A 72,089-nucleotide genomic window follows, 5' to 3' on the forward strand; every position below is an offset into this window, starting at 1 on the left:
TTTATGAATTTAAAGCAAATCAGTTAGAAATAGAACATATGTTGTACTTCGCCTTAACTTTCCATTCAAATTTATTTATTATTTCAAATACTCTCCTTTTTTAGGAGTTCACAAAATCTCTCCCTAGCTTATTGTTTTAGATTTCTGAGCCTGTATAAGGAATGTGACTACAGGACCACTGTAAATCAAGTGTCACATGCAATATATAGAATATTCATACTGAACACAGTATTCATTCTGATAAAAAGACTTAAAATAGGACACATTAAGTGAAGTGTAGAATGATAATAGAAGTCACAGAGCAGAGATTTCCAATTAAAGAAAAATGCTTAATTTCTATAATTACCTTTCATATCAAAAATAGCTTTTTATGGGGCCGGCGAGGTGGCACTAGAGGTAAGGTGTCTGCCTTGCAAGTGCTAGCCAAGAAAGGACCTCAGGAGTCCCATATGGTCCCCCCAAGCCAGGGGCAATTTCTGAGCTCGTAGCCAGGAGCAATCGGTGAGCATCAAACGGGTGTGGCCCGAAAAACCAAAAAAAAAAAAAAAAGCTTTTTATATCTCTCAGAATTGTTAGGCATTTTAATAAATGGCAGGAACTCTTATTGTTCTAGTTGGTTGTTATGGCTTTGTCTTGCACTTAAAAAATGAACAAATCACCTGGGAAACATAATAAAAGTACTGCGTTAATGAAAAGGATGTAGGAATAAAGAAAGTTATTTTCAAATTCTATCAAATATTAAAAAATATAAAAGTTGAAATTAAAAAATGGACATGAAACATTTAGATAAATGAAAAGAGCAATAGTGTAAGGAGGTAAAATGATCTCAAGTCTGAGAGAATATAGGTGTCAGACTTTCAGGCCAAGCAATATGCTTAGTAACAAAGAAGAAACTTTTTAATTGTTTATGCAAAACATAATATTGGACTAATATTTCAATAGCTTCAAGAACATTTATTGGGAAAATAATTACTAATAAATAGGTAATAAGGCATACATAATTTCAACTATCATGAAATGGAATCAGTGGTATGCAAATAGAGGCACATATAAATTAAACCAAAAATGGAAACTTTATATAAAATTTTGGAAAATATTTTAATGAAAATCTACTACCAAGTTTTATATGGTTTTGAATGTTGTTTCACTTAAAGGTCAAAACTTAGAGTTGTTATTCTCAGAATAATTTATGCTATTTTAGGTTGCCAAAATGGATTGGAAGGAAATTATGAGCCATGGGGATGCTAGAGAGGACAATTCCAAGGCATAACCCCAAGAGAGCCCAGAGTTAATGGCCATAGGTGTCCCTGAGCCATCTCTAGGGCAATATCATCACATTAAAGAACATGAATACTGATAAAAGAAAGACCATGAAAGGACAAAAGAAGCAAAATTGAATTCTTAGTCTGGGAGTATGTAGAGCTAAAACTGGTACCAAAGCCAGTGTAGAGAGGCCAGGCTCTTGACATGGCTCCTTGGAAAGCTTGTAATATTAAAAAAAAAGGTATGTGTTTGTATATTATGCCTGCATGTTTACCATATCTATGTAAATATTTATCCTGAATATGCAATAAAATTATCTGCAAGCATATGTCCTTAACCTAAAATTTGAGATGATTAAAATATGATTTTAAAATATTTTGCAATATTTCCCATCCTGAAAACAGAGATAATAATTTTATATTTATTTTATTTAATAAAATACTGTAATAACTTATAGTTTTTGATTAGCTAGTTATATCAGCATTGTAAGTTTTTGGGTTAACTCTAAATGAAAAAAATTAAAATATGAAATTTTAAGCTTCATTTTTATTCACTTCTTAATAAATATACTTGTACATACATTTAAGAATAATCTCATTAATATTTTATTTGCACAGATGAAGATCCAATCATTTGTTGATGCCTAAAGAAAATGATTTAAAAATTGCAGTAATTATCTCAGTGATGGAAAAAATAACTTTCTGGAGGTTAGTTGTGAATTCTTTAGTGAGAATGTAATTTTTATTTGTTATAAGCAATAATTTTATATTTTCCACTTAAATAAAGAATTGGATAACATCTATTGTACATAAAGTATATGTGAACATCTGTAATTTGCCAAAATACTCATATAATGTTGAAACTTATATATGCCTATGAATTTATACTGGATCAGATTGGGCAAAATTGTTTAATAGCAAGTAGTTAATAATGCTACAATATCCCACTTATTTTACTCATATGTGTTTTCTGACCTTTACAAATTGTCTGCATGAATTGGGGCCATTTCTTTCTGATTTTACATTTAAGCATGCTGTTTCTTTAAACTAAAATAGAGAAATTAGAAGACTTCATCTCTATAAGATATGGTAATTGTATTTCAGTTTTGAAAACACTTCATGCTGTTTTTAATCAAGGCAGAATCGGATAATCATTTCACAAAGAGAATTAAAGATTTCTTTTGTACTTATTTTCCACCAAAAATGCATGCTTTCAAATTCTTTTGATGTAGGTCATTCTGGTTGGTCTAGTCATCAAGTAGATTTGAATTTCTCTGATAGTATGTGATGGATACTTCCTCTGTGCCTGTTGGCCCTCTGTTTATTTTAAATGGCAATTTCTGACAAACTTTTCTTCTCAGCTTTTCTACTTACTTTTTAAAATCATTTTTAATTGATTGAAATTCTATGATTTACAATAATGTTAATGTGAATTCCCAGGCATAAGACCATGCCTATCACCAATGTACCTTCCTTCCTCCCCCAGGTACTCCAAGACCTTCTTTCTCAAATACAAATCCCAATTCAGTAGTGTGGATTCATTCTCTTGCTGTCTTTGACCTCTTGTGGCTAGTGGTTATGTATTTGAAGTCCTACATATGTCCTTCATTCAATTTTCAACGAGATTATTGATTTTATTATTGCTATTTTCTGATTGTTTTACAAATTTCATATTAGCCAATTATCAGGTTCAAGCTGAGCAAATATTTTACTTTTTAAATTTTACTTTATTATATTAGCAATTATATCTTTAGCAGGGCAAAATTTTGATTTGACAGAAACCCATTAAATTATCTTTTATTTGTTGCATTTCAAAGGGAATCAAGATAGCAAAGATACCCAAGATCAATTTTGAAGAAATTTTCCTATTTCCTTCTATGTATTTTATTAATTTAGATCTATGTCAATATCTTTAATACATTAACCATAACATTATAGTGTGACATAGGTGTTCAGATTAAGTTTTAATAAATTATATTTTGAAATTACAAATAAAAATTAAAAGTATATTCAACACATGTGTATTTGTATTATGTTGTATGTGTATACATAATTGCAATGTTACCATAGTTGATGGTTTGCAATAGGGAATGCAAATTTATATTAAAGACCATAAGAGTTCACATTTTATGGGGGCTTGTGTTGAAGACAAACTGGATGTGCTGAGGGGCTTCTTTTAGATTTATTCTCAGGAGTCATTTCTGGTGGTTCTCAGAGGGTTTGGTGCACTGTTGGGAATTAAACATGAAAAACAATTGCTTTAATTTCTGCAGTATCTTGTCCACCAACAATAACTGCAGAATTATCAAAGAACAATTTTCTTATGGATGCATCAACTTTCATATGACTCTGATCATCAACTTGTCTGATACAAGCCTGTTATTCTTCTAATTGCAGATCACTATGGTTACTTTGAATGTTTCCTGTTAAATAATGAAAAACCAAAGTTTTGTAACTGAATTTGTTCTCCTGGGACTTTCACAGAATCCAGACATTCAGAAAATATTATTCATTATATTTCTGTTGATCTATATCACAACTGTAAGTGGCAACTTACTAATTGTGGTGACCATCCTCAGCAGTCCAACACTTCTGGGCTCCCCAATGTATTTCTTTCTGGCCTTTCTGTCCATCCTGGATGTGTGCATCTCATCGGTCATTGCTCCGACTATGATTGGTGACTGTCTCACTGAAAAGAAAACTATCTCCTTTGTAGGCTGTTTGACCCAACTTTATGCTGGACATTTATTTGCTGGGGTAGAATTGATCATTCTTACAGCCATGGCCTATGATAGGTATGTGGCCATCTGTAAGCCATTGCACTATTCTTCTATCATGAACTCAAGGCTTTGTGGCATTTTGGTGGGAGTAGCCTGGACAGGAGGCTTTCTACATTCCACTATACAAATTGCCTTTACTTCCCAGCTCCCCTTCTGTGGTCCCAATATCATTGATCATTTTATATGTGACTTGTACCCATTGCTGAAGCTTGCTTGCACTAATACTTATATTTTTGGCCTTTTTGTCATGGCTAATAGTGGCTTTATGTGCATCCTGATTTTTTCCTTGCTACTTGTGTCTTACATTGTCATCTTGCACTCTCTGAGAAATCACAGTTCTGAAGGACAGAGAAAAGCCCTCTCCACCTGTGGATCTCACTTTGCTGTTGTGGTTTTGTTCTTTGTCCCATGTATATTTGAGTATGCACGACCTCCATCTGCTTTTCCCTTTGACAAAATGGTAGCAGTATTCTATACTGTTTTTCCACCTTTGTTCAACCCTTTAATTTACACTTTCAGGAACAAAGAAGTAAAAAGTGCCATTGGGAAATTGTGGAATAGATTAATGGTCTTTCTTGATTACAAAAAGAACATTAAATAGTAACAAATAAAATTATGATGAAAAAGCCAATCATTTTAGACAAAAACTGCCTTCATGTACTGTTTGACAGAAGGTAAAGCTATGCAATGAAACTATTAATAATAGTGTCCTGGAAAACCTATATGAATTCTTGACACCTAGAATTTCTCATAATCAATGTAAATCATTAAATTTTAGTGTTCTTCTTTAGAATTTATTTAAAAAAACTACAAAAAGTCCAACCTGTGATTTATTTGTCATTTATTTCATGCTTTGTAGTTCAAAGAACCTCAGTAGAGGTAAGAAAAATATTTAGAAATTATTACATAAACTTACTCAAACTATGTACTCAAACTCCTTTATATGACATTGCATTAGAAAACTGATATAAACTTTAAATTTGACATTTTTACACTAACTGGCTGAATCTAATGGTTCCATACTTATTGTGTTCTTTGAAAAATATTAATGTTAATGGAAAGCATTTCATAAGTAAGTGATTGAAGTTTAAGACTGAACTAGTCTCAGTATAAAGCTATAGTACTCTCTAAAGCATTTTTCTTGGGAAGAAGATATTTCTTAATGGGTAGAACTCATAATTTACATGCAGGATTTTTTTGATCTCTGGAATTTTGGGCCCCTAATCACCTGAATATATAAAATAGAGCAAAATAAACCAAAACAAAGTTATACAAAACAAATGACAACACACAAGCATAAAATAATATATTATTTTTTTCCTGCCCCTTCCTCCCCTCTCAAAATAATATATTCTTATATGTACAGGGTAATTCTAGCAACTTGACATTTAGTTCAGTCATGTTACTAACATGTTGCAAGTAACTAATATTAGTAATACATGGTAGCAGGAGCTTTCACATTATATTTTTAGCAGGTCACAAGACAAAACAAGTACAAAAATATCATTCTAAATGAAAACTTAGAAGATGTAGAATTAATAAACATGGACAAGATTCTCCTACCCAAAAGAAATAGATACATTCCATTCCACTGGGCATTCTCCATGATAGACATATGCTGTGACAAAAGACAAATGTTCATGAAAATAGAAATCATAGCAAATTCTTTTCAAATTATATTGCTATATAGCTAGAAATTAAACCAGATCCTCTAGGATTGATAGAGATGGGGAGCAGGGAAATGCAGATACCATCTGGAAACTGGGCCAGCTCTGAGGAAGAGGGTGATAGACCTCTACGACCACTTCAGCTATGGTCAAATACCTGGAGATATGACGACTGGTGGCAATACTAGCACAGCATTTTCCTGATTCTAGCTGAACCATTAAACTTGAAACATCATAATCAAGAGAATGCCATATTTAGGAAGAGCACCCTTAATTTTTTGTGCAATTATGAATTTATTCCCCATCTAGAGAACATTTTTATTAAGCCAGAATATTCTGAAGGGGATGAAAAAAGCATATGCTATGACCTATGTTTTGTTGCTCCTTAAAGTCTCTACTCTCCTTGGGCCTGCAAAAAACATTTCTTCTCTAGGGCCTAATGTTTTAAATAGTGGGCTAAAATGCCTACTTTTCTTTTTTCAGACTGACAACTCTGTAACCCAATAAATAACTGCCTGGGCCCTTTTAATACTATAGTAATGTGAGATTTCTCTCCTTCCCTTACATAGGCAGACTATGTGCCTTTTGCAAACATGAAGTTATCATTCAAGTATCTGCCTTGTATATAAGATTTAAGGGGGTGAAATCTCTAGGGGTGAGGAATGTTTCAGGTACAAAGATAGAAGGAGGTCTGGAGACCCACGGCTGCCCCGGCAACCTAAGCAACCTGCCCCAGGGACCCCAAGCCCAAGTGGAGGGTAGGAGGGGTAAGGAGAATCCTGCACCTGACCCACTCTGCCCTGCTGGGACAGGCTAGGACCAATAGACTGGGTGAGATTGGGCCAGCCACCTGGACCTTTGGGTGACCTAGAGCAGCCTACCCCCCTGAGCCTTGGGGTGGACCTGGGAATCCCCAAGGGCTGAGGGCAGCAGCCGGCAGGGTTTGGCTGAGGGAATTTCTTCTGCAGAGCCTCAAAGGGGGCAGAGCTCCATTGACTCCCAGAGAGAGGATGGAGGATAGAGAGCTAGGCTCAACAGCGCCAGCAACCATTGTGGCCAGGAGCGGAACTGTACTGACTGACAAGAATAAGGAGAAGGAAATTGATAAGACCCACTGAAGGAAGGCTGACCTCCACTTAGCAAAGGGGGGGGGGGGGGAGAGCTAGGCTCAACAACGCCCTCCACCATTGTGGCCAGAGGAGGACCTGCACTAGCGGACAACAAAAGGGAAAAGCAACGGATCAGGCCACATAAAGAGCACAGGAGGAGCCAAACCACAGCGAGCTCACCCAACAGCCCTCTCTAGAACCACCTTCAGGGAGGGGACCCATCTCCACGCCTCAGGGGACCAAAGCAGACTGAATTTAGAAGGCACAACACTCCAAAGCACACCAATAAATACAAAGAAATATGGGTAAATCAAGGAGAACCCTAATATCTGGAGAAACGGAGACAAACCCTAGCAAGTTTCCAAGTCCACCAAAACGCACAGATCCATGGGAAGAAGACCTAAAAGCAGCCATGAGGAAGGAAATGCAAGAATTGATAAAAGAAATGAAAGAAACACTAGCTACCAAGTATAAGAAATCTATAGAAGGAGGTCTGGTGATTAACATCTGGGAATTAAGTAAATTTAAGAAATTGCTCAACACTGAAGTAGTCCAAAGGCATGTAAACCACATCCTTTTGAGATGCAAATCTTGGCTCTGTGAGATTGTCTTTCTCTAACAGTGGCAGAAACAGAATCCAAAAGGAGCCATTCTTAATCTAAAGAACAAGAAAAGACCTTCTAGAGTTCAAGGATTTCCTTGAGACAATGCCCAAATTAACTTTCTACTGTGTAGGAAATTTCAGGCCAAGACAATTTGGAGACAGCTTAATTCTTTCTCTCTTTCCCTCTCTATCTCTCTCTCTCTTTTTCACACACACAAACACACACACACACTCTCACATTTCCTCATTTCTTTCTCTCCTCTCTCATACTCTCTAAGTGAATTTCTTTCAATAAAAATATTGTGCCTCACTAAAAATTAAAGCAAAATCAAAAAGCTAGTGTCATGAAATTTTCAGTAGTGGCCAATTCTTTGCAATAGTGACAGTAACTAAAAGGATAAACAAACTAAACTCTTCCTCCACAAAAGCCCAATTATAAATGATTTTATTAGTAAATTCTTCCAATAATTTTATATCTTTGAGCTTGCATAGCAAACAACACTGTAAAAATATAATGTAGAATCAATAATGTAGAAATATTAGATTCAAGGAGTTTTTACAATTTATGAAACATTACCAGTAAGATTAAAGTTAATTCCTAATATCTTGAATAAAAGACCTATCAAATGGCACAGTCAAGGACATAAAGGAGGACTGATAATCACAGCAGTCTCCCAATTATATGATTTATATAAGTATGAATGATAAAAGAGTGATATAATTCACAGAGCAGTCTCCCAATATCAACTTAATTTCTATAAATGCACTTAATGTTACAAATAGTTTTATATTTTAGTATCTGAATACATTAGACTTATTTAAATGCAGGTGTTCTAAATTGCCTTATTGTTGTGGTAATTTGTTGCTCTTAAAAGAACTACATTACTTTGAAAACAAAAAATGATGTAAATAAGTACCAAAAAGTATTTTTAGAAATATATCAATATAAAAAACACAAAAGTTGTAATACTAGGGGCCAGTGTGGTGGTGCAAGTGGTAGGGCATTTGACTTGCACGTGCTAATCTAGGACAGATCCGATTTGACCCCTGCATCCCATATGGTCCCCCAAGCCAGGAGCAATTCCTGAGCACAGAGCCAGGAGTAATCCCTGAGTGTCACCGGGTGTGGCCCAAAATACCCCGCAAAATGTTGAAATACTAAACTGGGACACTAAATTATGAATGGAGAAAAGAATATAATATATGAAGAGAATATATTTCCCACATTTTCAGGTAAAAGGAATATGCTTAGGAAGACATTCAAAGAGGAAATATTCCATTGTTTATATGAAAAATAATATGGTAATCCAAATATAACAGATTCAATCTGTTTGCTAAGATGACTAATAATTATTAGACAATAATAAATTATTTAATCTAATATTTGAGTGATAGATTTAACATGAGGTGTCTAATAGTACACATTAATTTACCTAATTTACTGTACTTAATTTCCAAAAAAAATCTAGCAAAATTCAAACTCAACTAGTTTTTCATATCGTTTTGAGTGTTGTTTACACAAGAAACATTGAAGTTGGGATTTCAGAACAATTATATCATTTTGAAAATAAAAATGCTAATTACCATTTGTGTTGCTACCAAAATACAGGAAGTCATTTATTAGTTATGGGGATACTGGGAAGACAAATTTCTAAGGTAATTGCAGTATAACATGGCCAAAAACAAGAGGTCTCTGTCCATGATCACAAGGAAGCTTATATCATTTCTGAGGACATCCAGATGTTTAAAGTGTAATGACTATCAATTATAGAAATATCATAAAATCTTCAAGAAGAAGGGAATGACTTTCTTTTTCTAAGGGCATAAAGAGTTAACATTAATATTAAAGTGAACAAAGGTAATAGGTAAAACTAGGTCCATGATATGGTCACTTGCAGATATTAATATTTCAATTTCATTTAAGATATACTATTTATGTCCAAAAAGTATTATTTGGCTTTCAAAACTCAAGAACTATCACCATTTTTAGGGAGAAGACACCGAAGCTAAGTGGTTTTATTTATTTATTATTTATTTATTTATTTATTTATTTATTTATTTATTTATTTGCCACATCCAGTGATGCTTGTGATTATTGGCTCTGTGTGCATGAATCACTCTTTGTGAACTCAGGACACAATATGGGGTATCGAACCTAGGCATGGCTTTTCAAGTCAAGCATCCCATCTATTGCACTATTGCTCCAACCCCACGAGGTGGTCTCTTAAAGGATTAAAAAAAAAAAAGCAACAATTGGCATTGATATTAAAAATCTAAAGAATTGTTAAATTACCTTTTTTTATTACATTTAAAGAGAGTTTAGGGCTACACCAGTACTGTTCAAGTTATACCACTGTTTCTGGGACAGGAATACTTAATAACAGCATTTCAGGAAACTATAGGGTATCAAACTTGGGACCTGTTGGAGAGATTACAGTGGGTAGGTACTTGCCTTGGATGTAAATAGATCAGGGTTTAATCTCTGAAACACATATGATCCACAGGGTACTACCAGGAGTGAACCATGAGCACAGAGCTAGGAATAATAACCCCAGAGCACATCTGTGTGTGGTGCAAAACAAAACAAAACAAAACAAAACAAAACAAAACAAAAAACTCAAAAGAAAAATTTTGCAAAATACTGATCCTTTGTATTATCTTTGACCCCTAGAATTTTCATTTTTTTTTGTTTTTTATTTAAACAACTTTTTTGGTTGTTGTTGTTGTTTTTGGGTCACACCCAGTGATACTCAGGGATCACTCCTGGCTTCTGTACTCAGAATCGCTCTTGGCTTATGAAACGTTAGGGGATCGAACCGCTGTCCTTCCTAAGTCAGCGCATGCAAGGCAAGCATGTACTACTGCTTGTGCCACCACTCCAGCCGCAACAATTTGTTTTTTGGTAATAGTTGTTTTGGTGGGGATTTGGGTCACACTTCATGTTGCTGAAGGATTTACTCTTGCCTTTGTGTGCAGAGCTCAGTACTGGCAGAGGTTCAGAGATTTACATGCGGTGTCAAAGATTGAATCCTGGTCAGCTGTATGCAAAACAAGTATCCAACCTACTGTATTATTTCTCTAGCCCTTCATTTTTACTGAATATGTTTTTCTGGAACATCTTTCAAAGTGATAGTTCTATAAGTGAGAAAACAAAATTTCCTGACTTGTGACTTAAATTGTCAAAAAGACAAACTGACTAAGCGCAAGTTTAAAATTAAATCGGCACAGGAGAAAATATTAGCTATGAAGGAAAAGTGAATCGAGGGCAATAAAAGTAGTAATTGGAACAATATAGAATATTCCCCTCTAGAGGAGTCTTGCTGTGTCCGCTGATATTGGTGCATCATTTTCAATTCATTCAATTATATCTTGAGAAATGTGAAATATGACAGGATGTAACATGAAGGCTCTACAAAATGCAATTATATAAACAGAGAAAGAAAAATTAGATAGAAGCATGCTTATTCTATATTGAGAAGAACATTTCATGCAGAAGAGAAATTCTGGTATATAAAGTGATATGGCTGTGATAAGCCTAAAGTGAAGTCAAGTTATCAGTGCTCAGTAGGCTGAGGGATAATTGTTATAGATGAGTTGTGGAATATAGGAACGATATTTATTTTAAACCTCAACTTTTTTTTATTGAATTGGGCCACACCCACCAGCTCTCAGGGGTTACTTTGAGCTCTGCATTTAGAAATCAGGGGCTGGAGCAGTAGTGCATCGGTAGGGAGTTTGCCTTGCAGGACTGACCTAAGACAGACCACGGTTTGATTCCCTGGCATCCCATATGGTTCCCTGAGCCAGGAGCAATTTCTAAGTACAGAGCTAGGAGTAATCTCTGAGTGTCACAGGGTGTGGTCCAAAGGAAAAAAAAATCACTCCTGGCAGGCTCAGGGGACCATATGGAATACAGGGAATCTAACTGGGTCCCTCCTGGGTCTGCTGCATGCAAGGCAAATGCCTTACGCCTGTGTTATCTACTTCGATTCGCTAAACCTCAATTTTTAAAAGAGCACTGATATAATTCATTTAATTAGGATAATAAAATAAATACTCATAAAATTATACATTGATCAGCAATGTGCGATTTGAAAAACTTCACAACTAGCTTTCTATTAGGAACCAGAGAAAACTAATTTCTTGAGTCCTACGGCTGAGACATACTTGTAAAATATCATCTGCTTAAGGAATGTGACCCAGGCCAATCCTTCAGTGTTGAGACATGAGAAATTTTAAATAATGGGAATCACATTTGTCCCTAACTTGGCATCTTTTCTTGGTATTTAACTAAATAGAAGTTGGTGAAGTAAAAATATAGAAACTGAATTAACTTAGTAGAACCATTTTTTGATGTGACTTGGTGAGCTCTGACCTGATTTTCAATAACATGCATTCCATTAAAGAGAGCTGACTTTCTTCTTTTCAAAAAGCTGAAAGAGAAGATAACTTTACTATGGAAATTTTGCTTTAGCTTTAAAGTTGTAAGTAATCAAGATCAGGAACCAAAAAAGTGGAATAATAAACAATTTGATTAATTTATATTCTCTGCATAAATAAAAATGATTATGATCATTAATATTATTATTATTATTTTGGGGGCCATACATGGTAGTAAGTGCTTATTCCTAGCTTTACATTCAGGAATTACTTCTAGTGGTGGTCCTAAGGGCTTACTCCGGGCTTAATATTATAGGGATCAGTCTGGAAACTATATGGGGTATCAGGGATCGAACGTAGGTTTGCCCAATGCAAAGCAAATACCCTCACTGCTGAACTATCAATCACTCTGGCCACAAACATATCATTCTTAATAACAATTAATGCTTTATTCCCATATGTTTCCTTTTAAATAGATGCTGAGACTTCACCTCAGAATTAATTTTCAGAACGTAAATAATTATAAATAATATAAATAAATAAATTCCCATCTTTATTATGCTAATACACTATATCCCCTCACACTATACCCAATAATTTATTGTGATGGGATGGATGGGAAGGAAGAAAAGGACAGATCTTGAATTAGAAAACCACAAGTAGTTAAGGAAAGATATAAGGAAAAAAATTTTAAATTATCCTTAGGGGCATAAAGCTACCACAAAGAGTTGATATAATTAAATCAGAGTCTACAATTTTAGAAAATCTTATTGTTGGTAAGTTCCCAGTCCAGGTGTAGGGAAGGAATATTAGAAGCAATTACAGGTTCATTATGTCTCAGGGATATCTCTTTAAATTCTAATAGGTAATTAATGAGAAAGTTCTTTTTTTCCCCCCTCCCAACCCATGTTGAAGACTGCTATGCAAAAGTTGGGAGCATTCATGACTTTAACAGCCCAGCATGCTCTTCCACTCCTTCTTAAAGGTCGAATTAGGACTTGGAACACAGCTGTACTTTTGGCCAAGTCCAGAATGGCTGGTTTGTTTGTTTTTTTCACAGAGAACTGGATCTTACTGAACTTACTGAAATTTTACAGAAACTGATGTATGGTGAGATCTATGATTTATAATTCTTTATTTTCTCGAACATTTCAAATTGTGATTAAAACTACCAGTGTTGTTTTTCCTGTCTTTAGATTTAGAGTCCTGGGTTTGTCTCTCACAATTGTGTACACTTAATTTAGCCACAAAACATATCTCTCTAGATTCTTAATTTATAAATTAAGCTTATAATATTTGAAACTGATATTTAGCAGCAGGTAGGGTGCTTGTTTGCCTTGTATATGATCAACTTGAGTTTGATCCCCAGCATCCCTATGGTTTCCCAATCACCTCCAGAACTATTTTTTAAGCAGAGAGCCAGGAGTAACCCCTGTCTATTGACAGTGATAGCCCCCAAATAAACAAACAACTTAAAAAAACTAATGCTGTTTGGAAGCTATTTAATACAATTATATTTCTAGATTAGAAAGGATAGCATTTGGGATTTAATATCAAATGTTAGAATTTAATCATTTGTGAGTGGAATAAACATGTGTAATTTCAAAAATTAAATTTGTTTTTGTCAGCTAAATAAATCAGTAAAAAGAACATGTCTCTTTTTGCTTTAGTTCTTTTTTAGTACTTAAATTATGTTTTCTAATATCATCACTTGTTAACCATATATTTACTTTATCCTCTAAGTATCCTTTATTATTCTCTATGAGTGTATAAAGAGTAGTAATATTTGATGGTTGTGATTTAAATGTTGTTATAATTTCAGAGTCCTTCTATGAACATAGCATTTAATAATCACATGAAAAAACATCAGAATGCATGGGAAACACCTGAAAACTCCAGGCTAATAAGAAAGAATGGTATAAATCATAAATCATAGTTATCAATTAAATTTTTTTATTTGGAATGGAAAGCAATACAGTGGGCAACGCACTTACTTACTTGACAGGTGTCTGACTCATTTGTGAACCCTAGGACCACATATAGTCCCCCAAGCCCAGCCAAGAGAAAGCCCTGAGCACAAGTAAAAAATATCCTTAAGTCAATTACTTATCATTTAAAACATTATATTTAAATGGTAGAAAGTTTAAGCTACTTTAGTGCTAGTTTTTCTTTGTTTCACTATTCAAATGAACTAAATCACCATGAAACAAAATAAAGGCAATGTATGATCAAAAGGATGCTAAGAAAATAAAAGTTTTCTAAATTCTATTAACATTAATAATGTAGAAATTAAAATATTTAGATAAAGAACAGATAAACTTTGTAAATAAAAAAAGAATCTGAAAAGAATAGTATTCTCAGATGGTTAAAGCCTGAATCCTTTAAGTATTATATAAAAAGTAGTGTAAAAGTGCAAAAATATAGTGCAGGTAAGAAACTTTACTAAATAGATAATTAATATTGGATAGATAAGAAAATATTTCATTAATTTTATAACAACATATGTAATATCAGTGGTATGTAAGTATAAGAACACAGAAATGTACCTATACATCTATTCTTTAGAGATAATAATTGATGTCAACCCTATTTTATAGTAGTATAATTACTTTATATCCTCCTTTTATAAGAACTGGATCAGGTGATTTAAATCCCTCTGATTAACTCACGAGCAACCACTTTAAGATTAAGATTGACACTGAGATAAAAATATTTATCACCATTATCAATTATGATTTTACCCTATACAGACACTACACAAGCAATTTATTAATGTATATCTTTATATTTTTATTTGTATATATTTGTATTTCTGCTTGGTCATTCATTGCTACTTTTAATAAATTTATAATTTTATGTCTCATTGATGATGGAGTACAAAAATAATTTTGGTAAAGATAAATCTATTTCTTGGTGCATTATATTAAGATAGCCTGATGTGATTTTTCTTTATTTTTATAATTGCAGATCCTGTATTCTCCCAGTGGTAGCTGTGCACATTTCCTAGGAAATCATGCAAAACCAAAGTGTTGTAACTGAGTTTATACTCTTGGGACTTTCACAGAATCCACATGTCCAAAAAATAGAATTTGTCATATTTCTATCCATTTATATTGGCACTCTTAGTGGCAATGGTCTGATAGTGGTGACCATCTTCAGCAGTCCAGCTCTCCTGTGCTCCCCAATGTACTTTTTCTTGGCTTTCCTGTCCTTCCTGGATGTGTGCCTCTCCTCTGTCATTGTCCCAAAGATGTCTATTGACTGTCTTTATGAAAAGAAAACCATATCTCTTGGAGGCTGTTTGACCCAGATCTTTGCTGGACACTTCTTTGCTGGAGCAGAGATAATTGTCCTTACAGCCATGGCATTTGACAGGTATGTGGCTATCTGCAAGCCTTTGCACTATTCTTCTATCATGAACCCAAAGCTCTGTGGCATTCTGATTGGAGTAGCTTGGATAGGGGGCTTCTTACATTCAACTATACAAATCGCATTTATCTCCCAGCTGCCCTTCTGTGGCCCCAATATCATCGACCATTTCTTGTGTGACTTGTTTCCATTACTGAAACTTGCCTGCACTGATACTTCTGTTTTTGGCCTTATGGTAGTGGCTAACAGTGGATTCTTCTGCACCCTTATCTTCTCCATATTACTTGTGTCCTATGGCATCATTTTGTTCACTCTAAGAAACTACAGTACTGAAGGGCAGAGGAAAGCACTCTCTACCTGTGGATCCCACATTACTGTTGTGCTTTTATTTTTTGTGCCCTGTATATTTGAATATGTACGGCCTCCAACTTCTTTTTCTTTCGATAAAATGGTGTCGGTATTTTACACTGTCCTCCCAACTTTCTTCAATCCTATGATTTACACTTTTAGGAATAAAGATGTGAAAACTGCCATTGGGAAACTGTGGAATAAATTAATCATCATCTCTGATAAAAAATAAAGCAGCAATTTCTTTCAATTTAGTGATACTTAAAAACTAAAACATTTGACAAAATCTACTTTGATATATAAATATATATATATATGTATGTATATACATTTGATATCTGTAAATAAAAACTATCTACGTAAGGTTGTCTCCAATTAAATATTTTGCTCTTGGAGAAATTTGCATTACAAACAAATTGCATCCTTATATGTTAGTCTTGAGTTTAATTTTCTACTTGCCTAAAAGTTAATTATTTAAAAGTAATATACTTTTATTTATTTCTTTATTGAAAACTATGAGGCTGGAGATATAGCACAGTGGTAAGGTGTTTGCCTTCTTAGACGTAGAAGGACGGTGGTTCGGATCTCAGTATCACATATGGTTCCCCGAGCCTGCCAGGAGAGATTTCTGAGTTTAGAGCCAGGAGCACTGCTGGGTGTGACATTCCCCCACAAACCCCCCAAAAAATAAAAATAAAAATATATGCAGAAGAATAATAAAATACTAGGAGAAAAATTTATTTAAAGTATTCCAAATAATTTTATAGCTTTGATTCTTGATTTTGGGCCACACCCAGTGGTGCTCAGGGGTTACTCTTGGCTGTCTGCTCAGAAATAGCTCCTGGCAGGCACGGGGGACCATATGGACACAGGGATTTGAACCAACCACCTTTGGTGGATCGGCTGCTTGCAAGACAAATGACGCTGTGCTATCTCTCCGGGCCCTATAGTTTGGACTCTTATAGAAATATTTAAATTTTAAATAATTTCCCCATGCTGTCAATTCCTGATAAATTTGATGTTTCTCTATGTTCAGCGTGTATTCAGGAAAATATTAATGGAAAACATTTACCCAGTAATAAGCTATTTTGATTCAAGCTTTCTATCTCTTATCTACTGTCACTATAAAATTATATTTTCCCCAATAATTTTTCTTATGTAGTATGTGTTGCCTTATAATATACAGTTCAGCTTTGCTTCATTTGAAACGTTTGTTTAGAGGTTATCTATTTGGAGTAGAATAAAATTTGGGTTGTACACATGAATTTTTTAAAACCTATGATTATGCCTTGTTTGGCCCACAATGCTAACTTTTCAGGGCTTGAACAAGTGATAAGTCAGTAGTGTACATGCAAAAGGTATATATAGGATAATTACAAATATATGAATTATGAAGTAAAATCTAAAGCAGAAGCCCAAAAGATATATATTGTGTTAAGCATAATTTGCCATTATTTGAAGCTTAAACAAAGAAAAATAATTTGAAATGCTATCATAGAGAAATGAAAGAGAAAGCGTTAGTCTGAGTTAAAATAGAAAACAAAATTTCAAATAAAATGAAGTCTTTTATACAGAAAATGTATTTTTGTAGTTAGTGATAAAATAAATTTTATCATAGCATTAATTTAATAAGTTTAATTACACAAATATATTAAAAATAATAAACTATGAATATACTGAAGTATGGTCAAATACCCATCCAAATTTTATTTACTAAAATTAGATAATTTAAATTAATATATTCCAAAATAAATAGTTCCTATTCCTAGATTATTAGAATGAATGAAAATGATTAAATTTAAAATATAAAGAATTTGTACATATAGCTATATTACATATATTTAACTAAGTAAACATTAATTTATATTTAAAACTTTTATTTTCAAAATTCTATCATATGCATATATGTAATAAATATTTTGTCATATATGTGTTTACATAAGTTTGGTACATTGACTATGTGGAAGGCAGTGACCTCTGAAATTTGGAGATACTAAAATTTGAATATTGCAAATGATTTTTAGTTTATATCCTACTGTAAACTTTGTTTTATTATAAGTTTTTGCTTTGGGCCACTCCAAGCAGTGCTTAGGGGGTTTCTTTGCTCTGTAGTCAAGGGTCACTTCAGATTGTGTTCGGGGAATGAATTCAATGTCAAGGATTTAAACAGTTTAGCTACATGTTTAAAGTAAGTAATTTAATCCCTGTATTATATCTAAGAATTCTTGAATCTTGGGGCATATAATTATATCTTATGCTTCAAATAAATCTTTCTAAACTTTTGGGAGGTATTTTAATACAAACTGTTTTAAAATATTAATATTTAATATCAGTAATTTGGCACATACCATATAATTATTAAAAAGGAAATGGTATTTATGAATGAATGTATGAATATAAACCTCAAAAGTTTTATTTAAATTAATTTAATTTTAAATATTAAAATATGTCATAGAAATGCTTTAGGGACCAGAATGATATATAGCAGGCAGGACATTTGCTGACTCTGACTCGGATTCCATCCCTGGTATTCCAAATTGCCCCCAAGCACTGCCAGGAGTAATTCTTGAGTGTAGTGCTACGAGTAACTCCTGAGCACTCTTGGATGTTTCCCCAAAGCAAACCAACAAACAAACAAAAAAAAAAAAAGAAAAAAGTTTTCATTTTGAGATTTTATACTATTGCTTTACAATTTCTGATCGTAGTTTTTGTTTTGGGGCCACACCTGGGGACATTTAGAAATCACTCCTGGCTTGGGGGACCATATGGGATGCTGGGGGATAGTCCTAGGCTAGCTTGGGCTTGTGCCACTGCTCCGGCCCCTGATCGTGTTTTTTTTTTTTTTTTTTTTTTTGGTTTTTGGGCCACACCCGTTTGATGCTCAGGGGTTACTCCTGGCTATGTGCTCAGAAATCGCCCCTGGCTTGGGGGAACCATATGGGACGCCGGGGGATCGAACCGCGGTCCTTCCTTGGCTAGCGCTTGCAAGGCAGACACCTTACCTCCAGCGCCACCTACCCGGCCCCTGATCGTGGTTTTTTATGAGCTCCAGGAAAATTATTTAATGTAAAGGTTTTTAAGAATCCAAAATTAAGATAAAAAGTAAAATACAATTTATAATAATTTAAAACGATCATATAAATATAAACTAAATTAATAGGATCTTTTTTCATGTTAAATTGTGAAATAAAATTTAAATTTTTGTTGCTTGTGTAATAAATACTTGAAAATTAAAATACTTAAAAATAATTGTGATATCCTATTTGAGTTAAATTGTCATATAAAAATATAAGAAGTGACATATCTATTCAGAATCATAAAGTATGGAGCTTGATACCATACCTCTAAAATGATCAACCAGGAATTTTAATAGAGAGAAAAATTTCCTCAATAATTTTCATAAGGTTTCCTCAATATTTGCATAACACATTGTTATTCACATAACACCAATGTGATTTATATAAATGCCTCATGTGTTCAAACTATAAAGGTTAAGAACTGAGCAGTAAAACTGAGAAAGTTAACTTTTGTCTCTTTTTACCTAAGATTAAATACTAAAATTTATACTTATAGCATTTAAATGGTGCCAAGAACATTATATTAATCAGACAGCAGTATTGCCACACTATGCCCACCACAAATGTCTCTTCACTTTTGTCCTCAAGTCCATTGCTTCTTATTTACCTTCTTGTCATCTTTGTATCACAATTTTGACCATATCTCAGGGTTTATCCCATTAAATTGTCCAATCTTATATTTTATTTCTTTATGTTATAAATAACCATGAGTAATTCACTTTTTTCCTTTCTGAATCACTTCATAAGCATGATTTCCTCCAAGTTTAAGCAAACTGTAAGAGTTCATCTTTACTCAGAGCTAAGTAAGAAATTACTAGATGGATGCCATTTATAGGTAAAGCATCTGTAGTGGATCAATATAAAGTTAAATTTTTTTCATCCCCAATGAACTAAACATTTTATTTTGATATGTAAATTATTGGATTAGATAGACAACTTACATTACTAAACTTGAAATATTTCTAGTTTTAGAATACCAGAATAAGACTATTTAACACTTGAATTAAATCCATAATTCTACTTTCACATTTATTAAAATTCATGACCCGTTAATTCATTCTCTTAGGATTGTACTGTTAGACCCAAAATTATTGTGGCATTATAACATGTAAGTGTATGTAACTTCTATTTACTTATCTTCATAAGGAATATTATTCCTTCAACATAATTGTAATGAAATTGAGGATATTTTTCATGATCATGATACTGACCACAGTTATAAGTAGGTGTATAGCTTTTGATAACAACTGGGTTAATGCAGTTACTGATTTAATCATGGATTGGTAATTGATCAGAAAGAAAAAAATCAAAATTCTAGAATTAGAAATAAATTATATTTTAATTAAAATATAATTAGGATTCTAGAATTAGAGTTTATTGTAAGTAATATAATATAATTTATAATATGGTCTAAAACCTAAATTATGATATTTGATACTATCTATAAACTATATGAAAAATGTTAATATTTATGAGTTTTAATAAAAATTTTTTAATTATTAAAAAGTAATGACCATCTCCACATAAAAAGCTTATATTAAAACTCGTTTTTATGATTGTGTATAGCAAATTATAGATTATTTTAATTATATTTATCAAAAAACAAGATAATTTTCTAATAATTATTAGAAACATATGCTTATAAATTAAAAATTAAAGAATTAATCTTGAATAGAATTCAAAATTTGACTATACATGTAGCAACAGTATGTTATAGTTTAAGGATATGCTATATTATTCATTTATATTATTTGAATATATGTAGATATTTTCTCTTTTTGTGCTGTAAAACCTCGAAAAACATGGAAAAAATTGACCTCTAATATGGAATAATTGGGAACTTCCCAGAATTTTTAAAAAGTTGATCCACTTTGCACTTCAAATTTTATTTATGAAACTTCATTAATTCTATAAAAAGTCTTTCTGAAGACCAAACTCTGATATTTGTGAATTACAAATTACAAAAAAATAACAATATTTTTTAGTAATTAAAAATAATTATTTAAAAAGAGTAAATGGCTGAGCCAGAGTGATGGCACAGCTATTAGGATGTTTGCCTTGCACAAGGCCAACCCAGGACCAACCCAGGTTTGATCCCGGCATCCCATATGATCCCCTGAGCCTGCCAGGAATGATTTCAGGACTCAGAGCAAGGAGTAATCCCTGAGTGCTGCCAGGTGTGACCCCCAAACCAAAACAAACAAAAAATTAAATGTCTACATATGAGAAAAAGTTCATTCTGAAACTTGTTTTTCAGGTCTAAAGCTATAGTCTAGTGGTTAGGTAGGTTGCCTTGCATGCTGTGGATTCAAATTCAATCCCCATCTGATCTTCCAAGCCCACCAGGGATAATTACTGAGTGTAGAGCTTGAAGTAACTCTTAAGCATTTCTGGACGTGGTTCCCAAAGTAAAAACATAACCAAAATAAATAATTAAATTAAAAACTAAAATATGGGACCAGAGTGGTGGCACAAGCAGCAAAGCATCTGCCTTGCCCTTGCTAGCCTAGGACCAACTGCAGTTCAATCCCCTGGAGTCCCATATGGTCCCTCAAGCCAGGAGTAACACATGAGCGTCACTGAGTGTGACCCAAAAACCAAAAAAAAAAAAAAAGTGTTTTGTTATAATTTAGCCAGCATATTTACAATTATGGTAGCATTTATAGCATCAGTAAATAAGGTTTCATGACACCATAACCACTAAAGTGTCCAAGACCCTCCTCCACCGTCCACGGTCTCTATGTAATTTCTAGCCCACCTCTTCATTGTTCTCCTATGACTCCCCTAAGTGCTGGGTATTTGGTTTTGTCACCCAAGTCTTGTCATTGTTTACAAATAATTATTCCCTTCTTTTGCCTTTCTACACAGAGACCATGAAAACCAAACTGCGATAAGCAAAAATAAGGTGCCTGTCAAGGTGCCATGCTAGGAGTGGGATGGTAGGAAAGAGAACCTGGGAGTAGTGGTGGAGGGAAGTTGGCATCTGTAATGAGATTTGGGCTGTAACATTGTATGCTTAAAATCCAACTATGAATAACTATAAATCACAGTGTTTTAGTTAAATAAAAATTTAAATAACACTAACAAAATTTGTCTTTCAAATAGATAAATTGGGGCTGGAATTAATTTGAGGTGATTGGTGGAGGGAAATGGTTACTAGGGGTGGGATTATAGTAAAACAACATTGCATGTATTCACTGTATTATCTACAAATATATAAATCACAGTGCCAATTTAAAAATGAAATAAGCATGAAAGTGCATCAAAGAGGATCATAGTGCAAGTGAGATTTAAGCTAAAAGATTATTTTATTTTTAAGCTTTATTGATTGATTGATTGATTGATTTGTGTTTGGACCACACTCAGTGGTGTTCAGGGATTCCTCCTGGCTCTGCACTCAGAAATCGCACCTGGCAGGCTGGTAGACCATATGGGATCCTGGAAATTCAACTGGGTGCCTCCCATGTCGGGCAAATGCAGGCAAATGCCCTACCGCTGTGCTATCTATCCAGCCCTAAGTTAAAAATTCTAATCAGATACTTTCCTCTATCATCTTAGTAATATACAAGTAGACGTTGGTGGGGGAGTGGAACTAATATTCTAATTCACCATGCCAGTGTTCTATCTGCATATAAACTTCCAATTTCTCAATTCTCTGGTAAATGTTCACATCACCATCTCTATTTTAGAAGAAAAGGAATAATGAAGCTCAATGAAGGAGAAATAATAAATGAAGAACAGAAGGAAATAAACTGTTAATTAAAAATCTCACTTGATAGTTTCTCAATGAAAATATAGATTTATTTATTTGAGAAAGGAGGTCCTAGGGTGTTTGGCTTGGTGGTCAGTCCCAATGTTTTGGTCAAATAATATTTAAGCATAGCTCTGAGAATAAAATTTCAGAAGATAGCTGTCCTGACCTTAAATTCTAGTGTTCCCACTTCACTTCTTAGCTTTAAGACTTCAGAAAGTTTAACTTTCTTGGTCATAAATGGTTATTATAAAAATAACATTTTTAGGATTCAATGATGTAATATACAGGAAGTACTTTGTACATAGAACTTATAATATATTTGGCCTTTTATTTAATAAATTTGGTAATATAAATGTATAATTATTTATATGTTAATCATTATATAGCTATTAATATTATGTAATATATTTAATACTGCATAAAAAGTAATTATATAATACATACCAAACACAAACATAAAAATTCCAGAGATATAGTCAAATATTAAATTATCTTATTACTATAAGATTATTTAATACTAATTATTATTATTTGTATTAATATACTATATATCATGATTCTATTACTGTAACATATACATTATATTGTTATATATTATCTAATATCTAATATTTCCCATTGACAAGCATATGCAAGAATTCAGAGATATAGTTCCACAGTAAATTCTTTGAAAACCAAAAAGCAAACTAATTGTGGGTATGAATAATAAAACTTAGTTTAGGTATTAGTCAGACTATTAATATAGAGAAATGTCTCATTATCATGGACAAATTCTTGGCTCTTCTGATAGGCTGTCATACATGTTCTTTAAGAAAGCATCTCTCTCTCTCTCTCTCTCTCTCTTGGGGGACAGAACTATATTACAGTGATAAGGCTTTTGCCTTGCACGCAGCCAACACGGGATGGACCTTGGTTCTAATCCCAGCATCCCATATGGTCCCCTGAGCCCATCAGGAGCTACTTCTGGGTCCAGAGCCAGGAGTAACTCCTGAGCACTGCCAGGTATGACCCGCCCCCCAAAAAACACACACATACACACACCAAAAAACAAAAAAGAGCATCTCTAATTTGAGTAGTTATATTTATAGATGATAGCAAATATTTGTTAATTTCCTCTTACACTAAAAAAACTCTATAGGGTAATTGAACTTCCCATTAAAAAATCTTATGTGGAGGTGCATTGTGTTTTAATTATTTATGGTTAGTTCTTTGATCCCCAAACTTTTTCTTACAGATTGTTGCAGAGCGTTATCCCAGAATTCTGCATGGATGGTTTTATAAATCCAGTGAAATCCCAGGCTTATTCTAAAAATAAAATATTTTTTTCTATAAATACCAACCATTTTTTGCTGATGAGTATGAGAGTATCTTCAAACAGAAATTTAGAAACAAGTTTTGTTTTTTTTTAAAAAACACTCAAAGTTTTAAAAAATTAAAAAAAACATTTTAATAAAGCATTCAAAGTTATAAAGAAAAAGGAAAAATCTAATTAGTTAAGTGCTTCAAAGCTTAGTTACCTTACAGTACTAGGGAATCATATTGCTTCGAAATGACCACAACCATAAGGAAACTTAAAAATAATTCTAAAGGCTCACAGTTTCTCAAGGAAGCCTCTTTAAAAACCAACGAGGTAATTTTGCATCTTTATTGTCTCTACATCATGTTGAAGACAGCACTGCATAAGCAAGGGTGAATATTTTTTATTTCGCCATCCAGAGATGATCTTTATCTTCCTCAGAGAAGTAACAATAGTAATTAAAAATAAGTTTACTTATTGGCCATTCACTGAATGGATATTTATCATCAGAGTAGGCGTTTGGCATCAAATAGTTCACCCAAATTTTTCAGAGAACTGGTGAGATCTATTATTTTGTAGTTTTGTATTTTAGGAAAAATTGAAATTTGTGATATAGCGCTTAAAACCATGAATATTATATTCCATGTTTCCGAGTTAATAGAATCACAGATATCATTGAACTGTGTTCATCACTTACAATTTCTGACTCTATACTCTTATTTTTTAAATATATATTATATTTACAATTCAAATGATCTGTAAGCTCAAATATAAGAACATGCCTATTTAAAGTGAATAACATCTGTGATATTATAAATATTGATTAATAATTGTAGAAAAAGACAATTATTTTGATGATATAGGTGGAATTATTATTGTTGGAAATTAAGCATGCCTCATTTTGTCTTATCTTTTGATTAGCATTTAGTTGGTACTTGTTTTTGGGTTTTGGTTTTTTGGGGCCATACCCAGTGACGCTCAGTGGTTACTCCTGGCTACGCACTCTGAAATTGCTCCTGGCTTGGGGAATTATATCGGACTCTGGAGATCAAACCCAGGTTCGTCCTGGGTCAGCTGCGTGCAAGGCAAACTCCCTATCACTGCACTACTGCTCTGGCCCCTAGTTTGTAGTTTTTAATGCACTGATTTAATAGATTCAATATCTCTTCTCATTCAGGTGTTTTAGATTTCAGAAGTTGTATGAAGAATATTAATGTAATTAGAGTACATTTCATACTTTTAGAGTATTGGTATAAAATATACCATTCAGTATCTCATTAAAATCCCATTGACTTATAAGAATAGCATACATTTAAAATTAAAATTTTAAATTTTACTTAATTTTATATCCTTAATATTGCATATCTAGTCATGATGTTTAAATCAAGTAATTAAAATATAAAAAATATGAAAATTTTTACACTACTATAGGTGCAAAATAACATGATAAAAATAAATAGATAAAAAATAAACTCAGCAAAAGGCATAAATTAAAAATGCATTCATATTGAATAGAAACATAGAGAAATAGGAAAAAGGCTTTAAAAATAGGACTTAGATGAACAGTACTGAATATAATTCTCCATATTGGAATTATCTGAACAATACTGTTTTGTTTAGATAATATTTTAAAACTTTTTTTAACAAACACAAAAGGAAGAAATGTTAATGTATTTAAGAGGATTACTGTCTGCATCTTTAAGGAGTCATTAGGTCCCCCTTGTAATGGCAATTGGAATGGGATCCCCATCCCCCCACCTCCTTAACAGATAACTATTCATATATAAAAAGAAAAGCCTAGCAGTTATAAAAGGAGGGAATCTAGAGGAGAGCCTGCAGGCCATGTTTAAGGACTTAATCCACAGCTCCCAGCCTCCCCTGCCTGACCTGGCTTAGTACACAGCCTTATTGCTCTGCCTTCCCTCTCTTTCCCTCTGCATGAAATATAACAGTTCAGACCTTCAGCTGTTGGCCTCCTCCAGGTACTCACTCTCTTACTCTCACTCTCTCTCCCATTCCCCATCCCACCCATCCCAAACTTCAGGAGATGCACTGCATACAAAGGCAACGTTGTTATTTCAAAAAAAAAAAAAAAAAAACTATCAATTCTAATGCATCAAAAATATAAATATTTAAATAAACCAGCAAAGCTTACTGTGGGTAAAGAAAAGGATCTGAAATCCGAAAGAATTATATCTCCTTGAATGTCACGTAAAGGAATATGCATAAGTAAATAGACAAAGAATACATCTTGAATTGTTTAAACAATGATATAAGATCACAGTTACAGTGGTGTGAAGGAATTTATAGGGAAGATAATAAATAATGTAATTCTGTAGTTTTAGAATGACTTATCTGATATAATGTAAGTACATGTAACATCAATTAAATCCCAAACCTCAGACTGTTTATTTGTTGATTTTTTTTGTGTGTTTTACCTAGTGGTGCTCAGGAGCTTTTCTGGGTCTGGGCTTAGGGATCACTACTAGTGTTGGGAACTGAGTAGTTGCCTCACACCCAGGCATCCTGTATAGATTCCATATCGTTGAGCTATTTCTTAGTTTCACCCAAAAACTAATTTTAAAGTTAATCTCCTACAAATATTTGTATGATTTTAAATATAGTTTTCAATTAAAGGTAAAGACTGAAATTTCTATTGCTTTTAGAATGACTAGGCTACTAGAAAATATTTTGTTGCCAAAATGAATAGAAAAAAATAATTGTGTTTCATTAGGATATCAGGAAGATCAATTTGAATGTCACAGCACTAGAGAAAAACCGGGGGCCTAGAAATAATATCTACAGGAACACGGAGCCATCTGGGAACACAGGTGGCACATAAAGTGTGGTTATCAGGTCAGAGCAGTGACACAAGCTGTAGGGTGTTTGCCTTGCATGTGCTAACCTAGGACAGACCGCAGTTCGATCCCCTGGCATCCTATATGGTCCCCCAAGCCAGGAGAGATTTCTGAGCTCATAGCCAGGAGTAACCCCTAAGCATCACCAGGTGTGGCCCAAAAACAAAAACAAAAACAAAAACAACAACAACAACAAAAAGATGTGATTATCTAGAAAGGAAAGAATTTTCTACACAAAACTGAGCAAAATATGTCTTCTTTTGTAGCAAGTGAGAGCTAAAATGATATCAAAATCAATTTGTAAAATAGAAAAATTGGGCAGGGGGATAAAGAAAAGGAGAAAAAAAAGCACAAAACAATAATTTTTCCACATGTTTATTTATTGATTGATCGATTTTTTTGACATCTTTATTTTGGTGTGGAGATTAAGGTTGATGTCTCCAATATTATTTTATTTTGTCTTGTCTTTTTCTTTTTGCACTCGAGCATGACTATTGTGTGGTGCCTGTCTTTATTTCTGTAGTGCTACCGGTTATTTAATTCGATATTTTTTTTCTGTATTGTTGTAGTATTTCAATTACCTTTTTCACATCCTCTCTCAAACTGAGGTTGGAAGCCTCTAGAGGGACTCTGCCCATTTTCAGCGTATTTGACTTTTGACTTCTTTTTTTTCCTCTTATTTTGTACCCCAATCTATTGCTTTTCTTTCCTTCAAACAAAACCACATACCTAGATTTTTCTAGCTCTGCCTCTTAAATAGAGGGGGAAACTAGGGAGGGTTCCAGAACCAAACAGATATGTGATCACTAATAGTAAGCCAGACAAAGAGGGGTCCACCTACTCTAACAGCCCAGGAAGTGATGGTGGGGTATATGGGTTGTAGAAAGGGAATTGGAATGGGGGGGAGAACATAGTTGGTGATGGGCATTCCCCTGATTCAATGTTAATATGTACCTAAAATACTACTGTGAAAGATATGTAAGCCATTATGGAAAAAAAATTGTGTTTTTAATCAGAAACTTTCTTTGACTTACATGTATTATTATTATATCAATTATATTATGTTATGTTATGTCACTGTATTATGTTATGTTAGTTTACCTCATTATGTTAAGCAATTTTGTCTCTTGAATACATTCTTACAATAAAAAAATAAAAAAAAGAAAAATTAAAACCTATGCTTCAAACTGATGTATTAAAGAATCTTCATAGAAGTTTTTCTTATAATAAATACAGGCTGAAGTCAATCCCCCTTGAAAAGAAGATGAGGTACATATATGTAATTATTAAATGGAATGCTACTTAGAAATTTAATTGTTATTCATAATATGAATATATCTGCAAGACATTTTTCTGAGCAAAGTACCTTAAATATTAAATAATATATATGGCTGGCTCTAGGTAGGTAAAGTTGTAAAACAGGCAAAGTTAAAGTATGATGAACACACACAGAAGAACTGTATAGTGTGAAGAAGGATGGGAGAATATAATTTATTGAAGTTAAATGCATTTTATTTTATTTTATTGTATGATTACTGTACTTCATTTCATTATTTTATTTCTCACTTCATTTTATTACTGAACTTCATCTAATTTTTTTTTTTTACTTTTGGGCCACATCCAGTGATGCTCAGGGGTTACTCCTGGCTCTGTGCTCAGAAATTACTCCTAACTCTGGGGAGCATATGGGATGCTGGGGAATCGAATCACAGTCTGTCCTGGGTCAACCACATGCAAGGCAAATGCCCTACACTCCATTGCTTTGGCCCCTATTTAATTTTTACAACTGTACCTTTTTTTCGTTTTTTTTTTTTTTTGCAGGGGGCACACCCGGTGATGCTCAGGGGTTATTCCTGTCTATGCGCTCGGAAATCACTCCTGGATTGGGGGGCCATCTGGGACACTGAGGATTGAATCGAGGTCCGTTCTGGGTCAGCTGCATGCAAGATAAACATCTTACTGCTGTGCTATGGCTTCTGCCTTATGACTGTATCTTAATAAAATATTTATATATGAGAAAAAATAGGAAGATTGGATACAAGATATAGCTCCTTATATAAAATTTAAAATATTTAAACTATTTAGAATAAATGATATGTTAGCATATTAGTTCCAAACTTGTAAACTAATAATATTAGAAAGAAAAACAAAGTCTATCATCATCAAAAAACCATCTAGAAGCAAAAACTCTATCAAGTAAGTTGTCAGTTCACAAAATACAAAATGGAAAATACAGAATGCAGAATACACTATACAAAATTCTGTATGCTTATATGTAAACTAAAGTGTAGAGGAGGAAAAAAATTCCATTAAAAGTGATGTAAAAATACTCAAGTATCTAAACATTAATACTCAAGATATAAAAATTAATAGAAAACTCCTTATAGCTAATACAAACAAATCACTATTAAGCAATTAGAATTAATTATTCACATAAAGGTATTTCTTAATGTCACCACATGTACATTTGTGGAAGTTAAATCTATCATAATGACACGTTTCTATCACTGTATTTTTGCTTTCCTACACTACCACATTTAAAACATAACTTTGTATCTCAAAAATAGTACAGATCCTGAAAGTTAATTATCATATATATTGCTACACATGTATAAATGCAAAGGTCTGATGTGAAAATTTGATCATTATATTGCAGAATCTATATGCCTGCTCCTGGGACCTTAAGATTCTCCTTGGAAATATGCAAAACCAAAGTTTTATAACTGAGTTTGTTCTCTTGGGACTTTCACAGAATCCAGATGTTCAGAAAATACTATTTTCCTTATTTCTGTTTGTCTACATGGCAACTATCAGTGGAAACATATTGATTGTAGGGACCATCCTCAGTATTCCAGCACTTTTGGGTTCCACAATGTATTTCTTCCTGACATTCCTGTCCTTCCTATATGTGTGTATCTCCTCTGTCAATGGTCCTAAAAAGATAGTTGATCTTCTCAATAAGAAGAAAACTATTTCCTTTGGAGGCTGTCTGATTCAGGACTTTGCTGGATATTTTTTTTAATTTTTTATTAAATATATCTTTTATTTAAGTAACATGATTATATTTGGGTTACAGTCATAACCAGAACACCCCCCTTCACCAGTGCAACATTACCCCCTCCCCCCCTTTCCCATCTCCTGCCTGTATTGGAGACAAGCATTCTACTACAGTAATTTCTTTTTCTGTTCAGTAAGTTGTATTTTTTTTCCTTAAAGGATAAGAGTAAAAAAAATATAGTAAAGGTGTGATAGTGGCAATCGCCAATATTTGCATAGGTCCAGAAAAATGGAGAAAATGGAAAAAAAAATCCTTGACCTGATTACAAAAAGGCCTCACCCCAGAAGTTTATTGGCATAAGACAGACCAGTCTATCCAACTCCAGTCATTCTCAAGGTCCCGGTGAAACTTTTTCACATTTTAGCTATAGTTGGTATCAGACTTTTATATTTAAAGACTCTGGATTCTGTGCATTTCTTTCGTCGATGTCAGGCTGATGTGGAGCATCCTCTAGTGTCAGCATATCATTAAATGCAGAGTGATCTGCCCTGCATGCAGATTGTTGCTGAGTCGCCTGGGTGTTGGGAGTACTCTTTGGAGTAAGTCAATGCCAAAGCAGTGGTAGGTCTTCTCTGGTAGAGGCTTGGATCCTGGTAATGTTAAAGACAAATGTGATGGTTTCCATAGATGGTATCCATTGTTCAGATGTGTGTGGGTGATGCCCATTCTTCTGAGGCCTGAGCCAAATCATTATGCCAATGTTCAGGGTAAAAGGCCTAATTACATTACCAAATTTGTGTTTCCATCTCTATCAGATAAGAACTTGTTGGCATATGTATTATTTTCCCATTTTAATGTGCCTATGCAAAAGAGAAGCAATGCCACAAGATATTGTTGGTGCATCTGGGGGCCGAAGAATAAAGTCCAACATTTCCCATAACTTGGTGTAAACGTGAAATCTACACAGAGTTACTCTTCTACCAGTATTGCTTATAAAACAGATCTCACGGGGGAAAATCAAACAATCAAATAACTAATCTAGTGGACAAAATTGTCACTATATGAGGATATTTCAAAAGAGTTATAGATGTTAAGGGAATACATCTGAGATATACGAAAGTGATACATGTGACCCTTTTATGTTTTAAAAAGAAAAAAAAAGAAAGAAAACAAGGGTATTTGAAGACAACAGGTGATAGTTGAGTTTGAGACATGTTTCGCGACATTACGGAACCCTATATTGTCCTTAAACTAGGGGTTAAGCTGAAGCTGATTCCGGTATCATGCAACAGTCCATAGTTTGATGGGGGCATGAGGGGCCACCAAGCATGGGTCAACAGGCGTGTTGGTTGTAGTTGTTTGTATAGGCATGAGCTGGGGACTGAGAGGGTGTCATTCAATGAGGAGCTGGATGGTGGTGTTGGGGCAGAAGGTCAGTCTTGGTGTCTACACAATTAAGAACTGAGGATAAGGAGGGTTGAATAAGGGGAAAATAATGGTTTAGGGTTTGGGTATGAGGATGTAGGAGAGACAAAAGGGTGAGGGGAGAGGCGATACATAAAAGACTAGACAATAAAGGTCAATTTGAGTGTTTTATCAGAATCTTGGGCATCTTGACTCTATTCCTAGGAACACTCTAGGATCAGGAACGTTTTTGGATAATGCTTACAAAGTATATTTGTCGCACGTGGTTTTGAACAATAGTATTACTAGCAAATAACAAAACAGGGGGTCCAATATACATAGGGGAGGGTTTCCCTCCTCCGCCCGCCCCCCAGGGCCCGAGTTGCCAGGGCCGGCCATGTAGGCCCACCTGGCGTGGGGGTCCCAGTCTCTTTGACCGTGTTCAGTCTAGGAGATCTGTGGCCCGCTGTCCGACCAGTGACCCTAACATACCAGCAAAAAAGAGGGACGGCTTTCCTGGCATGTGCGCTCTGCTGGGTCCAACTGCAAGCTCCTTCTCCATTTTTAAAAGTGAAAGGGAGGGGTTTCCCTCCTCCGTCCGCCCCCCTAGCCAGGGCCAGCCATGAAGGGTCATAAACTTTGCAACATATTGATGACTATAAATCAGACACAGAAAGTGAAACTTTTGTAATAGCTCTTCTAAGGTGCTAAACATGAGCGAAGTTAGTATGGAAAATCCCATTAAGTATTAAAACTCCAAGGGATCAATAATTTTAGGTGTAATTTTTATTTATTTTATTATTAAAACAATGTGATTTTGGGGCCGGCGAGGTGGCGCTAGAGGTAAGGTGTCTGCCTTGCAAGCGCTAGCCAAGGAAAGGACCACGGTTCGATCCCCCGGCGTCCCATATGGTCCCCCCAAGCCAGGGGCAATTTCTGAGCACGTAGCCAGGAGTAACCCCTGAGCATCTAACGGGTGTGGCCCGAAAAACAAAAAAACAAAAAACCAAAAAAACAAAACAAAAAACAACAACAATGTGATTTACAAAATTATTTGTAGTAGAGTTTCAGGCATACAATGTTCCAACACCAACCCAGAGTAAACCGATTGGTCTAAACTTAAAATTGATTATAAGCAAGAATGAAATTAAGGATAAAGAAATCACAAACAGGGTATGTATAAGTGGTACTAATGAAATAACAAAGGAGAGGTCTTTGTCTTTATTTTCTTTTGTTGTTGCTGTTTTGTTTTAGGTCCCTACCAATGGCACTCAGGATTTACTCCTGGACCTTCATTCAGGAATCACTCCTGGTGGACTCTAGGGAGTGCATGGATTGCCAGGGATTGAACCTGGGTCAGCAGCATAGAAGGCAAGTGTTTTACCAGCAATACTGTCATTCAAGTCCCTAGAGAAGAAAGGAATATGTCCTCTACCATTCTTAAACTCATATTATGCTTCTTGAAGAACACAGATAAAAAAAAATAAGGAAATAACATCGGATCTTTTCAGTGAAGTATTCTCTAAATGGTAATTGGAAAACCCTAATCCCCTAATTCCAACAATGGGAAGTATATGCAAGGGAAAACAATCTCATGTGGAAACCCCAAGGTAGTGAGAAGCCTAAAGTGAAGAAGTCGCTGTTACCAGTGAACAGTGGAGAAGATGTTCCTGGTACATGATGAGATATGAACTACAGAACCAGGATCAAGAAATACGATTTCTTTCAAATCACAAGTAAAAAGAGAATAAAAATTTCAAATGAATCTATCCAGACAATAATTAAAAATCAATTCGTTCAAAAGATTTTTGATGCCACAGAATTTTAGCCCAAGGAAAAATGCAAGGAACTTTCATTTAACCCAGTTAACTGCTTTTGTGATGATAATATTGAGATATTATCTATACCATATTTTATTGAGCAATAAATCTGGTATCCTAATAAATACTTTTGAGAGAAACAAGTAAATAAGCAAAGTAGGTTTTAGAATAAAACAAAAAATGTGTGATATAATTTTCAAGTAAGAACCTGAATTTATTTCTGAGTGCAGAGCCAGGAGTAAACCCCTGAGAGTCACTGGGTTTGACCAAAAATAAATATATAAATAAATAAATAAATAAATAAAAAGAACCTGAATTTATTGCTGGAGTCCTTCTATTGAGTCATCTTTTGAGTCGTCTGTTCAGGTACATACCTATGTTTTGTGATTCATTGGTGAAAGTCATCAGAAATTCAATAAAAGTAATTTACCTATGGATGTTGAAGTGCAGGTGCTTCTGATTTCTACTTAATTGTGAATTATTTCACTTTTACATATTTATGTGCAATTTGAATAACATAAAAAGGGTGTAATAAAAATACCAGGACCAATGAACTCCTTATAATGGTCACAACTTTTGACTAGTCATGTGTTTTATTCCTTATTTATCAATTCTACCATACATCTTATAAAAATGATCAGATATAGCTTACTTCTTTTCAAAAACTGGCAAGATAAAAAATTTTTGTTTTCGCAAGAATTTGTGACTTTCCTTTAAATTTGTGACATATAAATTAAAAACAGAGACTGCTGGGACATGTTCAATCAACCTACACATTTTAGTGTTTGTAAATAAAATCATTTTTATTGGTTCAAAATTATGCAGTTTTCTATTCTCTTCCCCATGAGTTCTCTTTCAAATGGATGTTGAGTCTTATATCAATGCCCTCTAGCTTTTTTTGTAAACATACTGAAAATTCAGGTTTCTCTTGCAAATACATTTTATTCTCATAAAATACTTAGTGTTCTGTTCCTAAAAGGATTTAAAACATCTTCAAATAAAAACTCAGCAATAATTTTAAAGAGATATTAAGAACATTGGGGCCCAGAGCGGTAGTGGAAGTGGTAGGGCATTTGCCTTGCACGCGCTGACCTAGGACAGAGTGCAGTTCCCATCCCATGGCATCCCAAATGGTCCTCCAAGCGAGGAGCGATTTCTGAGCACATAGCTAGGAGTCATCTCAGAGCATCACCGGGTGTGGTCCCCCCAAACAAAAAACAATAAAACAAAACAAAACAAAAAGATATTAAGAAGGAAAGAAAGACTCTAATCCTTCAGGTAAATCAAAGTTTTGCAAACACCTAAGAAAACCAAACTAGATAGGCTAATATTAAAAAACCATAGTTTTAGGGCTCCTGCTGGTGGGGAAGCTGGGTGGCCTGCGGGTTTTGGAGGGTGGGGGGGAGAATGAATGGCAATATAAGTGCCAGGCACCTCAATGCCAACCCTCCTCTTCCTCACTGCCTCTCCCACAGCCACCGGAGTCGCTGGGCCCTTCCACTATGTGAATGTTAAGAGTCGACCAGCCCTCTCCACACCACCACTGTCAGCTGAGGGTCTGGCCTGCCCAACCCACCCACCAGCCCCAACACTGGGACCATGGAGATGTGCTGCTAGAGTTCTAGTCTTTCCCAGAGTGCAAAGAAGATGCATATAGAGATCTTTTAGTTGAGAATTTCATGTGTTAAAGTGGACCTCTTGGGTGCAAGCTATAGCACAGCGGTAGGGGGCGTTTGTCTTACATCCAGCAACACCGGATATACTCCAGTTTGATTCCCAGCATCCTATATGACCCGCAAGCCTGCCAGGAATAATATCTGAGTGCAGATCCAGGAGTAACCACTAAGTGTCTCCGGGTGTGACCCCAAGTGCCCCCCCCCATCAATTAAAAAAATAAAGTGAACTTCTGTGACCAATAGGAAGGGACCTATCCAATTAGTCAAGAGATGCAGGAAATTTTACCTGGATTGATTTTAGGCCCATATTCTTCTGCTGTGAAAAGCAAGCTCTACCTCCTAGACCTAGACCATAGAAACATGGAATACCCATTTATGCCTAAAACAGAATATTGAAGCAAACTTTGTTCAACTAAATTTTCAGCAATTATTTAGATATTTAGTCTTGGATATTGCAGATAATCTAGTTGAAAACAATACTTTTTTTTTCCTCCTATAACAAAAGTATTTATTGATGGGAGCTTACAAACTGGAAGAAAAGTTCTTGTCCATGGAAATTCGGGGATTTCCCTGCCTTTGTTATTGCATATATTATGAATATAGATAACATCTGGAATGAAGTACAGAGATGCTTTTGCTTATGTTCAAGAAAGAATATTTTGTATTAATCCTGGATTTGTCCATCAACTTTAGAAATATGAAGCCATCTACCTTGCAAAATTAGCAATACAGATGATTTCACCACTCCAGAAAGAAAAGACATCTGTTCATTCTGTTATTACCTGAAGTTTAAATCTCTTTAAATCATGTAGAGGACGATTTTGGAAATATGCAAGTGGCAACAGCACAGAATGGTTGAGTCAAGCAACAGAGAAGAAATCTCTGTTTGGGAAGGAGAAATGCTAGAGGCAATAAAACATAAAATGTTTTAATATGAACCAAGACTTCTGGATTTACAAAGAGGTATTATGACAATAATGCACTTTTTTATACTTAAAATTTACTTTGTATGATATAAGGCTATTACTTTAAACAAAATGCAATTTAAGGGAATTTATTTCTTAAATCTTGGTAGTTTATAATAAGAAGGTTTTAAAGTGTACTAAAAATTGGGGCCGGATAGATAGCATGGAGGTAAGGCATTTGCCTTACATGCAGAAGGACAGTGGTTCAAATCGCTATCGAATATGGTTCCCTGTGTCTCCCAGGAGCGATTTCTGAGCATAGAGCCAAGAGTAACCCCTGATTGCTGCTGGATGTGACACCTCCCTAAAAAATTTACTAAAAATTTATATATATATATCTGCATATTTCATAAAATAAATATCATCACAGTAGCACATGGATACATTTTTTGTATCAAAAATAATTCTAACTCACTAAAAACTTAAACTAAAAATTGATGGTGCTGTAGTAAGTAGAGGGGTTAAGACTTTTGTCTGCATACAGTTGACCTCAGTTTAACCCAAGCATTGCTCAGACTAAGCTCTGAGTACCACCAAACATGGCCCCCAAACCAGAAGCTATTCCTGGCTCTGCACTCATAAGTGACCTCTGAATGTGCTTAGGAGAGTGTATACAGTGCTAGATATTGAACTGGTGTTAGTAACTTGGAAGGCAAGTAGCTTAATCTCTATTCTATATTACCAATACTATTCTTTCTCATTTTTGAATCTTTATTGCCAATTTATTTGTTCTCTAGGGTTCTTGGACTTCTAAGGCAAAAGTTAATGTTTTTTAAAATTAAAAACTCTCTTTCCATTTAATTATCTAATGTAGAAAAGTGTTGTTTATTCAACACTATGATATTTTACGGAGGTTTCTAGCAAAGCTATAGTAGTAAAAAGTTTAGAACACCTCCCTCTCATCACTGAACACATCAGGGGATGGAAAATCAATATAGAAATAACAGCTGCAAATGAGGAGTTAGATCAATACACATGTATTTCTTTCTCTAAAAATTTTGTGCAAGTGTTAAAGCCTTGGGATATCAAGAGAATAAATAACATTAAAGCATATAAATATATGCTTATATTATTATATTATAAAATATATTTATACATTAAAGCATATTTTTGGAATATAGATATCTTTTAATATAATTATATTTATGTTAAATATATTTATATTTTATTAATATAGATATCTTTGCCAGAATGCTTTCAGGCCACACCCAGCAGTGCTCAAGGCTGTTCCTGGCTCTGTGTTCAATTTGCCCTCAACTGATATTCTTTAACAATCATATATTTTATCATAATTCTGTTATTCTCCCATTAGACAGTAATGATGAGCTTTTTTCCTGAATTCAGTTCCTTAATATTCAAATTTTGCGCAAGTTTCACCCTTATTCTGCAAGATTACTATATCCCATCTCTTTGTACTGAATACTTTGCTTTTAAAGGAAATGAAAGTTTCTGAAATAAAAATCGATAATATAAAAAAGTAAAGAATGGGCTGGAGAGATAGCATGGAGATAAGGTGTTTGCCTTGCATGCAGAAGGACGGTGGTTCTAATCTCGGCATCCCATATGGTCCCCTGAGCATGCCAGGAGCAACCCCTGAGTGCTGCTGGGTGTGATCCAAAAACCAAAAAATAAATAAATAAATAAGACAAAGAAAAACTAATTAATTAAGTATATATTAATATATCACATATTATATTATTTAATGTTAATAAATATAATCAAATGTTAATAAATATTAATGATTAATATATCATATATTAATTAATACAAATACTTTTAAAATAATTAAAAAACAACCAGAATTTAGTTTCAGAAATCATACTTCCAGGGAAACCACCCCTGATGAGAATTTAAAGGCATTACTATAGGTTCATTATATCTCAGAAAAATATCTTTAAATTATGATTGGAAACAAGTGGGGAAACTTTTTTTAATTTCTCCAGGACAATGTTGAATACAGTGTTTTATGCCTTGGGGAATATTTTCTACCTCTTCAACACAAGATGCTTTTCTGCATCTTAGCTTTAGAAATGTGTCTGGGGAACAACCATGATCACACCTGTTCTAAATGGATGTTTATTTGCAGAAAACAGGTGATTGCCATCACCAGAATTTTTAAGAAACTGACATATGGTGAGAACTATAATTTTTTGAATTTTCAGAAAAAATATCAAATTGCAATGTAGGACTTCAAAATACATACATAGTATTCCTCTTTGCAGGATTTCTAGAATAGCAGTTCTGTCTTTACTTAACTGAATGTTTGGGCTAGTCACAAAGCACTAGATTTGTACACCTTTACACAGCTAATAGCATTTAAAATCTAAAGGATATGAAAACAATATAAAAATTGTTACCCTTACCCAAAACCAAGTGCTAATCTCACCTGAATGGTGAGACCCTCTCACAGCTGGGAGGGGTCTGTGCTTGGTAATTAAGGAATGCCTGGAGGGAGGGGCGACAATATGCAGCTAGGATGAATGCAGTGGAACTGCAGAGTGGCTGCTTAGCTTAGAGGCCATGTGAAAAGAGTACATGGCGTTAAAGCTGGATTTCTCCTGAATCTTCATCTGTCTGTATGGAGCCCAGAAAGGCTTCGTCACCATCCGCCACACTAGAACTTTATAATTAATAATTAGTGTGACAAAAATTACTTTTATAGAGTTAGTGGGTGCACTGTCTGAATTGTAATAAGAACTTAATAAATCTCAGGTTTAGAAAGCAGACATTTGGGAGGAATAAGGTGATGGGAATGTTGCACTGGTGATGGGTGGTGTTCTTTACATGACTGAAACCCAAACACAATCATGTATGTAATTAAGGTGTTTAAATAAATTAAAAAAATGTGTTACTTTAGCTTTATGTATTTAAAGCAAATCAGTTAGAAATGGAACATATGCTGTACTTTGTCTTTACTCTTCATTCAAATTTTTTTTTTATTATTTCAAATCGTCTCCTTTATTAGGTATCCACAAAAATCTCTCCCCAGTCTATTGTTTCAGATTTCTGAGCCTGTATAAAGAATGTGGCTACAGGAGCACTGTGATTCAAATGACACATGCAATATATAGAATATTCATACTGAACATAGTATTCGTTCTGATAAAAAGACATCATAGTTTAGGGTTCCATAATAGAAGGACGAGACCACACAACTGGAATAAAGTTTAATACTTTAATCCATCTGCCAACAAGATTCCCCAGCCTAGCCAGCCAGGGCCATCCCTCGAAGGAGAAGAGCCCTGCCCAAAGTCATGAGGAAGATTATATAGGGAAGGGATATAGGGCGGTTCAGCTTTCTAATGATCCTTAAAATAATTGGCTCTAGCTGTACCTTCCTACTGCTCCCTTGTCCTTCCCTGATAGGCTAACTGGTATGACCAGGGAGATTGGGGCGGTCTATGGAAATAGGCTTGTGAAGCCTCAGCATGTGGCTCACAGCATATGATCCTTACAAAATGGTGTTTCTCCCTGCTCAGAAGAAGGCTGTCATGTGGTTTTTACAAAATGGCATCCCTCTTTGTTCAGAATTCAGGTCCCAACAATAGGACTATGAACCCAAGTGCAGAATGGTGATAGAAGTGACAGAGTAGAGATTTCCAGTTAAAGAAAATGTTTAATCTCTTTATTTTTGTTTGTTTTTTTTGGGCCACACCTGTTGATGCTCAGGGGTTACTCATGGCTATGCGCTCCTGGCTTGGGGACTACATGGGACTCGGGAATCGAACTGTGGTCCGTCTTAGGCTAGCATGTGCAAGTCAGACACCTTACTGCTTGTACTACCACGCCGGTCCCCAAAATGTTTAATTTCTATAATTTATCTTCCATACCAAAAATAGCTTTTTATTTCTCTCAGAAATTTTAGGTATTTTAATAAATGGTAGGAACTCTTTATTGTTCTAGTTGGTTGTTATGGTTTTGTCTGCACTTAAAAACTGAACGAATCACCAGGAAAACAGAATAAAAGACTTCATTTATAAAAAGAATGTAGGAATATAGAAAATTATTTTCAAAGTCTATGAAGTATTAAAGGGTATAAAAGTTGAACATTAAAAAATTGACAAAACATTTATATAAATAAATAAAACCAAACCAAACCAAACATTTTACCAAATGAACAGAACAATAGTGTAAGGAGTTAAATAATCTGAAATCTGAGAAAATATAAACGTCAGATTGCAGGTCAAGAAATACAGTTAATTAGTTACAAAGAAGGAACTTCTAATTGTCTATGCAAAAGACTTTTAGACTAATATTTCAATGAGTTCAAGAACATTTATTGGAAAAATAATTACTAATGAATAGGTAATAAGGGATACATAATTTCGACTATCATGACATGGAATCAGTGGCATGCAAATACAGGCACATGTAAACACACCAAAAATGGAAATTTTATATAAAATTTTGGGAAATACTTTAATAAAAATCTACCAATTTTTATATTACTGAATGTTGTTTCACTTAAAGGTCAAAACTTAAAGTTGTTATTCTCAGAATAATTTGTGCTATTTTAGGTTGCCAAAATGGATAAAAAGGAAATTATGAGCCATGGGATGCTAGAGAGGACAATTCAAGGGCATAGCCCAAGGGAACCCAGAGTTAATGGCCATAGGTGTCCCTGAGCCATCTCTAGGGCAATGTCATCACATTAAAGTACATGAATACTGATCAAGAAAAGAAAAGGATAAAATGAGCAAAATAGAATTCTTTCTATAGAAGTATGTATGTAGTGCTAAAACTGGTACCACAGCTAGTGTAGAGAGGCAAAGCTCTTGAGATGGCTCCTTGGAAAGCTTATAATATTAAAAAAAGGTATATGTTTGTAAATTATGCCTGCATCTTAACCATATCTATGTAAAATATTTATCCTAAATATGCAATAAAATGATCTACAAATGTATATCTAAATTTTGAGATGAAAATATGATGATAAGGTCAATGATATAAGAAATATTTTGCATTGTTCCCCATGCTGACAACAGGGCTAATAATTTTATCATTATTTTATTTAACAAAAGAATGTTATAACTTATAGTTTTGATGAGCTAGTTTTATCAGCATTGTGAGTTTTTGGATAAATTTTAAATGACCTTATTATAATATAATATTTGAAGCTTCATTTTAATTCACTTCTTAATAAAATACTTGTACATACATATAAGAATAATCTTTTTATTATGCATAGGTGAAGATGCAATCATTTGTTGATGCCTATGGAAAATGATGTAAAATTGGCAGTAATCATCTCAAGGATGGAAAAATAACTTTCTGGAGGTTAGTTGTGAATTCTTTAGTGAGAGAATGGTAATTTTTATTTGTTATAAACAATACTTTTATATTTTCCACTTAGACAACGATTTGGATAACATCTTCTTTTAGTTCTGTGGTACATAAAAGTATATGTGAACATCTGTATTTTGCCAAAATAGTTATATAATGTTGATATATATGTGTGTATTTATATATATATGAATTTAAACTGGATCATATTGGGGAAAATTATATAAGAGTAAGTAGTTAATAATGCTCCAATACCTCACTTATTTTCATCGTATGTGTTCTTCTCACCTTTAAAAATTATGTCTGCATGAATTGGGGACATTTCTTTCTGATTTTACATTCTAATCATGGTGTTGTTTTTTTTTTAACTAAAATAGAAAAATTAAAAGATTTCAATCTCCATAGATATGAAAATTGTATTTTAAAAAACACTTCATGCTGTTTTTAATTAAGGCAGAATCATAATTGTTTCACAAAGAGAATTAAAGATTTCTTTTGTACTTTTTCCCACCAAAAATTGGTTGCTTTCAAATTCTTTTGATGTAGGTCATTTGGTTGGTCTAACCATCAAGTAGATCTGATGGAGTGTGATGGATACTTTCTCTGTGCCTGTTGACCCTCTGTTTAATTTAAATAACAATTACAATTTCTTTTTCTTTTATTTCTTTTTTTTTGTTTTTTTTTGGGCTACACCTGTTTGATGCTCAGGGGTTACTCCTGGCTAAGCGCTCAGAAATTGCCCCTGGCTTGGGGGACCATATGGGACACCAGGGGATCTATCCGCGGCGGTCCTTCTTTGGCTAGTGCTTGAAAGGCAGACACCTTACCTCTAGCGCCACCTCGCCAACCCCTAAATGACAATTTCTTAAAGAATTTTCTTCTCAGCTTTTCTACTCATTATTTAAAATCAGTTTTCACTGATTAAAATTCTATGATTTACAATTGTGTTAATATGGATTCCCATGCATACAATTATAAGACCATGTCCATCACCAATGTACCTTCCTTCTTCCCCCAGGTACCCCAATACCCTCCTTTCCAAACCCCACCCCAATTCAGTAGTATGGAATTATTTTCTGGCTGTCTGTGCTGACTTTGACCCCTTGTGGTTAGAAGTTATTTATTTTAAGTCCTATATCTGTCCTTCATTCAATTTTTGACAAGGTTACTGATTTTATTATAGCTGTTTTCTGATTGTTTTACAAATTTTTTATTAGCCAATTGTCAGGTTCAAGCTGAGAAAATATTTCATTCTTTAAATATTACTTTATATATAAGTAATTTTATCTTTAACAAAGCAAAAATTTGATTTGACAAAGACCCATTAAATTATTTTTTATTTGTTGCATTTCAAAGTGAGTCAAATCAGCAAAGATACCCAAGATCAATTTTGGAGAACGTTTCCTGTCTCTTTCTATATTTTGCATTAATTTAGGTCTCTGTCAATGTCTTTAATACATTAATATAACTTTATAGTATGAGATAGATTAATTTTATGAATTATATTTTAAAAATATGAATAAAAATAAAAGTATATTCAACATATGTGTACTTGTATTATGTTGTATGTGTATAAATAATTGCAATATTACTATAGTTTAAGCTTTGCAATAGGGAATGCACAATTATATTAAAGGCCATATCAGTTCACATTTTATGAAAGCTTGTGTTGAAGCCAACCTGGATGTGCTGATGTGCTCAGGAGTCATTTCTGGTGTTCCTCAGAGAGTTTGTGCAGTGTTGAGGATTGAACATGACAGACAGATGCTTTAATCTCTGCAGTATCTTGTCTGCCAACAATGACTACAGGATTATCAAAGAGCAATTTTCCTATGGATGCACCAACTTTCATATGACTATGATCACAAACTTGTCTGATACAAGCCTGTTATTCTTCTAATTGCAGATCTATATGTTCACTATGGTAACTTTGAATATTTCGTGGTGAATCATGAAAAACCAAAGTTTTGTAACCGAGTTTGTCCTCCTGGGACTTTCACAGAATCCAGACATTCAAATAATATTATTCATTATATTTATGTTGATCTATATTACAACTGTCAGTGGCAACTTGTTAATTGTGGTGACTATCCTCAGTAGTCCAACACTTCTGGGCTCCCCAATGTACTTCTTCCTGGCCTTTCTGTCCATCCTGGATGTGTGCATCTTATCGGTCATTGCTCCAACTATGATTGGTGCCTGTCTCACTGAAAAGAAAACTATCTCTTTTGTAGGTTGTTTGACCCAACTTTATGTTGGACATTTATTTGGTGGGGTAGAATTGATCATTCTTACAGCCATGGCCTATGATAGGTATGTGGCCATCTGTAAGCCATTGCACTATTCTTCTATCATGAACTCAAGGCTTTGTGGCATTTTGGTGGGAGTAGCCTGGACAGGAGGCTTTCTACATTCCACTGTACAAATTGCCTTTACTTCCCAGCTCCCCTTCTGTGGTCCCAATATCATTGATCACTTTGTATGTGACTTATACCCATTGCTGAAGCTTGCCTGCACTAATACTTACATTTTTGGCTTTTTTGTCGTGGCTAATAGTGGCTTTATGTGCATCCTGATTTTTTCCTTGCTACTTGTGTCTTATATTGTCATCTTGCACTCTCTGAAGAACCATAGTTCTGAAGGACAGAGAAAAGCCCTCTCCACCTGTGGATCTCACTTTGCTGTTGTGGTTTTGTTCTTTGTCCCATGTATATTTGAGTATGCACGACCTCCAACTGCTTTCTCTTTTGACAAAATGGTAGCAGTATTCTATACTGTATTCCCACCTTTCTTCAATCCTTTGATTTACACTTTCAGGAACAAAGAAGTAAAAAGTGCCATTTGGAAATTGTGGAATAGATTAATGGTCATCCTTGATTACAAAAAGCTAATTAAATAGGATACGAAATAAAATTATGATAAAAAGCCAATCATCTTTGACAAAAACTGCCTTCATGTTCTGTTCAACAGAGGTAAAGCTACACAATGTAACCATTAATAGTAGTGTCCTGGAAAACCTATATTAATCCTTATCCTAGTATAAATCCTCATAATCAAAGTATAACATTAAAATTTAGTGTTGACTAATGTTAGTACTTAGAATTTATTTGAAAAAACAACAAAAAGTTTAACTTGTGATTTATTTGTCATTTAGTTCATGCTTTATAGTTCAAAGAACTTAAATAGATTTAAGAAAAATGTTGAGCAATTATTACGTAAACTTACTCAAACTACTGCTCAAATTCTTTTATATGACATTGTATTTCAAAAACAGATATAAACTTTTAAGTTTGACATTTTTAAACAAACTCTTCTGAATGAATCTAATGGATCCCTACTACTTGTGTCATTTGAAAAGTGTTAATGTTAATGAAAGCATTTCATAAGTAAAACATAGTGATTCAAGTGTTGTTTTTTTAGACTTAGTTTCCATATGAAGCTGTATAAGCTATATTAGATCTCAAAAGCATCTTTCTTGTGAAGAAGATATTTCTTTTTTTTTTTGACCTACAGTCTGTGATGCTCAAGGGTCACTCCTGGCTATGCGCTCAGAAATCGCTCCTGGCTTGGGGGACCATATAGGACACGGGATCGAAGCTTGGTTCAGTTCTGGGTCAGCTGCGTGCGAGGCAAATACTCTACCGCTGTGCCACAGCCTTGGCTCTCAAATAATATCTTCTTATATGTGCAGGGCAATTCTAGCAACTTGACATTTACTTCAGTCATGTTACTAGCATGTTGCATGTAGCAGGAAGTTTTACATTACACTTTTAGCAGGTTACAAGACAAAACCAATATGAAAATACCATTCTAAATGAGGACTTAAAAGATGTGGAATTAAAATACACATATACATGTATAGGATTCTCCTGCCCCAGAGATACATATACAATCCAATCTAGTGAACATTCTCCATGACAGAACATAAGCTATGACAAAAAACAAATGTTCGTGAAAATAGAAATCATAGCAAAATTGTTTCCAAGTCATATTGCTAGGTAGCTAGAAATTAAACCTGATCATCTATGGTCAATAAAGATGGGAGCAGGGAAATACAGACAGTAACTGGATATTGGGCCAGCTCTGAGGAACAGGGTGATAGACCTCTAGGGCCATTTCAGTTATGGATATGTGACCACTGGGTGGCAATACTGGGTAGATCATCTTCCTGATTCTAGTTGAATCATTAAACTTGAAATATCATAGTCAAGAGCAGTGGTCCTCAAATTATGGCCCACAGGTCACATATTGTATTTGTATCTGTTTTGTTTCTTCATTGCAAAATAAGATATATGCAGTGTGCATAAGAATTCGTTCATAAGTTTTGTTTTTACTATAGTCAGACCCTCCAATGGTCTGAGGGGCAGTGAACTGGCCCCTGTTTAAAAAGTTTGAGGACCCCTGGTCAAGAGGATACCATACTTAGGAAGACCACCCTTAATTCTTGTGCAAGTATGGGACTTATCCCCCATCTAGAGAAAATTATTTATTTAATTATTTTAAGGTAAATCTTTATTTAAGTACCATAATTACAAGCATGTTCGTAGTTGGGTTTTAGTCATAAACAATTTTTATAAGCCAGAATATTCTGAAGGAAAAGGAAAAAAGCATATAAAATGACCTTTATTTTGTTGCTCTTAAAGTCTCTGCTCTCCTTGGGAGCTTTTCTCCTTCAGGACCTAATATTTTAAATAGTGGTCTGATTTCCTTTTTCAGACCAATAACTCTGTAACTCAATAAACCACTGCCTGGGCTCTTTTTTGTTTGTTTGTTTTTTGTTTTTTGTTTTGGGTCACACCCAGCAGCACTCAGGGGTTACTCCTGGCTCTAACTTCAGAAATCGCTCCTGGTAGGCTCTGAGGGACCATATGGAATGCCGGGATTTGAACCACTTCTGCATGCAAGGAAAATGCCTTACCTCCATGCTATATCTCCAGCCCCAAACCTAGGCTCTTTTAATACTACAGTAGCCTGAGATTTCACTCCTTCCCTGACATATGCAAGGTCTGTGCCATTTTTAAAGCTTGAAATTATCACTCAAGAAGTTATCATTCAAATACCTGCCTTGTACAGAAGATTTAAGGGGGTGAAATCTCTAGGGGTTAGGAATGTTTCAGGTACAAAGATAGAGGGAGGTCTGGTGATTAACATCTGGGAATTCAGTAAATTTAAGAAATTGCTCAACACTGAAGTAGCTCAAAGGCATGAAAACCACATTCCTTTTGAGAAGCAAATCTTGGCTATGTGGAGAATGTCTTTCTCTAACCAGATGCGGGAAGAGACATCCAAAAGAAGCCATCCTTAATCTAAAGAACAAGAAAGAACCTCCTAGAGTTCAATGCTTTCCTTGAGACAACGATCAAATTAACTTTTTACTGTGTAGAGAATTTCAGGCCAAGACAATTTGGAGACAGCTTAGTTCTCTCTCTCTCTCTCTCTCTCTCTCTCTCTCTCTCTCTCTCTCTCTCTCTCTCTCTCTCTCTCACTTTCATTCACACAAATTTCTTTCTCTCCTCTCACACTTCTCTAAGTAAATTTCTTTCAATAAAAATATTGAGCCTCACTAGAAATAAAAACAAAACCTAAAATGTTGTGGCTCTTCTACAAAGGCACAAGTCTAGATGTGTTCATTAGTGAATTCTTCCAAATAGGTAGAGAGAAATCCCTCTAATGTTTTATATCTTTGAACTTGCATAAAAGACAATAATGTAGAAACATTGTGATTTAAGGAGTTTATACAATTTATGGAGCATTAACAGTAAGATTAAAGTTAATCCCTATTATTTTGAGGAAAAGACCTATCGAAGGGCACAGGGAAGGACTTGAAGTGGCAGAGTGATAATTCCAGAAGTCTCCCAATTAATAAGAGTGTTATAAAAAGTATAAATTACAAAAGAGTGACATAATTCACAGAGCAGTCACACAATATCAACTTAATTTCTCTAAGTGCACTTGATATTACAAATAGTTTTATATTTCAGCCTCAGAATTCATTGGACTTATTTAAGGAAAGGTGCTGTGAACTGCTTTATTGTTGTGGTAATTTCTTGCTCTTAAAAGAACTAAGTTATTCTGGAAATAAAAATGATATAAATAAGTAATAAAAACATTTTTTAAATATATCAATATAAAAATCATAAAAGTTGAAATGCTAAACTGGAGACAATACTATGAATAGAGAAAAGACTATGAAATAAAAAAGAAAATATTTCCCAGTTTGTCAGGTAAAAGGAATGGTTTAGGAAGACATTCAAAGAGGGAATCTTCCATTGTTTGTATAAAAATAATATGGTAATCCAAATACAATGGATTAAATCTGTTTGCTAAGAAGATGACTAATGATTGCTAGATAATAATAAATTATTTAATATAATTTTTAAGTGATAGATTTAACATAAGGTATCTAAAATTACACATTAATTTACCTAACTCACTGTACCTTATATCTAAAAAAATAGTAAAATTCAAACTCATAGTTTTTCATAGTTTTGAGTATTGTATGCACAATAAACATTAACATTGGGATTTCAGAAGAATTACATCATTTTGATAATAAAAATGCTAATTATAATTTATATTGTTACCAAAATAGAGGAAATTGGTTGGACATGGGGATATTGGGAAGGCAAGCTTTCCAAGGTAACAACAGTAATAACAGTATAACATGGCCAAAGACAACTTATTTTTCCCACCTGAATGATCAGAACTGCCCAAACCTGGAACGGGCAGGTAGAGGAGTGTGCAGGAGGGAGAGGGGATGAGGAGAGCTAGAGAGAGAAGTGTAGGAGAGGCATCATCAGAGATGCAGCATCAGATTCAGCATTAGCAACTGAGCATCATCAAAGAAACAGCAGTCGCATCATCAAAGTGAGTTAGTCAGCCTGGAAGCCAGTTTGGAAGCCTGGAAAAAGCAGTTGAAAGGGAGACAGGGGCTGAGAGAGCCAGAAGGAGTAGAGAAGTAGCTGCTAAAAAAAGACTTAGTATAAGACGCCATGTGAGGAGGTGAGGATGGCGGTAGGGACTGTGAAATAAAACTGGCTGACTCCTGGAACTTCATCTGACTGCTTTGTGAATCTCTCCGTCCTCACCCTGCAACCCTCAGACTGGCCAAACCATAGGGGCTGTGGGAGCAGAATCAAGATCAAAGGCCTCACCATCACCCCCTACCAACACTAGGACTATTTAGTTAATTTATATTTAAACAACACACAAGGAAGCTTATATCATTCCTGGGGACACCCAGCTGTTTAAGTTGTATGACTATCAATTATGGAAAATCATTAAAACTTCAAGCAGAAGGGAATGACTATTTCTTAAGGGTATATAGAGTTAAAATTAATATCAAAGTGAACAAAGGTAAAGGGTACAACTAAGTCCATGATTTGTCACCTAATATTAATATTTCAATTTCATTTCAGATATACTATTTATGTTCAAAGAGTAATATTTGCCTTTCAAGACTCAAGACCCCTTGTAGGAAGAAGACACTGAAGTGAAGTCGTTTCTTTTTTTTTTTCTCTTTTTTCTTTCTTTTTTTTTTTGTCACATTCAGTGATGCTTGTGATGATTGGTTCTGTGTGCAGGAATCACTCTTTATGAACCCAGTGGAATATATGGGGTATCAAATATCAAACCCAGGCATGCCACTTGCACGTCAAGCATTCTATCTGCTGTAGTATTGCTCCAGCCCCGCTAGGTGGTTTCTATTTTGGTTTTGGTTTTGTTTTTTTTTTGGGTCACACCTGGCATCACTCCTGGCTCTATGCTCAGAAATCACTCCTGGCAGACTTAGGGGACCCTATGGGATGCCTGGATTCGAACCACCATCCTTCTGCATGCAAGGCAAATGCCCTACCTCCTTAAAAGATAAAAACAAACACACTAGCATAGATATTAAAAATCTAAAAGTCCTGTTCAAGTTACACCTCTGTTTCTACAGACAGGAATGCTTCATGACAGCATTTCAGGAGACTATATGTGCTGCTAGGGTATCAAACTTGGGGCCTGTTGGAGTGGTTACAGTGGGTTGGATACCTGCCTTGGATGAAAATAGAACAGGGTTTGATCTCTGAAACACATAGGATCCACAGAGCATCACTAGGAGTGAACCATGAGCACAGAACTAGGAATAATTCTAGAGCACACCTGTGTGTGGTCCAAGAAAATAAAAACCCAAGCAAAAATAATTGCAAAGCAAGCTACTTATCCATTTAATTATATTTGAACCCTGGAATTTCCAGTTTTATTATTTATTTAAACAATTTGATTTTTGGTGGTAGTTTTTTTTCATGGAGATTTGGGTCATACTTTATGCTGCTGAAGGGTTTACTCCTGGCTCTATGTGCAGAGTTCAGATCTGACAGAGGCTCAGAGATTTTCATGGGCTGTCAAAGATTGAACCCTGGTCATTTCTATGCAAACCAAGTGTCCAACCTACTGTACTATTTCTCCAGCCCTACATTTTACTGAATAATTTTTTCTGTAACATCTTTCAAAGTGATAGTTTTATAAATGAGGAGGCAAGAATTTCTTGACTTGTGACTTAAACTAAGAGATAACTGACCGAGCACAAGTTTACAATTAAATAGGCACAGGAGAAAACATTAGCTATTAAGGATAAATGATTGAGGACAATAAAAGTAATAATTGGAACAAGATAGAATATTCCCCTCTAGAAGAGTCTTGCTGTGTCCTCTGACTTTGGTGCATTATTTTCAATCCACTCAATTATATCTTGAGAAATGTGAAATATGACAGAATGTAACATGAAGGCTTTACAAAGTGTCTTATATAAACAGAGATAAAAAATTAGATAGAAGCATGCTAATTTTATATTGAGAAGAACATCACATACAGAAAAGAAATTCTAGTACATGAAGTGATATGTCAGTGATAAGCAAAAAGTGAAGGAAATCAAGTTATCAGTGTTCAGTAGACTAGGAAATAAGTGTTATAGATGAGTTGTTGACTATAGGAATACTAATTATTTTAAACATTAACTTTTTTATTGTTTTTTTGCACTACACCCACTGGTACTCAGGAGTTACTCCTGATTCAGCATTTAGAAATTGTTCCTGGCAGGCTGGAGGACAATATGGGATGCAGGGAATCTAACCGGGTCCCTCCAGGGTTGGTCACATGTAAGGCGAACACCTTACCGCTGTGCTATCTCTCCAGTCCTCTAAACCTCAATTTCTTTTTTTTTAATTTTTATTTTGATCATATTGGCTTACATATCTTTCACAGTAATATTTTAGGTACATATTAACATTGAATCAGGGGAATACCCATCACCAAATTTGTCCTCCCCCATCCCTGTTCCCTTCCTGCAACCCATATCCCCCACCATCACCCCTTGGGCTGCTAGAATAGGTGGTACCCTCTTTGTCTAGCTTACTGTTAGTGATCATGTATCTGTTTGGTCCTTAAACCTCAATTTCTAAAAGAGCACTGATATCATTCATTCAATTAGGATGATAAAAATAAATACTGATAAAATTATACATTGATCGGGACTGGGAAGGTGGCGCTAGAGGTAAGGTGTCTGCCTTGCAAGCGCTAGCGTAGGATGGACCTCGGTTCGATCCCCCGGCATCCCATATGGTCCCCCCAAGCCAGGAGCGACTTCTGAGCGTATAGCCAGGAGTAACCCCTGAGCATTAAACGGGTGTGGCCCAAAAACCAAAAAAAAAAAAAAAACCAAAAAAAAAAACCAAAAAAAAATTATACATTGATGAGCAATCTGCAATGTAAAAAGAATCACAACTATCATTCTAGTAGGAACTAGAGACCTAGAACTATATTTTTTTTGCTTTTTACTGCCGAGACTTGTAAAATATCATCTGCTTAATGAATGTGGCCAGGCCAATTCTTCAGTGTTGAGTCATGAGAAATTTTAAATAATGGAAATCACATTGTCCCTAATAGCTTGGGCAATAGAAGTGAAAATGCTTATTGCTTTCATTATGTTTTGTTTCAATTCAGTAACTTTTCTTGGGTTTTAAATAAATAAAAAATTGGTGGAGTGAAAATATAGAAACAGAATTAACTTAGTATGATCATTTTTTGATGTGACCTGGTAGTCATGACCTGGTTTTCAATCACAGACTTTCCATTAAAGAGTTCCTTCTTTTCAAAAAGCTGAAAGAGAAAGTTACTTTACTATGGAAATTGTGTTTTAGCTTTTTAATTTGTAGGTAACCAAGATCAGAAATCAAAAAAATGGAATAATAAATAATAATTTGATTAATAAATACTTATTTGCATAAATTATTATCATTAATATTAGTATTAGTTTTGGGGCCATACATGGTGGTAAGTGCTATTCCTGGCTTTACATTCAGGAATTACTTCTAGTGGTGGTCCTAAGGTCTTATTCGAGGCTTTGGACTATAGGGATTACTTTGAGAACTATATGGGGTATCAGGGATCGAATGTAGGTTTGCCCAATGCAAGACAAAAAAAACCTCACTGCTGTACTATCTATCTGGCCACAAATATATTATTTTTAATAAAAATTAATAAAAATTAATTATTCCCATATCTTTCCTTCTAAATGGATGCTGACTTGATCTCAGAATTAATTTCTAGAATGAAAATATATAATTATTAATAATATAAATTAATACATTTTCATCTTTATGTTGCTAATACACTATATCCCATCAATCTATACCCAATACTTGATTCTGATGGGATGGATGGGAAGGAAGGAAAAGACAGATCTTAAATTAGAAAACCACAGGTACTTAAGAAAAGTTTAAATAATCCTAATCATTTAGGGATATAAAGCTACCACAAAGAGTTGTTATAATCAAATCAGAGTCTACAATTTTAGAAAATCATGTTGTTGGTAAATTCCCAGTCCAGGTGTAGGGGAGGAGTATTAGAGGCAATTACAGGTTCATTATGTCTCGGGAAAATCTCTTTAAATTCTAATATGTAATTAATGAGAACATTCATTTCTCTTCCCCCTCCCAAATCATGTGAAGACTGTACTATACAAAATTTGGAAGCATTCATGACTTCAGCAGCTGAAGATGCTCTTCTCCTCTTTCTTACATGTAGAATTAGGAGTTGGAAAACAGCTGTACTTTTGGCTATGTCCAGAATGGCTGTATTCCAAAGAAAATTGGATCTTACTGACCTCACTGGGATTTTAAAGAAACCGATGCATGGTGAGATCTATAATGTATAATTCTTCATTTTCAGGAACATTTCAAATTGTAATTAAAACTATTAGAGTTGTTTTTCCTCTCTTTAGGTTTTAAAGACAACTGGGTTTGTCTCTCACAATTGTGTATACTTCAATAAGCCACAAACCATTGCTTTCTAGATTTTTTAATTTAAAAATTGAGCTTATAATATTTGAAAACTGATATTTAGCGGCAAGTATGGTGCTTCTTTTGCATTGTACATGAACAGCTGGAGTTTTATCTCCAACATCCCTGTGGTTCCCAATCACCTCCAGGATTAATTCCTAAGCACAGAGTCAGGAGCAAGCCCTGTTTATTGCCAGTGATAGCCCCAAATAAATAAACCTAAAAAACTCATGCTGTTTGGAAGCTATTTAGTGGTACAATTATATTTCTAGATTAGAAAGGGTAGCATTTAGTATTTAATATCACACATTAGAATTCAATCATTTGGGCCGGAGAGATAGCATGGAGGTAAGGCGTTTGCCTTTCATGCAGGAGGTCATCGGTTCGAATCCCGGCGCCCCATATGGTCCCCTGTGCCTGCCAGGAGCAATTTCTGAGCCTGGAGCCAGGAATAACCCCTGAGCACTGCCAGGTGTGACCCAAAAACCAAAAAAAAAAAAAAAAAAAAAGAATTCAATCATTTGTGAGTGGATTAAATATGTGTAATTTCAAAAATTAAATCTGTTTTTATTTGTCAGCTAAACAAATTAGTAAAAAGAATATATTTCATTTTTCTTTGGTTCTCTTTTACTACTGAAATTATCTTTTTTACTATCATTACTTGTTAACCAGACATTTACTTCATCCTTTAAGTATCCTTTATTATTCCCTAAGACTGTATAAAGAGTAGTAATGTTGGAATTTTGTAATTTTAATGTTGTTATCATTTCAGAGTACTTATATGAACATAGCATTTAATAATCACATAAAAACTCATCACATTACATGGGAAACACCTGGCTAGTAAGACAAAGTGGTATAAATCACAAATCATAGTTAGCAATTAAAAAATTCCATTTGGAAGGAAGGCGATATAGTGGGCAATGCACTTCCTTTACAAGTGGCTGACCCATGTGTGAACCCCAGGACCACATATGGTCCCCCAAGTCCAGCCAGGTGTAAGCCCTGAACACAAGTAATAAAAGTCCTTAAGTCCATTTTTGTCATAGACACATTATATTTAAATGGTAGAATTTTTTAAACTACTTTAGTGCTAGTTTTGTCTTTATTACACTCTTCAAATGAACCAAATTACCATGAAACAGAAAATAAAGGCAATTCATGATCAAAGGGTACTAAGAAAATAAGTTTTTAATTCCATTAATATTAGTAATGTAGAAATTAATATTTAGATCAACAACAGATAAACTTAAAAAGAAAATAGAAAATAGAATCTTAATCTGAAATCTGAAGAGAATAGTATCCTAATAGAGTCAAAGACTAAATTCTTTATGAGTTATATAAGCAGTAGTGAAAATATAGTATAAATGTAGAAAATATAGTGTAGGTAAGAAACTTTACTAGATAATAATATTAGACGATAATAAAATATTTAATTAATTTTATAATAACAGATGTAATATCAGTGGTTTGTAAGTAAAAGAACACAGAGATATACCTACACATCTATTCTTTACAGAAGATAATTGATGTAAACTCTATTTTATAGTAGTATAATTATTTTATATCCTCCTTTCATAAGAACTGGATCAGGTGATTTAAATCTCTCTAAATAAGTCACATAGCAGCCACTATAAGATTAAAGCTGACATTGAGATAAAAATCTCTCACCATTTTCAATTTTGATTTTACTCTACATAGACACTACACAAGCTGTTTATTAATTTATATCTTTAGTATTTCTGCTTGATCTCTCACTGCTACTCTTAATAAATTTATAACTTTATATCTCATTGATGATAGAGTACAAAATAATTTTGGTAAGGATAAATCTACTTCTTCATGCACGATATTAAAATAGCCTGATATGATTTTTTCATTTTTTATAATTGCAGAACCTCTATTTTCCCATTGATAGCACATTTGCTAGGAATCATGCAAAACCAAAGTGTTGTAACTGAGTTTATACTCTTGGGACTTTCACAGAATCCACATGTCCAAAAAGTAGAATTTGTTATATTTCTATCCATTTATATTGGTACTCTTGGTGGCAATGGTCTGATAGTGGTGACCATCTTCAGCAGTCCAGCTCTCCTGTGCTCCCCAATGTACTTCTTCCTGGCTTTCCTGTCCTTCCTGGATGTGTGCCTCTCTTCTGTCATTGTCCCAAAAATGTCTATTGACTGTCTTTACGAAAAGAAAACCATATCTCTTGGAGGCTGTTTGACCCAGATCTTTGCTGGACACTTCTTTGCTGGAGCAGAGGTAATTGTCCTTACAGCTATGGCATTTGACAGGTATGTGGCCATCTGCAAGCCTTTGCACTATTCTTCTATCATGAACCCAAAGCTCTGTGGCATTCTGATTGGAGTAGCTTGGATAGGGGGCTTCCTACATTCAACTATACAAATTGCATTTGCCTCCCAGCTGCCTTTCTGTGGCCCCAATATCATCGACCATTTCTTGTGTGACTTGTATCCATTACTGAAACTTGCCTGCACTGATACTTATGCCTTTGGCCTTATGGTAGTGGCCAACAGTGGATTCTTCTGTATCCTCATCTTCTCCATGTTACTTGTGTCCTATGGCGTCATTTTGTTCTCTCTAAGAAACTACAGTACTGAAGGGCAGAGGAAAGCACTCTCTACCTGTGGATCCCACATTACTGTTGTGCTTTTATTTTTTGTGCCCTGTATATTTGAATATGTACGGCCTCCAACTTCTTTCCCGTTTGATAAAATGGTCTCAGTATTTTACACTGTCCTCCCAACTTTCTTCAATCCTTTGATTTACACTTTTAGGAATAAAGATGTGAAAAATGCCATGAGGAAACTGTGGAATAAGTTATTCATCATCTCTGATAAAAAATAAAGCAGCATATTTTTTAAAAATTTGTGATACTTAGAAGTTAAAACATTTGAGAAAAACTGCATTGATGTACTATTTGATATCTGTAAATAAAAATTATCCACATAAGGTTGTCTCTAATTAAATGTTTTGCATTTAGGTAAGTTTGCATTACAAACAACTTACATCTTCATATGTTAGTCTTCAGTTTAATTTTCTACTTATCTAAAAGTTAATTATTTAAAAGTAATATATCATTTATTTATTTATTGAAAAATACATGCAGAAGAATAATAAAGTAATAGAAAAATGTATTTAAAGTATTCCAACTAATTTTATAGTTTGGACTCTGATAGAAATATTTAAGTTTAAAATATTTTCCCATGCTGTCAAATCCTGGTAAATTTGATGTTTTTCTATTTTCAGTGTGTGTTTAGGAAAATATTAATGGAAAACATTCACCCAATAATGAACTATGGGTTATTCAAGGTTTCTATCCCTATCACTATAAAATTATATTTCTCCCAATAAATTTTTCTTATGTGGTAGGTGTGGTGTCATAATATCCAGTTCAGCTTTGCTTTGTTTTAAATGTTTGCTTAGAGGTTATCTATTTTGATTAGAATAAAATTTGGGTTGGACACATAGATTTTCAAAATGTGTAATTATTCCTTTGTTTGTTTCACACACAATGCTAACTTTTCAGGTGCTTGAACAAGTGACAATCAGTAGTGTACCTATAAAAGTTATATATAGGATAATTACAAACATCTATGAGTTATGAAGTAAAATCTAAGACAGAAGCCCAAAAGATATATATTGTGTCAAGCATAATTTGCCATTATTTGAACCTTTAACAAAGAAAAATAATTTGAAATGCTGTCACAGAGAAATGAATGTATTTCATGATGATGATATTCTCCTTTCAAATATGTAAAAAAACTTCAAAAATGCTAAGAATAATGGCTTACTTCATCAATGTATCTTGAAGATATAGTTCATGGAAGTGTTGCACTGGTGAGGGTTTTGTTCTTTACATGCTTGGAGCCCAACCACAGTCATGTTTGTGGTCAGGGTGCTTAGATAAACATATTAATGAAAAAAAAGACATTGTCATAAGATAGACTTGGAAAATCTTCATGTGCAATTACTAGTCAAAAGAGAAAGCAATAGGGCCGGAGAGATAGCATGGAGGTAAGGCGTTTGCCTTTCATGCAGGAGGTCATCGGTTCGAATCCCGCGCCCCATATGGTCCCCTGTGCCCGCCAGGAGCAATTTCTGAGCATGGAGCCAGGAAAAACCCCTGAGCACTGCCGGGTGTGACCCAAAAACCAAAAAAAAAAAAAAAAAAAAAAAAAAAAGAGAAAGCAATAATGTGAGTTAAAATTGAAAACCAAATTTCAAATAAAATATATAAAGACTTTTATACAGAAAATGTACTTTTATATTTAATTAATGACAAAATAAAATTTAAATTATCGCATTTATTTAATAAGTTAAATTACATAAATATATTACAAATAATAAACTATGAATATACAAAAGTATGATAAAATGCACATCAAAATTTTATTTACTATATATGACATATTTTAATTAGTATTTTATTAGAAATATTTTATATTCCTAGATGATTAGAATGAATAAAATTATTAAATTTAAAATATAAAGAATATGCACATATAAATATATTACACATATTTTAATTATGTAAATAATAATTTATTTACAAAATTCTAACTTATGCACTCATGAAATAAATATTTTGTCATATGTGTTTTTATTTAGGTAAGTTTGGTAACACTGACAGTATGTGGAAGGGATTGACCTCTGGAATTTGGGGATACTAGATTTGAATGTTTGCAAATGATTTTTGCTATATAACCTACTGTAAACTTTTTTTTTCCATCTGTCTTCTTTTTTTTATTTTATTTTATTTTTTTTATTGAATCCACTAGATTAAATTTAATTTGGTGTTACATTCTTTCAGAGTTTCTTTACATAGCAGGAAAAGATAAATCAGAAAGGAAGAAAATATGCACATCCATCAAAGATGAGTATTAACTATGTTGAAACAGAACATTTCAGTCATAGACACGAGTATTCCTCCAGAGCTTGAAACTATTCTATATATCATTTGCAGAAAACCTGTGAGAAGATGTTGAGATGTTAATGAAGAGGGACTAGATACATTGGGATGGGTGCCTGAACCCTTCAATCACATTATCTGTCACTTGGCCCTCCAATTCACAAGCTCAGCTAAGTAAATAAACTTATTATTTAAATATATTACCTGTACTACAGGCAAGGGAAAATCCTGTGCGTAGAGCCAGCCTGTCCTAAAAGGAGCTGTTGTCTGTAGAGAAAAGGCTCAGGGACAGTTATTATCAAGTTGTTGCAGCAAAAGCACAGCCAAGAGGATCATGAGACTTATCATCTCAAATACGTGCATTTGTTGGCTTAAAAAGAAAAAAGAAAGGTTTTCAAAGCATTGTGATGGGAGAATACCACAATGTCTGCTATGAGTAATCTTTGTGTCCATATTTTTGCTTTTATGGTGGTTTGGGGACCACATTCAGTAGTACTCAGTGTTATTCATGTGTCTGCTCCGGGTTGTTCTCAGAGAAATTGAAACTAGATCATATTGGGAATAAAATCTGGGTCTCCTGCATGTAAGGCATGTATACTAGCCCTTTGACATAGCTCCCTGGACCCCATACCCATATTTTACAATCAAACCCCCACTATTGCTGCTGGAGATCTAAACAGAAGCTTCATACATACAGATAGATTTTGAACTCCATAACTGAATAACATCCTAAACTTAAGTTACAATTTTGAAGAATAACATGAAAAATGTTTTTTTCCTATAATTTTAGTAAAAAACAAAATAAATAGCTTGATAATATCTAGATGCATGTAGGACTTCAACTTTGTGGGGAATATAAAAAAACAAGGCCACACCTAAAATATTAATCATGGTTAAATCTGGATGGAGAGATTATGTAAGACTTCAGCTGTTTTCATAACCCATCTCTGAACTTTTTAGTGACCTATAGCATTTTTTTTTGTTTTGTTTTTTAACCAAGGTTTTGTGCTTTTTTGTATTTGTTTTTTTCCCTCCTGCCCTGGCACAGTAAATATTGGGGTCATTCGAAAAGGAATTCACTTGGCCTAAGTGATACTTTTTTTATTATAACTTATTTTTTATTTATTTATTTATTTATTTTTATTTTTTTTATTTTTTATTTTTTATTATATTATATATATTTTATTATTATTATATTATATATTTTTTTTATTATAACTTTTACTTTGGGTCACACCAAGCAGTGCTTAGGGGTGTTCTTGGTTCTGTACACAAGGGTAACTTCAGACTGTGTTCAGGGAATGAATGAAACATGCTTATCTTTACTTATGTAAGGTAATTAAATTAATCCCTGTATTATATCTAAAAAGTCTTGAGTCTTTGGTTATATAAATATATCCATGATTAAAATAAATCTTTCTAAACATTTGAGAGGTAGTTCAATACAGACAAACTTTTAAAATATTATTATTTGTAATTAATTTTATAGGTGCTTTATAATTATTAAAAAAGAAAATAATGGGATCGGAGAGATAGCATGGAGGTAAGGCATTTGTCTTTCATGCAGAAGGTGTTGACCCGAATCCCGGCATCCCATATGGTCCCCTGAGCCTGCCAAGAGCGATTTCTGAGCATAGAGCTAGGAGTAACCCCTGAGAGCTGCTGGGTGTGACCCCAAAAAAAAAATTTGTATGAAGAAAAAACCAAAAGTTTTATTTAGATAAATTTTCAGTATTAAAATATGTAGTAAAAATATTTCTGGGACCAGAGAAAAATTACTGCAGGCAGGACATTGCCTTGTACACTTCCTACTCGAATTCCATATCTTGTATTCTATATGGTCCCCCAACCATTACCAGGAGTAATTCATGAGTACAGAGTTATAAGTAACTCCTGAGCACTGCTGGATGTATCCCCCAAACAAACAAACAAACAAATAAACAAAACAAAACAAGAAAAGAAAAAAGTTTCTATTTAGAGTTCATACTATTGATCATGGTTTTCCAAGAACTTCATGAAAATTATTTAATGTAAAGATTCTTAACAGTCCAAAATTAAGATATAAAAGTAAATTACAATTATATAAGAACTTAAAAGTGTAATATCTATATTACTATATAACATAATATATATATAATATAAATATAAACTAAATTAATAGGCTCTTTTGCATGTTAAATTGTGAAATAAAATTTGAATTTTGTTGCAAGAGAAATAAAAGTTGAAAATTAAAAAAGCATAAAAATAATTTTAGTGATATCCTATTTACATTAATTTATCATCTAAATATATAAGAAGTGACACAATTCAGAATCACTAAGTATGGAGCTTGATACCATACCTCTGAAATAAACAAGGCATTTTGATGGACAGAAAAAATGTCCTCAATAATTTGCATAAAGTTACTTCAATATTTGCATAACATATTGTTTATTTGCATAATAACAATGTGATTTATATAAATGACTCATGTGTTCTGATTATGAAGCTTAAGAACTGAGCAGTAAACTAAGAAAGTTAACTTCTGTCTCATTTTACCTTAAATTTTATTATTATAGAATTTTACAATGGTACCAAGAACATTATATTAATCAAGCAGGAAATATTGCCACACCATGCCCACCACTAGGAGTCCCTACACCTTTGTCCTAAAGTCGATTTCTTCTTTTTGAATTAAAAATACTATAATAGTTAAATTTGCAAGAATTTTTTAAACAGCTTATCCACTTCAAATTTCAAATTTTTATTATAAAACTATATTAATTCTATAAAAGGTCTTTCTGAAAACTAAACTATGATATTTGAGAATTATAAATTATAGAAAAATAACAATATATATTAGTAATTAAAATAATTATTAAAAAGGAGATGGCTAGGCTGGAGAGATAGCTCAGCTAGATGGCATTTGTCATGAAAATGCTAAAGTGACACCAACCCAGGTTTGATCCCTGGCATCCCATATGGCCTTGAGCCTGCTAGGAGTGATTTCTGAGCTCAGATTCAGTAGTAACCCCTGAGTACTGCCGAGTGTGGGCCAAAAACAACAAAACAAAGAAAGAAAGCAAATGTCTATACATGAGAAAAAGTTAACTCCAAAACTTATTTCTCAGGTCTAAAGCCATAGTTTAGTGGGTAGGTAAGGTTGCCTTGCATGCTCTGGATCCAAATTCACAGGTCTTCCAAGCCCATCAGGGATAATTACTGAGTGAAGAGCTTGAAGTAACTTCTAAATATTTCTGGGTGTGGCCCCCCAACCAAAACATAAGCAAAATAAGTTTAAAAAGTAGAATGTGTTTGTTATAATTTTGCTAGTATACTTACAATTCTGGTAGGGTTTATGGCATCAACATATAAGATTGCATGATACCATAACCACCATAGTGCCCAAGACCCTCCATCACTGTTTTTATGTAATTTCTAGTCCTCCTCTTCATTCTCCTCCTATGATTCCCCTAAATGCTGAGTAATTGCTTTTGTCACCAACTTTTGTCATTTTTTGCAACTATTTATTCCCTTCTTTTGCCTTTCTATATACCACCGATGAGTTGCATTTTTCACCCTCTGAAATATTTTGCTTAACATGATGCCCTCCAGTTTCATTCACACTGCATATTATTTGACTTTTTTAATAGGTGACACAAACATCCAAATGTACGTGTCAGTATTTTTACAAATATTTAAAAAAATTTACAACTTTTAATTATCATTTAATTCTCTTTGAATATTGGGTTGTTTCCATATCTTGGCTATTGTACTAAGAACTACAATAAACATAGTTGTGCTCTATTCTTTGATTAATATTTCTGTGTTTAGAGAGTAAACGAGAATAAATGGAATCATAGAGTTAAATGGGGATTTATTATGACTTCATTTCTGTAATCTTATACTGTTTTCTACAGTAACTAAATCAGACAATATTTCCACCAACAATGAAAGAAGTTTCTTTTTTGCCACATACCCTCTAGTACTTCTTGTTTTCAATCTTTTTTGATATGTGTCATTCTCACTAGTGAGATAGAATATTTTTTTGTTTTACTTTTTATTTTACAGACTAGTGATGCTAAACACTTTTTCATAAGCCAAATGACCATTAATATATATTTTCCAGGGAATCATCTGTTCATTTTATCTTTCCATTTTTTGTGGATTATTTTTGTGAGATAATTTGTTGTTTAACTTTGTGAATGCTTTATATATTTTTGTATATAAACTCTATACTTGATATATGATATGCAAGTATTTACTCCTGTACTGTAGAGTTTAGGAAATTGAAACAGTAATTCAAAATCTTTCAAGAACAAAAGCCCTCTTCCATATGAACTCATTTGTATGTTCTACTAAACCTTCCAAAAATTTACTCCCTCAATCCTCAGGCTTCAAAAATATCAAAAACATGAATCCTTCAGTAACTTCTATGAGGTCAATTTTAATTCTAAAATTAGACAGATACCACTAAAAGTAGGTACAGATTGGTAGCCATAATAATTAATTAAAGATTCTCAACAAAATCTTAGTGAAACAAATGAGATTCCCACCAACAATAAAAGAGGGTTCCTTTATTAACTGCCAACTCTGGTTAACATATGACTTTTTCATATATGATTTTCCCCATTGATGTCAGATACCAACTCATTATTTTGATTTGCATTTGCTTAATTATAAGTGATGAACAGTACTTTTCCCTGTACCTATTGGCCATTCTTATATTTTCCCTTAAAAAATGGGGCTGGAGTGGTAGCACAGTGGTAAGATGTTTGCCTTCCATCCAGCTGACCCAGACAGTCACAGATTCTATTTTCAGAATCCCTTATGGTCCCTCTGGTGTACCAGGAGTGATTTCTGAGCGCAAAGCCAGGAGTAAGCCCTGAGTGCCGCTGGGTTTGGCCCAATCTACCCCACCCCAGATGTCTATTCATATCCTAATACCATTTTTGAACATGATTATTTAAATTTCTTTTTTATTTTATTGATCTGAACTTTTTCCTTAAGTGCATGCTGTACACACTTAAGCTAGGAATTAACAGTGACTAGCTCAATATCACTACAGAAAAAAACATGAGGAAGAAACATTATGTTTCTGAGAATAAGCTATTTGTGATTATCTTTACATTGTTTTAATTTTGACCATTTTTCTTCCTTTGTCACTGGAACATGGATCAGAATGAACTTTAATTAAAAAAAAATTTAGGTTGTAACAAGCATACATTCTATTCATTCATAGTTTCTCTTGGAATTTAAAATTTTGGAGGGGTGATTCCCAGCAGCACCCAGGGCTTATTCCTGGCTTTATGCTCAGAAATCGCTCCTGGCAGGCTTGGGGGACCATATGGGTTGCCAGAATTCAAACCACCATCCTTCTGTATGCAAGCCAAATACCTGACCTCCATGCTATTTCTCTGGCCCCGGAATTTAAATTTTAAATGTATTTTTATGTCAATTATGATTTACTTATATTACATATGCCAATATCTCAATTTAAATCAGAAAATTTTCCTATTATTTGACTGCTCAATATAAAATGTTTTCAGTATTTGATACTTAGAAATTAAAATATCCCAAGAATGAGAAAAATTATATGGCAAAGCAACCATTTACATATAAAAAGAAACAAATATTATATCAAAAACTCCAAAAGATTTTCTTACAGAACAAGATAAATAAATGAAGAAAATGTTCTCCTTAGACCTTTCTACTATGGGCAGGTTCTTCTCTCTAGTTACTTTTGAAAAATGAGAACTAAGAAAGAATTAGTCAAGCGTTAGCAAGAAATTTATTGAAGTCAAAGCAAATTGGAAAGCTTCCATAAAGCAGAAAGGGACTGAAATGGATTACTGGCTTCGGAATAAAATTGAAATACTTGTGTATAACCAAACTATCAAAGTCAGGGTGGAGAGATAATACAGCAGAAAAAGATACAGCCTGCCAGAAGTGATTTTTGAGCATAGAGCCAGGTGTAAGCACTGAGCGTTGCCAGGTGTGACCCCAAAACAAACAACAACAACAACAACAAAAACCAACAATAAAACAAAAAAAATTTTCTAAGTTTTTAAATTCTTTAAAAACTTAGAAAATAAGTTTAATGGTGTTGATATTCTTTTGTCATTGAAAGAAAAAGTCATAAAAATGTGTATGGCTGATGATAATAAACATGTATTTTGTTTAAAAAAACAAAACAAAAAAAATAAAAATATCTTGATTTTGGGGGCCTGAGAGATTGTAAAATGGTAGGCATTTGCTTTGCATATGGCTGAGCAGAGGTGGACCTGAGTTCGATCCCCAGCATCCCATGTGGTCCCTCAAACCTGTCAGGACTGATTTCTGAGCACAGAGCCAGGAGTAACTGCTGAGTGCTGCTGGGTGTGGCCCAAACAAACAAAAAAAATGCTAATTAAATGCTTAAATGAAAGTTTTTATTTTTTAATCTGTTTTTTTTTTTGGGGGGGGGGAGGGTTGGGAATACACTCTGGCAACATTCCTGGCTCTGCATTCAGAAATTACTCCTGACAGATACTGATGACCTTATGGGATGCTGGGAGATCAATACTGTTGTATGAATATGAATATGAATAATGAAATTGAGATATATTATCTTTGCTTCTCTTCTGTGAATCATGCTTCTGCTCACGGGATTTGTTTAAAGTTAAACTAGATCCCCAAAGCCAGAACAATGAAGAGGACATACCTGGGCAGCCCAGGTCTCAAAGCATGGCAAAGGGCAGAATATAGGCAGTAAGAATGCCTTAATTTGTCATTTTCTTTAAAACTATTGTCCTAGGTATACCTTGAAATAAATATGAAAGTAGTTGAAGGGGCAATAAGCTGAATTCAGGTGAGGTGGAAGATAATGCTTTTGGTTAAAAATGGAAGGAATTATTGTTTCAGAATTGCTGCATTGTATCTTAATGATTTATTGAATGATGTATGCAATATCTCAAAAACTTATAAAAAGCTGTAGGGTTTGGACAACTGAGTATGCCTGGAGCCTTGAGTTGGTAAGTGCTTCGACGTTAAGATCTCCCTGTTTTTAGTTATTTTAAGGTCAAAGATGTTTATTTCCAAGTTTTCCATATTTTGCTGTGCCTACACAAACGACAATTGCCACACACACACACACACACAGACACACACATCTTTTTTTTTCTTTTAGTGTATTTCCCATCTCTGGAGAAAAAAAATGGGAGCATACTAGATCGTCAGCTATTGATTAATGACTTTATAGGTGATACAATAAGTTTCACAAATATAACTGCTAATGAACTCTCTCCCTTACTTCCATTTCTTATATTCTCTGTTCTCTTTCTATTACTTAATAATTTTGCTCTCTGTCATCCTGAAACAAATGTATTATGATCAGTTATGTCAACACTGTGATACACTTTAAATAAATAGTTAAAAAAAGTAAATAAAAAGCTGTATGTTATTGGCACTCAGAGTCTGCGGACCGCTGGTGACTGTCGGGCTCCTTGATGTGCTCACTATCATTTTTGTCTGCAGGAGGTAATAAACCCCAATCGCTAATTGCATTACCGACTGGTTTACTTTCTCTGGGATTGGCAGGGAGGGAGCCTGGATTCTCAACTCGCTTTCCTGTCTTTTCTTTCTTCCTATACCTCTATACCTTTCTTTCTATACCTCTAACCCTTCTTCACTGGAGAAGTCTGAATATCCCCTCTGGCATGGGTCCTCCAATCTAAAAGCTCTTAGAGCCGGAGGCTGTGAAGACACCAATGAGAGAATAAGGGGGCCTCCAGCAGTTCTCCCCAGATAAAAACTCCCCCCCCCAGAAGAAAAGCTGTGCACCATTGTTAGGTAAATGATTATTTGCCAGATTGCTCCTCTTTAACTCCTCTCAGGCATCTCTGACTCTAACAGGTACCAGGTCAACCCTGTGCATTTCGAAGGTCCTACCTACTATGCTATTGCTCTAGTCCCTAAATGAAAGTTATTTTTATATAAGAAAAGAATCTTGTTACAGCTAAGAAAATGTATTGAGTTTTGCTCTATCCCGCAGACAAAAATGATAGTGAGCACATGTTATCTGCTGTAAGAAATGAAGTGGAAGGTATGAAGGTCCTGATGTATCAGGACTGGTTGTGGCTAGGGTCAGTCTTTATTCTACAGTGTTTCCTTTGCATTGCTAAGAATAAGCACTGATATACTAAACCTCTGACATCTAAAATATTGTAAGCATTTTATTTAGATAAGTTCAAATTTCCATAGTATTGAGACTAGATTAAAAGCTCATATTCTGTTTAATCTTGAATGATTTTTGTTGTTAAATTAAAAACAGCTCCTAACAAAATCTCCTCTGAAGCTTTACTAGAGCTTTATTAATGCTTCTATTAATGCTCTCAGATTTTACATTCCACCAATGTATACACATAAGGTGGGGTGATCCATGCCAATTGTGACACACTGTAGATACAGCTCAGACTTGACCCTCGTTCAACCCTGGCATGTCCTGGCTACCTAAACTCTGCCAATTTGAGCACCACTAGCTTGGATGACAGGTGATACTCTTAGACATGCATCCTCTTTTATTTATTTATTCATTTTTATTTATTTATTTATTGCTATCAATTCCTTAGTGGGGGGCTTGAAAGTTTTAGGTGCCTGGTTCTTAATGGGAAAAATGTTCATAAGAATGGTGGTAGTGAGAATATAGTTTTATGCATAGTTGGATGTCAATATATAATTTCCTTCTGTAGATTAGTGCCAGAAAGTGGTTTGTTGCCTGGAAATTGCAGCCACAAGTTTTCTAACAGCTGAAGCCCTTGATCATACATTGCCCAGTGCTGCCATCTCGTGTTCATATCAGTAAGTATTTGATCCTGTGAAATATCTGTTGCTAGCATTTTCCTGCTCCCAAATGTCCATCTGGCACTAGAGGGTCTGGGAAGCAGGCTTAATGTTTCTCATTTTGTAAAAGCTTGTCTTTGATCTAAATATGAACTGTACAACCTTCCCTAAATTCTTGTATAGTCTCTACTTACAAATAGTAGGTTATGGTAAGAGGTTGACATTTATGACAGAGTAGCTTCTAAGAATGAGCTCTCTAGTTTTACTAGACTATCTTTTTTATTAAATATCGCACACATGACTGTAATCATTTTGTTTCCATCCCTCTCCCTCTGATCATTTCACTCAGCGTTATACTCTCCATGTCCATCCACATATAAGCAAATTTCATGACCTCATTTCCCTAACAGTTGTGTAGTATTCCTATGTATATATGACCAACTTTATCCACTTTATTTTATCCACTCTTTGGCTGCTCATATTGGGCACTTGGGTTGAGATGAGGGTAGAAGGACTAGTCCACGGTAGAAACTTTGCCACAAATAGTGGAGGAGTGCAGTTAGGGAAGAGAAGAGAACACTATGAAAATTACCACTCTAGATAAGAATTGGATGGTGAAAGTAGATAAATTGATATTAATACCCCTTCAATAACACAATTGCAACCCAGAGTCTAAAAATCAAGGAGATAAAGAGAGTGAGAGAGAAGAAAAATGTTTGCTTGAACAGAGGCAGGTGGGAGTGAGAGGGAAAGTGAGAATATTTGTGTCAGAAAATGTGCACAGGTGAAGGATATTGTACATTGTATGACTGAAATTCAGTCTTGAAAACGTTTATAATGCTATATCTCATGTGAATCTATTAAACAATTTATTTATTTATTTATTTATTTATTTATTTATTTATTTATTTATTTAAAATGAGCTCTCTGGGACCGGAGTGATAGCACAGCGATAGGGCATTTGCCTTGCACATGGCTGAGTCACGATGAACCTGGGTTCAAATTCTGGTTTTCCCATATGGTCTCCTGAGCCAAGAGTGATCTGAGCTCATAGACAGGAGGAACCCCTGAGCATCCCAGGGTGTGGCCCAAACTCAAAAAAAAAAAAGAATGAGTTCTCTGTTTGTTTCCATTGCTCTGTCTTTCTCTCTTTATTCTACCTTTATATGGGATTATTGTCTTTTGTACTTTAGCTAGATATTGACATGTGTATGTACATTATGGGAAGGTGACATTTTGGATTCACCCCAAATTGGAGCCACTGATAAGAATTCAGATCTCTGCTTATCTCTGAGACTTATATTGATGGTTGTACATGAAATCAGAATCAAGGGGTAGGAGTTTGCTCCTAACTTGACCCACACCTAAGTTTCTGATAATCATTTCTCAACTTACCTCTTGTCATTTTAAGAGTGGTTGGTTTGAAGTCTATATGGGATGTGACTGAGAAGGAAAAGGGAGCATTTGAGTACTGTTGAGTCTTGAGGAAATACTCTACTGCTTCTGTCTCCTCCAGTCCCAGATTAGACTGTTGTTATGAAAATCTGACTTACAATTTCTTGTGATAAATAGTAAATTATATCTATTAGCTATATATATTGAACAATCCTAATATAACAAGATAATCTCACTGGATTTTAAATAATATTTTTGATGTAGTATTGAAATAAATTTATTAAAGTTTTTGGAGTATGTTTTCATATATGGATATTAGGGTTTTTAATGTTATTTAGTAATATTTATTTAGTAACTTATTTAGTAAACATTATTTAGTAATGTCTTTATATGATTTTGATATTTTTTGAAATATTGGTCTCATTCTAATTTTGAAGATAAACTGATCCTTTTTTAATTCTATGAGAAGCTTGACAGGTATAGATAATAGGTACTCTTTGGATTTTTGGTAGAACTAGTTTGGAACAAAATGTTTATTGGTAATTTTTCGTTGCTTTAATTTTCATATAAAAGCTGTTTTATATTATTTCAGATTTGTTAGGAAAATATGTTATTGCTATTATTGCCATCATTGTAATTAGTTGGTTTTTTTATTGTACTTAGAACTGAGTTTAGGACTTATTCCTTACTCTGTGCTCAGTAATCAGTATCATTCCTGATGGGAGTTAGGGAAACAGATGCAGATGTGGGGATCAAACCTGGCTTGGCTACATACAAAGTAAGTGACTTATCTACTATACTGTCCCTCTTTTGCCTCAGAAGATGTATTATCATTTTTTAAAATGTATGCCGTTTTTCTATATTTGATTTGAGGAAAACATTAGAGGAGTGTCCCAGTGAGGAAATCACAAGTAGGAGAAACCTTCAAAAGAAATAACTGAATTGAAGGACATATTAGGTAATTAAAATACACAAGGGAGAGATTAAATAAGAGAATACAGGTACTTTTATTCAGTTTGCTCAATTAAAGTACATAAACGCCTAGAATAAACAGAAGAAAAAGGAAGCAAGAAATGTGTAGAAAATAACATGACCCATGAGATAGTTTTTTTTAATAACAACAATAGAAATATAGTAGTCCCAGAAGGATTGCAAAGAGAAAATTAAGAGAAAAGCTTTGTTGAGTTAAATTATAACTGAAAACTTCTCCAATATATACAAATTATAATCAGAAACAAGAAGCTCAGAATTGCAAACTAAAATTTACCAAAAAGAGAACACAAGGACAAACATTAATACTATGGTAAGAGCCAAAAAGATAGAGATATAACTCAAAAATATGAAAAAATAAATTAATAAATTATAAAATAAAGTGGTCTTGAAGAGATAAGAGAGGTGGATATAACAGACTTGCATTAGAATCTGCCTTGCATATAGTTTATATTAAATTAATCTGCCAATTGCATAAATTATTTTCTCTCTATGTTCTCTTCCTTCACAATCATATGACCTTTTTTTCTATTTTTCTATTGTTTTTTTAGAAATATATCATGAATTATGGAACACAGTTTTAGGGTAAGTGGAAGAATCTTGGTATGCTTTCTGATAAGAACCAGGGTTCCAGAATTAGTTGTTGGGGATCTGCTGTTGAATTATATTTGTAAAATATCAGCCATTGCATGAATGTGGCCCATGTTCAGTGACTTGAGAAATTTCAAATAAATGAAAATAACACTTGCTGCAAATTATTTAGGACATTGAAGTGTTTCTGGCTATTTCTCTGAAGATTCATTTCAATTCTGTACTTAGGTTTGAATAAATATGTTAAAAATAAATATATATTAACATTTATTTGGATGTTTTGGTTAGTTAAAGTTTTTTTTTAATTTAATTTTATTACATATTCCACTGGAGTAAACAAATCTGACTTCATTATATTTTGAAAAATAATGGAAAGTAAATATTGCTTTATTTTCTAGAAGTAATTTTGCCAAATTTTGTGAGGTAGCAAAATAAGGAAGTGAGAACAACATGGATATTTTGGGTTTATTTAGTTTTAATTTATTTATTATTTTTTCTTAGAATTCTGTAAATAATGGTTTCTCATATACTGTATTCTAAAAACCACACATATGACCAGTGTACATGTCTCCCATGCATCCCTTTATCCACCATCCCTCTCATCCAACTCTCCTTAAAATAACAGCATTTAAGACATCTTTATATTTAATCTGTATTTATAGTTGTTATTTTTCTTAAATAAGCTGGAATTAACACATATATCTCCATTTTTACATTAAAGGTAGATGCTAAGTCTGATTCCAGAATTCAGCATTGGCATTTCAATAAGTACACAGATTTCACACTTTCCTACTAAGGGACAATATTCCATTTCTGTATACATAGTATACCTGAAGTGAATAAAAACACAATCAAATAAAAATCCTGATTTTAAAATATCATATTAATAAAAATAACAGTAATTGGTCAGGGACACAAATATTTGCAAACACTTGAGAAAACCAAACCAAGATCTTAGAAAATCATACTACTGGGAAATTCTGAATCCTGCGGGGGAACTGAGAGACAACTCTACTGGTTCATGATGTCTTATGGAAAAATCCTTCCATTCCAGTGGGAAATCAGTCAAGGAAGAAACTTTGGTTTCTTATTCTCTCCTTTCCCAAACTGTGTTCAAGATTTTGCTGCACAAGCATTGGGAAACATTCTCTGCATCCATTGAAGATGCTCTTTCTATCTCTTTTAGATGTACAAGTAGTAGGATTTGGGTACAACCTTTACTTTATGACCAATCTCTGAATGTGTATTTATCCACAGAGTGGGAGTTTAACATCACCATAACGTTCAATAAATAGATATATGGTAAGTTTTATGAGTTTCAGTTTTGTATTTTAAGTAAGAATTTTCACATTGTAATGAATAACTTAAAACTATGAATTATGTCAGCCATACCTTCTGTATAATAGAATTATATATCTACCCCTAAACTGTGCACACATGGACCAGTCAGAGAAACTTTCTGTTTCAGTATTGTTTATTTTAGAGTGATTATAACATCTATAATATCAATGATTTTGAAAACAATATAAAATTATATATCTAGTGTTCTTAAGACAGAATTTGAACTACAAGAAGGATTCAATAAGTATTTGTGTTGGAAGGAAAACTTTATAGGAGTGGTTCAAGTCCTTGGTATTTTAAAAACTAAAAATATTTATAATTTTCCTAGTTAATTAAAATTATTGAAAATGTACCATATTTAGTACTTAGTCTTTTTCATTAGTATATATTCTTTATAAAGAATACATATATTTTATGTAAAAATATAAAAATATATAAAATATATGTATTCTTTATATATAATTATATATAGATATATTTCTTATAAGACAATTATATTATTTATAAAACTTGTTTATCAGATATTGAAAAACCTCTTATTTTAGTTTTCTGAAGCTATATAAGAATATTAGTGTAGGATCACTGTGATTTAAGTGTTCATAATCATTAGAGTTTTTGATATAGAATACAATTCTTAATATTTGCACAAATAAAACATACTGATGAAATATAGTTATATGTGAATAAAAGTGGTGATATAGTACTCTTGATTATGAATAAGCAGAGATAATTTTCTTGAATGCACATATTTTTGATATTACACATGGGGAGACTTTTGATCTTGTTCTATTTTAGTTGTGTACTTTTTCTACTCTTTTTGTTTGTTTGTTTTTGGGGGCCACATCCGGTGACGATAAGGGGTTACTCCTGGCTATGCGCTCAGAAATCACTCCTGGCTTGGTGGACCATATGGGATGCTGGGATCGAACCGAGGTCCTTCCTGGGTCAACTAGCCATGTACAAGGCAAACTTTCTACCTCTGGGATATTGCTTCTGCTCCTACTTTTTCTACTCTTAATTGTAATTATTCATTATCAAAGCAAAAAATAAAGAGCATGCATCAAATTGGAGCGGATAACAAAAACTAAGAACCAAGATAATTCACAGGAATGCCAAAGACTGACTCTCAAATAGAAATGGTGTAGTATGAAAACTTTAGAATGTGTTACTGAAATCAAATATTTTTAAAATTAAAAATATAATATGATGAGGTTTAATAAAGTGGAGAGGTGAATATAAAGTTTTATTATTACTAAGAATAAGATACTTGAAATAAGATAGTTTTATATTATAAATATTAAACATGAGAAAAATGAAATAATTATCAAGTTATCAAGGTAAGGCATTATGCTTGGCTAGATCCTAAAAGAATGAATATTTGATTTTGATGTAGTTTATGTTCTTGATCTAGACACAATGACTTTAAGGAACTTATTCAGGAAAATTAATAATAATGTTATATATGTGATGCAAGTTCAAGGACATTCTATCTTAAAAAGGCTTACTGCCTTTTATGAAACCTAATTATTTTAAACTTTTAATTTAATAAGTATCTGATTTAAATAACACAATACTAAACTACACCATTTCTATTTGAGAATCAGTCTATGGCATTCCTGTGAACTGTCTTTGTTATTAGCTGTGGTCACACATTTCATTTCATTGCTTTTTCTGTTTTGACAATAGGATACGCTCATCAAAAATGAATATTATAATAAGATCTTTATATTTTAGTAAGTATATATTTTATAAATACTTTTAATAATTTATTGCTACTGATTGGAAGGATAATCAATTTATTCTCTCATCTTAGTGACAGCTTGTAACAGAATTACCAAGTTCATTGTGCAGGCATTGCTTAGGAATGCTGCCTATTCTGGAAACAATAATAAATATGACGACTCATTAACAATTCCTTAATGGAAAATATAATTAGATTAAGTAAGGTTTAACAGAATTAACTATTAATCTACTCCACAGTTTCCTCATAACTTTTTAAACTTATTTCAAAATTATTGTTTGTTATTTTAAGTAGCTAAAAATATATTAGAACATACACTTGCAT

At 33.8% G+C, this 72,089-nt stretch overlaps 4 protein-coding genes and 1 pseudogene across 4 annotated transcripts; all 5 read left to right on the top strand.

Moving 5' to 3' along the window:
* The first annotated feature begins 3,695 nt into the window (after nucleotides 1-3,695).
* On the top strand, nucleotides 3,696-4,643 carry LOC126017718 (olfactory receptor 4C15-like). The gene has a single exon (XM_049779770.1). It carries the CDS (start codon nucleotides 3,696-3,698, stop codon nucleotides 4,641-4,643), a length of 948 nt encoding a protein of 315 aa, XP_049635727.1.
* A 10,172-nt stretch (nucleotides 4,644-14,815) lies between these two features.
* LOC126017768 (olfactory receptor 4C15-like) lies at nucleotides 14,816-15,751 on the top strand. The gene has a single exon (XM_049779821.1). It carries the CDS (start codon nucleotides 14,816-14,818, stop codon nucleotides 15,749-15,751), a length of 936 nt encoding a protein of 311 aa, XP_049635778.1.
* An 8,148-nt stretch (nucleotides 15,752-23,899) lies between these two features.
* LOC126018619 (serine/threonine/tyrosine-interacting protein-like) lies at nucleotides 23,900-35,262 on the top strand (annotated as a pseudogene).
* Nucleotides 35,263-42,602: 7,340 nt separating this feature from the next.
* On the top strand, nucleotides 42,603-43,550 carry LOC126017719 (olfactory receptor 4C15-like). The gene has a single exon (XM_049779771.1). The coding sequence runs from the start codon at nucleotides 42,603-42,605 to the stop codon at nucleotides 43,548-43,550; it is 948 nt and encodes a 315-aa protein (XP_049635728.1).
* A 10,354-nt stretch (nucleotides 43,551-53,904) lies between these two features.
* On the top strand, nucleotides 53,905-54,843 carry LOC126017887 (olfactory receptor 4C15-like). Its single transcript, XM_049779953.1, has one exon. It carries the CDS (start codon nucleotides 53,908-53,910, stop codon nucleotides 54,841-54,843), a length of 936 nt encoding a protein of 311 aa, XP_049635910.1. The 5' UTR covers nucleotides 53,905-53,907.
* Nucleotides 54,844-72,089: the final 17,246 nt, after the last annotated feature.

Source organism: Suncus etruscus, chromosome 9 (assembly GCF_024139225.1).
Source record: "Suncus etruscus isolate mSunEtr1 chromosome 9, mSunEtr1.pri.cur, whole genome shotgun sequence".
In the NCBI taxonomy this organism is placed as follows: domain Eukaryota; kingdom Metazoa; phylum Chordata; class Mammalia; order Eulipotyphla; family Soricidae; genus Suncus; species Suncus etruscus.

Excerpts from the sequence above, each read along its gene's own strand:
- LOC126017718 (XM_049779770.1), top strand. The coding sequence starts at position 3,696 with ATGAAAAACCAAAGTTTTGTAACTGAATTTGTTCTCCTGGGACTTTCA.
- LOC126017768 (XM_049779821.1), top strand. The coding sequence starts at position 14,816 with ATGCAAAACCAAAGTGTTGTAACTGAGTTTATACTCTTGGGACTTTCA.
- LOC126017719 (XM_049779771.1), top strand. The coding sequence starts at position 42,603 with ATGAAAAACCAAAGTTTTGTAACCGAGTTTGTCCTCCTGGGACTTTCA.
- LOC126017887 (XM_049779953.1), top strand. The coding sequence starts at position 53,908 with ATGCAAAACCAAAGTGTTGTAACTGAGTTTATACTCTTGGGACTTTCA.